The sequence below is a fragment of the Somniosus microcephalus genome, chromosome 8 (genome assembly GCF_052327205.1).
Source record: "Somniosus microcephalus isolate GS21.2 chromosome 8, FLI_Smic_1.0, whole genome shotgun sequence".
In the NCBI taxonomy this organism is placed as follows: Eukaryota; Metazoa; Chordata; class Chondrichthyes; order Squaliformes; family Somniosidae; genus Somniosus; species Somniosus microcephalus.
In genome coordinates, this window is record NC_140994.1 from 225,169,201 (window position 1) to 225,241,289 (window position 72,089).

Consider the following 72,089-nt stretch of genomic DNA (forward strand, 5'->3'; position numbering starts at 1 on the left):
CAAGGAACAATGGGACATGTTGTGTCACCACAATTGAACAGAAATATGAATATCAAGATATGGCTTGTACCATTCCCCAACCAAACCGTTGTTTTGGTCTAAAGATACCTACACAGATAGGAAAACCTGGTCATTTGATAATATGGGACTTACTAAAAAGGGTTGAAACTTATGTCATACCAGAGCCCAAGGCAATTCCTAAGTTAGAGGAAGCTTGGCGGAAGTTACGGCAGGAAACGAAGGAAATTTTAAAGTATTATCATAAAATAGAAGAAGGCTTAAAGAGACAACAAAAAGACATTAGTACAACATTAGAGGAAACTCACCCACTTCTTCCTATTTTGATAATTGGGGATCAGGATGGTCGGGGACATTGGGCGCCTCAGTGATACAAGGCATAATGATATTCCTCATGATTGTTATTATGATATATTGTGTATTTTTACTGCTCCAGTGCCTCTGTACCAGAATGAGTAAGGCTGAAATTGGAGCAGTGAAAGAAGTCGAGCCTGAGGAGAGGCAGGTAGCGAAGTTAAGAATGGAAAACTCCCCCGCCTCTTCAAGGCAAATGGTGTAAGAAGTGATATGAAGCCCTGAAATTATGAGGGATTAATTGGGCATGGTAATTAAGGACCGGGCCGGCCAACTGTAAGATGGAGGTGGCAGAAGGAGGGTGGCAGAAGGAGGGTGGTGAATGAGGATTGGTGAGTGATGACAGTCTCGAATTGGCACGTCACACACCCAACGCGGGAATGAGGGACAAGCTTGAGCAGAAAGCCTAAACCATTAATGCAGGGTCTAAGGGGCCCCGGGAATGGTTACACCGGAAGGAGTGCATAAAGGAAAGACCACCCTAAAGGAAAGCCCACCGTAAAGGAAAGACCACCATACCACGGGGGGGAAGTCGGCCTCCAAATCGATAGGATGTATACATGTATAACCTAGACTGGCAGAAGGTAGAAATTGCATAACACTAGCGGCACACTATGTTATAGCTTGCCATAAACAGAGGGACAACCAGTAAATATAAGAAAAGAGTATATATAAATTATATGAAAGTATATATTTATACACTCAGGGATATATCTGTTTATACACTGTATGGATAGATCTGTATTTTTGTGAACAAACATGAATGTTTTCTGATGCTTTGACAACATAAGATGTAACTTGTCATGCCAATAAAGCGGTTTGAATTGAATTGAATTGAGTGCACGCTTTGGCAGGCACCAGGAAGTGGAAATACATGTTGACCTGTTTTGGAACAGTTGTCCAAAAGGTCAAAAGGGGGGACTGAAGTAAGATATTAAAATCGAGCATAACAGGGCATGTTTAATAGAACTCAATTGCAGCCACAGAATGTTTAAAGATGAAGTGTACTAATTATCTGTATGTTTAATTGCAGAAATGACCCTACCAGTTTAGAGAGATGAAACTTACAAAAGGAGACACTGGCATAACCCCTTTCTGGAGAAACAAAACTTAGTAGGGACCAGAAGGGGGGATGACTCATTTCCAAGAAATCAGCAGACCTGCATGTCTCCTTCAGTGGGAAATGAAACTTATCTTGTAGGTTATTCTGTATGAATTAGACACTCCCAGATAGTGATTAATGTATAGGCCTAGAAATTGAGTGGGGTTAGCGCCCAATTAGAGGCGCTAGAGGGTCTTGCGCCGGAATTATAGCCGCTTCGGAAATTGATTTGGGCCCTACCATCGGCGTTAGCCGGTAGCGCTGCACCGGCACCGATGACGTCATTGGTGTGCGCAGCGTCCCGGTTGCCGTGGTAACGCGGCCGGACGCTGAAATTCAGTTGCGGCCGCCTCGCCCGTGGCAGCCGCAACCAACGATTTTTCAAAAGTTTCTTGCTGGACTTAGCGCCGGCGCGTTAAGGTGGCGCGGCGGCCGGCCGCTTTCCCGGTGGCCGCTTGCCCGCACCTCCCTCCCCGGACTCCTCCACCACCCCCCCGCGGCACAGATGTGTGTGGGCCTCGAGCCCGGCACTTCTCCGAGGTGCCGGGCTCATTTTTCGTGCGATTCCACCGGCCAGCGGTCGGCTGCAGGCAGCTCCTCCTTAACAGAAGGAGGAGGCCTGCAGTACCCCAGCCTGCCGCACCGCATCGGGTGCCGCAGCGGGGGATTAGCGCCGCAATCCTGCATTCAGCGCCCATTGCGAGGCGCTGACACCCTCCATTAGCGCCCGCAGCCGTCTGGGCGCGGCGCAGCTGAATTTTTGGCAGGCGCAGCGGCAATTAACGCTGGCGCTAAATTTCGGGCGCTACAGCCCTGGCGGAGGCAAACTCAATTTCTAGGCCATAGACTTTTAAATCGATTGGGTCTCTGAGGAGGGAGGGCTTGCAAAATGTGTATAACTGTGTGGACTTTGAGAAGCTTGTTAGAGTTGAATTCAGACATGTCTGGAAAGCTCTCCTCAGGCCTGAGTAAACCATTTTGACTCCAATTAGTGGTCTATTTTTCTTTCACCGAGCCAGTGTCGTCGACCTTGTATATCACTTGGTCCGCACTTTGGGGGCTTACATCAGAAATCATGGAAAACATAGACGTCAGGTATGAAGTTAAAACAAGTTTAAAAATGTAGGTGAAGTCTGAAGTTACTGAAGTCAGTGTTCAGACTGAAGGGTTGCATGATGCCTAGGAGAAAGATGAGAAATTGTTCTTAAAGCTTGCATTGAGCGTGGCTGGAACAATGTATGAAGTCAATGACAGAGAGGTCAGAGTGGGAATGGGGGGGAGCGGGATGGGCAAGTTAAAGTGGCGAGCCACAGGTAGCTTAAGGTTGTACTGAAGATAAAATGGAAGTATTCGGCAAAACAGTCACCTAACCTGTCATAAAAACGGAAAATGCTGGAAATACTCTACAGGTCAGGCAGCATCTATGGAGAGAGAAGCAGAGTTAACGGCCCCGATATTTACTGGGACGGGTCTTGTGAGTGGGGGGGAGGAGTTTTGGTCACACACTGTGGAGTTTTAACGTTATAGCCTGCATCTTTTTCTTCAAGCAGGATCCCCACCCAGAAGCCAGCCTGATTGACAGGCTTGGCTTCCTGTCGGGTGGGGAATGCTCTGGAGGAGGCCGCAGGCCCAGGAGGAGGTACGGAGCCTGCAGCTGGGTTAGTGGGAGCATGGGGGGGAGGGACAGTGATCCCCAATCCCGGGGGATGGGTGGGTGGGGTCCGATCCTCGATCGGGGGGGTCTGATCACGGGGGGAGGGGTGAGCGGGTCTTTGGATCGGGGGTGTTCCGATGGTGGACAGGGAAGAAGGTTTGCTTGGTGGGGGGGGGGGCAGCGGGCGGAAGCACCTCTGCTCCTCTTGGCCCTCAAGTAGTGCTGGAAAGGCACTTACCTCTTCCGCAAAACAATCATTACCTCCCTTTATCTGCCAGGTTTCCCGAGGCCCAGGTTAAACCTGGAAGACAGGTTAAATATGAGGCATTATAATAATGCCCAACCCGCCTACTGGGAGCGGGTTGGTGGCCCGCACCCCGTTGCGCCCCTGTTAAAACTGGAAGTGAGCAGGTTGGAGTTGGTTTGGGGTCGGGTTTGAGATTTTTAACATTTTAACATCCCGCCTGACCCAAACACACCCAAAATTACCCCCAACGTTTCAGGTCGATAACCTTCCATCAGATGCTGCATGATTTGCTGAGTATTTCCAACATTTTCTGTTTTTATTTCAGATTTACAGCATCAACAGTATTTTGCTTTTGTATTAGTCACCTAACCTGTGTTTGGTTTCCCCACTGTGGAGGAGATTACATTGTGAGGAGTGTCCGTACCTGAAATGCTAACTTGCCTTTCTGACAGATTCTGACTGATCTGCTATGCATTTCCAGCATTATCTGTTTATATTTCAGACTCAAAGCATCAGCAGGATTTTGGTTTTTATTCATTAGGCTCCACTTTGGTTCAGAATATCATAAAAGATATTCTTGCTTTGTTACACTGCCAGTCTGATCTACAAAACAGCCCATTGCTATAACATCTTAATTGGATCAATTTTCACATGGCTGCATATGACTTAACCTTAAATTGTTCACTCTCAAAAGCTTTCCTCAGGGTGCACAGGGACAAGGCCTCGCTCGCACAATTTGGAGACACAAGCAAGAATATCTCTACCCTGGTATGATGAGCAACACATAACTAAAGACTCCTCTTCCTGCACATTTACATATCTGAGACAAAATTGACATTGCTGTAACAAATACAGAACTTAAATATCATATTTGCATTTACATATAGTTATGATTATAGTTGTTCGTTCTCAGGCCCAACAGCTGGACAATGAGCTATCCCACTGCACCGGCCACCCCTCTATTGTTAAATAATGTTCTAAAAATGAATTTCCTTGCTGATGGCTAGCCTCCCAATCAGAGCTATGTTTCTGAGTCTGAGTGCTGAGATATGACATTTCAGCTATTAGCTTTACCTTCCTACCGTCAACTCTACTGCTCCATTCAACTCATGTCTCTTCTAATGGAACAGATGGTCAATCCTTGTCTGTCCAGTTGCAAGTATTTGCCCAGTTTTCCTGGCAGAACTGGCAAGGTGATGTCTGTATCCAATTGCTGCCGGTGATATGACTATTTATAGTAAGGGGGAAGGGGGAGCGCACGTCACATTACCTGGCAATCTAGGGAGAGTCGCAGGAACACAAGCAGGGTTGGCTGATGTCAGACTTTTAAGACCTTTAAAACCATATTGAGAAAAAAGCTCAAATATGTATCTCGATCACTCCATCACCATGGAAACAGGTATCCAGAGTAGAGTGTAGATTTTTTAAAATTCTGAAACGCCTTTTATGCAATCAAAGCTCTGATGTTTCTCTGCACCCCCCTCATGCCTGATATATTTGTACATCTGTGACTCAAACTGCACATAACATGCTCACGTATCATGTGGTCAGTTCCACTGACTGTATCAACATTGTATTGTACCAATAGGCATGGCCACAGCTCCCTACTCTGTACGCTCTGCTGAGAAGCAAAAACAGAGCTGAACCAAAGCTCAAAGAACCCTTCACACTTTCAGCTGACCCTCAACAAAATGAGTACTGGAAGAGATAAAGACTGCTGAATTAGCTCGCTATGATAACACTGGCCTAATCATGTCACGGACATGCCAGAATTTATAAAACGATGCCTCAATGGGACACAGAGTGATTATATTTTAAATGCAGCTGCTGCCAACTACTAATGATTTCACTTGTGGGGTTTTTTTTGTGCTGAATAGACTCCCTGGAGAATACATGACAAAAGCAAATGGCCAAAAAAATGTGAATAATATTTTAAGGGGATTCTTCCTGCCAGGGAAAGAAATGGGAACTGAAGTCTCCGCAGTGTGACTGAGGAATATATTGATTGCATCCAAACCAACACATGCAACACGAAAAAAACAGAGACTTTTATTCTTCACAACTCAGCTCTATGTTGCCACTTGGCATGTGCACGGTGCAAAAAGTTCGCAGGAAAAATTCGGCATCGCCCATTTTGGGCCGCTAATATCGACCGGGCGCAAAATTTAGCACCCGGCGCAAATTATCACCGGCGACCAGGGAATTTGTCTCCAGCACCCTTGGTGGTGATTGGAGCGCTAAATCAAGCACTACACACTTCTCTTAGGGCGCTAACGTCGGGAAACGGGGAGATATCTCAGAGCGCTACTCAAGCTCAGGCGCTGTCAATTACTGAGTACTCAGACAGACTGGCACTGTCCAGTTCTTAAAGGGGAGGGTCCATCATGCTGCACAGCCACACCCTGCTCATTGCAGCATATGACCTGCAAGGAGGTGCAAATCTTCACCAAAGATTATCATGGCTACGCAGAGGCCCAGGGAGAGAGCTCGCTGGTTTAGCGACCAGGCATTGGTGGCTCTGATTGTCGCTGTGGAACGGCAACGAGCAGTGCTGTTCCCAGACACTGGAAGGAGGCCATTGCCCTGGGAGTTCACAAGGGTGTGAAGGGAGGTGACCCAGTATATTTCATCCAGGAGCCTGATCCAAAGGACTCACACACAGTGCTGCAAGAAGTTCAACAATCTCACTCAGGTGGTCAGGGTGAGTAGATGCATGAAATACCTCTACATCCCACCATCTCAACCTCACTCTGTGCACAGTCGGTGTAAAGTGCCAAATCCCCAACACTCACCCAACAACTGTGCCTATCTACTAAAAGTCACATCTACATCTCACACCTTGCAGACATTAATGGCTATTCAACTATGGTAGGCACATCTGACAAACACATGGCTGCACACTCACTCAGACACTGTCCTTCTTCTTGCAGGCCAAGCTTTCACATAACCAGAGGGAGCAACAATGCACAGGAGGAGGTCAGGCAGAGCTGCAACCCCTCACACAGCTGGAGGAGCGAGTTCACAGACTCATCGCGAGTCATGACATGGGCGCTGTTGCACTTGGAGAGGGCGACCACCTTGGGGACAGCAACGGTATGTTCCTCATCTCTCTCTCTCCTCTCTCATACCACTTCCCCCTCACAACACCAGTCTTTCCCACTTTCCATCTAACTACATTGTCTGCAGTCCTTACTCCCTGCCTGCCCCCCTGCCCTCACGTTAAAGCCACTTTTGTACCTTCCTGCTTTCCGATAGTGAGCCACTATCTGAACAGCCTGTCCCTCAGCCTCCCAGTGGCAGCGACACGGGAGAGGAGGAGGAACACGAAGCCGGAGCCTCACTGCCTGAGTCTCCCGAGGGCGAGACATCCGACACTGGGGCCACGCGTTCACTGGAGGGGAGCAGGGGGTTTGGCTCTGAAGTGGGTGAAGCTCCGGGACCCAGCAGGCTGCAGCAACACCATGGGGGAAGGGAAGCTCGGGGCTATCTTCGCGGAGCGTGAGTGCACGCACAAGTTCTGCTGCACAGGACTCAGATGAGGACCTCAATATCGCAGCAATGAACACACAGGTGATAAGCATGCATACTGAGCTCATGGGTGCAATGGCAAGGGTGCCCGACAGCATGGATGCATTGGCTAGGAGTGTGGAGGAGTCCGCCGCTAACACAGCTGTCATCTGTGCGCAAACCCTCGAGCCCATCCTTGCCTCGTTGCAGAGGATGTTTGAATTGCAGAGAGACCATGGGGACTCAGACCCCATGCTGTGTGTAATGGGTGAGGTGGCAGCATCAACTGAAGCACAGGCCGAGGCAACGCAACGAGTCATTGGTTGGTGCCATCCAATCTCAGACTGCTCTCATGCAGTCTCAGATTGATGCCACACAAGCGCTGACTGCTGCCATCGTCGCTGGGTCGACCAGTGCCCACCGGGCTCTCATGGTGCCACAGCAGGCCAGCAATCTGTGCTCGAGCAGATTGCTCCGGATGCTGAGATTCTGCCCCGGGAGAGTGGCAGTGTGTCGGTCGAGCAGGAAGGTGCTGTCCTCTCTCAGGATGACAGCATTCCTACTGCCACCACTGCCACTCCGCCATTGCACTTGCCACAGCCTGTAACCCAGCCTGCCCAGACTGCTGCCGCCCATGCAGAATTGGTGCAGTCTGCAGCCGGGCCCTCCAGGCCCAGAGCTGGTCGACGGCGTCCTGCAAGGCCATCTGCAGTCTCTGGATTCGAGATTCAGCAGCCTTCCACCAGCCTTGCTGCAGCCACTGGGGCCCCACTACGGAGGAGTGGTAGGGTTGGGAGGGGGGAAGTGCGATGGGGAGGGAGATCTTTCTCGAAGGCCGAATGACTAAAGTTTTTCTAACATATACGAGGAATGTTTGTACCAAAGTTGGATGTGTATGTAAATATATTGTTCACTCTGTCGAGACTTATTTCGATGTGCCAAGAACCAGTTTTGTTTGTTAATGAATTGTTGTGTTTGTTTGTTATTGGTTGTGCTTAATAAGACGCAGTTGGTCAGAAAAATATATTTTTTTATTGAAACGTTACAAATTTCCTCATGTTACTCATTGGAGCTTTGCTCAGTAATAGGGGCTGTGGGATGGCTTTAATAATGTGCTTGTTGATCCCAAAAGCCATCTTCTCTGTCATTCATCAGAAGCGTTGTCTTATGAGGCTTATGAGGCCCTTGCAGAAGCAACATTGAGCGCCTCCCTCCCACGTTGTTGCTCTTCATCCTCCTCCTCTGCCTCCTTCTCTCCCTCTTCCTCCTTCTGAGGTGGTCCACCAATCCCTGGTGGCAATGGCTGGGTCCTCAGAATTGCGAGGTAGTGAACCATGCAGCACACAACTATGAAAACCGATACTCGATCGGGGGAATACTGCAGGGCTCCTCCAGAGTGGTCAAGACACCAGAACCACTCCTTCAGCATGCCGATCATCTGGTCAATGAGGTTCCTAGTGGCGCTATGGCTCTCAATGTATGCGAGCTCAGCAGAGATGTTGGGATTTCGGAGCGGTGTCATCAGCCAGGTGCAGAGTGGATAACCCTTGTCCTCGAGGAGCCAACCACGAGGTTGATGCAGTGGTTGGAACAGGTCTGGGACAACAGTCTGGCGCAGGATGAATGCATCGTGGCTGCTGCCAGGATAGCGGGAATTGACGGCAAGGATGCGCTGTCTGTGGTCGCAAACCAACTGGACGTTCAGAGAGTGGAAGTCTTCACGGCTGCGGAAACCTCTGCATTTTCATGAGGTGCCCGCAATGCCATGTGCGTGCAGTCAATGGCGCCCTGAACCATGGGGAAGCCCGTTATCCTAGCGAAGCCACATGCGCGTTCACGCTGTTTGTCTCAGGTCATGGAGAATGAGATGTACTCCCTCCTCCTTTTGTAGAGTGCATTTGTGACCTCCAGAATGCAACAATGGACAGTGAACTGGGAGATGTTTGCAATATCCCCCATTGAAGCCTGGAAGGAGCCACTGGCGTAGAAATTGAGAGCTACCATCACCTTCACAGCCACCACCAGACACGTCCTGGTCCTGAGCTGAGACTGGAGCTCTGGCTGCAGGAGGTGGCAGAGCTCTGTGGCCACCCCCTTGCTGAAGCGAAGCCTGCGGAAACACTGCTCCTCGGACAGATGGATATATGAGAACTGCTCCCGGAATACCCTGGGAGTGTAGGGTCTCCTGTGCAGAGCCCTGTTGGCCCTACTCCCTCTGGCCACGTTTTCCACTCTCTCTCTCCACCTCCGCTGCCTCTGACGGTGAAGCTGGAGGACGAGGCCCCCATTTAATCTTCTAAATGTGGTAGTAATAAAGCCGACAGAAATGGGAACCTGAAAAGTCTTGCTGAGGAACAAAACTCCTTGTAGGATAGCGTTAACTGTCTCCAGACGCCTCTCTCCCTCCCTCTCTGCGTATGCAGAATCTTTTGCCGACAGGAAAAAGCCTGAAGCGCACGCCTTTGACTAGCACTCCCCCAGCTCCCAGCCAACTGCAAACCATCCCTCTCTACCTGTCGTTCCTAGCACCAGGCGCTGAGGCAGGGGGCGAGAATCAACTTCTGGTCCGGGGCGCTATCCGGGCGATGCCCGCTTGGATGACATCACGATCTCCGGGTGCAGGAGATTGTAGCAGTAGTGTTTAGCGCCACCGCAAACCGCCAGGTCAATTTCGCGTGCGGCGCTAAAATCACTGCACTCGGGCGGTAAGTTGTTAGCACCCCGTTAGTGCCCCCCGGAGGTGCTAACGGGAGGCGCTAACCAACTGAATTTTTCCCCCCTAGAGTTTAAACATGTTTGGGTACAAGACTGGGTGGGATAGGGAGTATGAACACTATCCTTTTCATCTCTATACTCTAAGGGAAATGAGTTGAGACAGACTCAAACCAGCTCCTAGTGAGTGTGAATGCACGGCACAAGAGTGCTCATAATTAATTAATTGACACAATTAACAATCTCATTCAGAAAGGTCATAGGATGACTGGTATGATAAATTAAAACAGCCCACTGGTGCAGCATAGGGTGTCTTTATGAAGTTGGACGTTAAGCTACCTTGTTGGGACAGAGTTAAGGAAGCTTTATTTCGGCTCTGTTCTGGCCATACCTGACTTGGGATTTTGCAATATTAACAAAGGTTGCTTCAAGTGGAAATAACAACAACAACAACAACTTGTATTTATATAGCGCCTTTAAAATAGTAAAATGTCCCAAGGCGCTTCACAGGAGCATTATATAACAAAATTTGACACCAAGCCACATAAGGAGATATTAGGGCAGATGACCAAAAGCTTGGTCAAAGAGGTAGGTTTTAAGTAGTGTCTTAAAGGAGGAAAGAGAAGCGGAGAGGTTGAGTGAGGGAATTCCAGAACTCAGGGCCTTGGCAGCTGAAGGCACAGCCGCCATTGATGGGGCGACTGAAATTGGGGAGGCTCAAGAGGCCAGAATTAGAGGGGCACAGATCTTTCGGTTTATTGAGGAGCAGGGTTGTTGAGTCTGTGGTTTCAATTGCAGTTATACTGAATAACAGGACACAGACTACAGAAGTAAGTAAACAGGTCTTTAGTGATTGAGGGTCAGGGCTGAACTGGGATACACTTTGCTCCGCAGAGTTTATATACCGGTGTGGTCACCACCGGTACTACAATGTACAGGAGCCATCAAAAAGTAGTCCATCACCTTAAGGTATCCTCTTAAGGTGGTACAGGTTACATACACTACAATTCCTCCCCTTTTAGCTTAACAGTGTACACCCCAAATTAAACATTACATGGATAACATATATACAATTTACACACAAACTGTTCAAAGATTCAGTCTCTGAGGAGGCCTCCTGATCCGGGCCGGATAACGCCTTTCAGGGGTCTCTGGTTCTCGTTGCTGGGGTGACTCATCCACTTGATCTCCTATGGATTGAACATCATCAGGTACGTTCGAGTCTGAGGTAGATGCTACAGGCTCAATAAGTTCTTCAACTGGTGTCTCTGCCGTAGACATGGGGTCGACCCTTGTTCTCGATTCCACAAGTTGGTCAGCATGATGTCGTATTACGTTCTCTCCAATGTCTACCGTGTACATCAAGGGTCCTTGTCGTGCACGAATTGTTCCAGGTTGCCATTTATCATCCCTATAGTCCCTGGCCAACACTGGTTGTCCTATTTCGAAATTATGAGTGGCCTTGTTATTTACATGCTGGAATTGCTTGTTTTCGACTTCCCTTCGCACATTGGGTTTTAACAAATCCAACCGGGACCGCAACCTTCTGTTATAGAACATTATGGCAGGGCTTTGATTTGTCACTGCATGCGTGGCGTTTCGATACGCCATTAGGAAATTGTCCACCTTGTGTTGTAGTGGAATATGGTCTTCACTCATGGCCTTTATCGCCTTTTTGAACGTTTGTACAAATCTCTCGGCCAACCCATTTGTAGCCGGATGATATGGGGCAGATGTATAGTGTTTCACCCCATTCTTTTTCATGAATTTCTGGAATTCTTCTGACACGAACTGTGGTCCGTTGTCTGAACATATTTGCTCCGGCAACCCATTCCTTGCAAATATGGTATATGGTTCTTAGAACTGCGATCGTCTTCTCAGAGGTAGTGGTCGACATCTTAATCACTTCTGGCCATTTAGAATGTGCATCTACTGCTACCAAAAACATGGAATCCATGAATGGACGAGCAAAGTCGATATGCACACATTACCATGGGGCTGAAGGCCATTCCCACGGATGCAGCGGTGCAATTGGAGGTGCGTTTTGAACTTTTTGGCACCCTGAGCAGCTTTTAGTCAGATCCTCTATTTGTTTGTCGATACCTGGCCACCACACATAAGCCCTAGCAAGGCTTTTCATCTTGACTCCCCCCAGATGACCTTCGTGCAATTCTTTCAGAACTCTCTCTCTTAATTTTGGAGGAATAATCACCCTTGTTCCATACATCAATGTTCCTTGACATACGGACAGCTGTTCTCGTCTGGCTGAGAATGCTGGTAACAGTGGTTCGCCATGTGCTGGCCATCCCTTCACTGTCAAGTCGTAGACCCGAGACAGTGTTGGGTCATTTCGGGTCTCTCTCTCAATACCCGCATTGGTGACTGGTAAGCATTCGATGATGGTCGAGTGAAATATCTCGACAGGGTCAACTGCCGGTGCCTCTTCTGCTGTAGGTAGTGGCAAGCGCGACAGCCCATCAGCATTACCATGTTGCTTTGTACCTTTGAATTCAATATCATATTGATGTGCCCCTAGGAAAAGGGACCATCTCTGAAGCCTCTGCGCCGTCATTACCGGAACACCCTTCTTAGGGTTGAAAATGGAAACCAACGGCTGGTGATCTGTCAGCAGCGTAAACCTTTGGCCTTGCAGGTAATGGTTAAATTTCTTAACTCCCCACACGAGGCTGAGAGCCTCCCTATCTAACTGAGCATAGTTGCACTCAGCGGAGGTCAATGATCTGGATGCGAAAGCGACTGGCCTTTCCGAGCCATCTGGAAACTTATGTGAGAGCACTGCCCCGATACCATATGGAGAAGCATCACAAGCTAAGCGAATAGGCAGCGTTGGGTTAAAGTGAGCCAACACTTCCTTAGAGGTGATCAGTGCCTTGCTCTTTTGAAAAGCCCGCTTACAATCATCGCTCCACTTCCATGGTATTCCCATTTGCAAAAGAGTGTTTAGCGGGTGTAACACCGTGGATAAATTAGGAAGAAACTTGTGGTAATAGTTAACCAACCCGAGGAACGACTTCAACTGGGATACATTTTCCGGTGCAGGAGCTTTTACCACAGCTTCGATCTTGTCAGGTGACTTATGGAGCCCCTCCCGGTCAATGACGTGGCCGCAGTACGAGATTCACTTTTGAAAGAACTCGCATTTCTGGCGATTAACTCTGAGCCCATATTCTTTCAATCTGATGAGCACCTGCTCCAAATTCGCGAGGTGATCCTTATCGTTATCTCCTGTAATCAGGATGTCATCCAGGTAGCATTGTGTGCCTGGAATTCCCTGCAATACCTGCTCCATGGCCCTTTGCCAAATCGCTGGAGCCGATGCCACTCCAAAAACCAGTCTATTGAACCGATATAAGCCCTTATGCGTGTTGATCGTGAGATACTGACGTGACGCTTCACCAACTTCCATCTGTAGGTACGCCTGCGCCAGGTCTATCTTAGTGAAGTGTTTCCCGCCAGACAGCGAAGCGAAGATATCTTCAATCTGCGGAAGCGGATATTGCACCGTGTGAAGAACCGGATTAACAGTGTGTCACGGGGTGGGGGTCACGGGGCCGTGCTGTCCGGGCAAGGCTGGTTCTGGACCCAAGTGCAGATAAATGAGGCGAGGAGCAGGTATACAGTCTTAAGTAACAGTACTTTATTTGAACTTTACACATTACTAGATTCACACAAGGAAAACAATAACAAATATAAGAGCTTAAGACAAGCTACCAAACAGGTAGTCAAGATAGGAACTCAGGACAAGCCTCCATGAGGCAACCCACTTGTCCAGACTGAGCTTAAGACAAGCTACCACATAGGCAACCGACTTGCCGAGATAAGACTCAAGACAAGCTACCCAAGGGTAATCGGCTTATCAATACAAAGCTCAAGACAAGCTACCAAACAGCTAGTCAAGATAGGAACTCAGGACAAGCTTCCATGAGGCAACCCACTTGTCCAGACTGAGCTTAAGACAAGCTACCACATAGGCAACCGGCTTGCCGAGATAAGACTCAAGACAAGCTATCCAAGGGTAATCGGCTTATCAATACAAAGCTCAAGACAAGCTACCACAGGGAAACATACTTGTCCAAACTGAGCACCTTATCAGGACTAAGCAACTTGTCAGCACCTTGTCAAGACCGAGATCAAAAGGGAAGAGCCACAGACTTAAATACAAGCAGAGACCATGGCAACCAGCTTGTCAAGGCAAGCTGCCACAGAGCAAAAGGCTAGTCGAAACTGAGCACCTAGTCAAGACAGAGAACCTTGTCAAGACTAACTCCCTTGTCAGGGCTGAGCACAGAGAGAAGAAACCACGGAACTTAAATACCAACAAAACACAGGTGAAACTCATAAGCCCAATAACAGTCAATTAAGAATTAACACAGGAGACTAGAAACAATTAACAAGGAAACAAACAAGTGAAGGTGCCATCTAGAGATTTCTGAAGGAACTGACCGGCACCCTCACACAGTGATCTTGAAATCACCACAGATGCGAACCTTCCCAGGTTCCCCCAGCTTGTTGCTCAACGAACGCTTCATGACAGGAACAATGGGTGTAGCCCATTCGCTCCAGTCCACCTTGGACAGTACCCCTGAACGTTCTAGCCCTTCCAGCTCTGCTTCCACAGCAGGTCGTATCGCATAAGGCACCGGTCTGGCTTTGAAAAATTTTGGGTTTGCATATTCTTCAACCTTGATGGTTGCCGTAATTCCTTTCAGTGTTCCAAGTCCCTGTTGGAACACCTCCTTAGCATCGTCTAAGATTTTCGACAGTCGTTTCGGTTTGACGTCGTCCTCCTTACAGGCATCTACAGTCAGTGCTTGTATGGAATGCCAGTCCACATTTATTCTCCGGATCCATTCCCGTCCCAGTGGTGGCGGACCTCCATCAGGTAACACATACAAGTCCATTTTCTGACTTTCTTTACCATTGTAGACCACGTTTACTGTTATCTTTCCTTTGGGGTATACTATTTGCCCCGTGTATGTTTTCAATACAATCTCCGTATCCCTCAGGGGAATGTGCGAGAATAACCTTTTGTAATCATGCTTATTCATGACCGTTAATGCCGACCCAGTGTCCAATTCCATCTTCACTTGGACCCCTGCAATCCGAAGCATGACCCAGATAGTTTGGTGGTCTGCTGTGTTACCCACATTATGTATTTTCAGACAACCCAGTTGCTTACTGCTGGAGTCTGAATCCGTCTTCTGTTCATCCGAACTGTTCTCTGTCACCTTGTGTACTTTTTTGTACTTCTCCTGCGGTGACCTTTTGCTGCTGGTCTTCTTTCCGGACCGGCATACTCTCGCTATGTGACCAAGTTTGCCACATTGCCTGCATTCTTTATCTTTGAACCAGCACTGGTTCTGGTCATGCGTTGTCCTTCCACAACGATAGCACTTTACTGTGCCCAATGCCATTTCATTGGTGCTGAATTCCAATGGCCTTTGCTGTATCTCTGCAGCACCCCGTGCTGCTGCCTCGTGGGATGCTGCAATGCTGAAAGCTTTGTCCAGCGTAAGGTCCTTTTCCTCTAGCAGTCACTTCTGGGTTCCTTTCCTTAGGAGCCCACACACAAACTTATCTCTCAGTGCGTCTGCTAGTCCTGTTCTGAACTGGCAGTACTTTGATAACTTGCGCAGTTCTGTTAGGAATTCAGCGTTGCTTTCTTCTTTAAGTTGAATTCTTTTGTAGAATTTAAATCGTTCCGCTATCAGCAGCGGCGTGGGGTTTAAATGCTCCTGCAGGATAGTAACAATATCTGCGAAAGTCTTCCCTAGCAGTTTGTCTGGTGTTACAAGGTTCCTTAATAACCCGTACGTCTTCGCACCCATTGAGTTTAATAGGGTTAGTGCTTTCTTATCCTCCGGTACCTCATTCGTTGTACAGTAAACTTCGATGCGTTCCACATAAGTGGCCCAATCTTCCACATCGTTATCAAAAGCAGTGATGTTACCCGTTTTTGGCATCCTTGCTGAGTTTCTCCTTCCCCTTTGAATATTATTATTTATTTATTTATTTATTTCCAAGATGGTGGCTTTTCCCGCGCTTGGCGGCTTTTCCTGCGCTTGTCTTCTTCCCCCGCTGACTCAAAATGGCGATTCCCACGTTGTTGCCATCCACGCCTCCCAGCGGTTCTTTATTTTCCCCTGCATTGCTGCTCTTGTTCCCCCGCTGCTCCCGCGGTCCTTGTGCCCATAAACGCTTTTCTGGCTGCTGCGCGTCTCTGCCCGATTGCAGTCCGGCCCCTGACACCGGCTGCGGTCATGTTCTCCGCCCTTTTCATCATTTTCCCTCCTCTTCTCCCACTGACAACTCGGCCGACTTCCCCCCCCGTGCCGCTCGATCGGGCTTACCTGCCGCTGTCGTAGAAGGGATGCTCACTGATGCTTGACTTCGTGGTCAGCAAACCAACCTGGGTTTCAGATGGCCTCCCGTGCGATGCAGGATGTTGAGGGCGGATGCCCTTTTTCGACGCCCGTTCCTGAGGACGAAGCTTCCTTTGATGCAAAACTGCCGCAAGGTAAGATCAGACTCGTCGCCACTGTTGAGTCTGTGGTTTCAATTGCAGTTATACTGAATAACAGGACACAGACTACAGAAGTAAGTAAACAGGTCTTTAGTGATTGAGGGTCAGGGCTGAACTGGGATACACTTTGCTCCGCAGAGTTTATATACCGGTGTGGTCACCACCGGTACTACAATGTACAGGAGCCATCAAAAAGTAGTCCATCACCTTAAGGTATCCTCTTAAGGTGGTACAGGTTACGTGACGATGGCAGATTTGAAGGAGAGGGGGACAGTACCTGAGGAGAGAGAACCGTTAAACAATATCAGCTAACATGGGAGCCAGGAAGGGATGTATTCAATTCCCCAGCACTGATATCCCTCACCTTGATGTACACAAAACTTCAGCTCCCCCATCCAATTTTTTTGATAGAAATTCAAAAGTGATGCAATGCATTGGAGCACAAATGAATGCTACTGCAGGAAGGAGGGATTCCCCTGGACTTTGATTTCTCACTCCCATCTTGTTGCTTTGCAGACATGCTGAGAGTTGGCTAGCTGCATCGTCACATGAACAAGGAAGAATTCACTGGAGAATCATTAGTCAGGGATGTGTTTCCAAGTGACCAGCTGGAGAGTAGGACTGGGAATAGGCCACTCACTCACCTTCTCAGCTGCCTCCTAGGGAAACCTGCATAGTAAAAAATGAGGTGAAAAAGAAGGATTTCATACCCTCATTAATAACTACAGCACATGAGTAATAATAATCCATGCAGCATTACAGCTGAGTGTGTAGATATCTCAGAATCTATTTATTATTCTGCAAGGACTGCTATTGATTATATTCTACATTAGTTTTATTTGCATGGAAGTGCGATAGCACAGGCTACATTAGTAAGGGAAACTGGGGCGGTGCCATCAAGGATAGTTGTTGTGCTCTCTAAAAGATACGTCGGTACAGAGGACCTGACTCTGGCTTTTGGTCATCTGCCCTAATATCTCCTTATGTGGCTCGGTGTAAAATTTTGTTTTATAACGCTCTTGCGAAGTGCCTTGGGACATTTTACAAAGTTAAAGGTGCTGAAATGTGAGAAAGAGTTGCATTGTTTGCAGCCTGTTCCAATTAATTCACAATCTGTTTTTAAGCAGAAAAAATGCCCTAAGATTCATCGCCGGAAGTGCAATAGGGCGGGAATTCTTCTTGCCCAATGGCCCTGATGATGACCATACCAGAAATCGCCGGGTAATGTAAGAGAACATGTATGACAAAATTCAACCAATTTAATTTTAAGTTCCTTATTAGATATTATGTTTGGGTGAGATAATGACACAATGCATCATATAAAACATATAGCTATCTGCCACAACATCTTCTTCCTAAGTATTATGAGTGAATGATGTCACTGAGGTCACAGGTATATATGACTTGGCTCTGTCTAAAGGGATTTAAAAAATAGTGTTCTCAAACAATGAGGTTGTTCAGACAAATCTGGCATATTAAAAAATTCAAATAATTGAACATCTTATCATAGTAGTTGGTGGTTCCACAGAGTTCATTTAAATATTTGACTGGCGGTCCTGCTAAAAGTGATTAAGATTATGGTCTCGCTAGGCTTCACACACGCAAATACAGTTTATAAGGAGCAGCTTTGATGCATTCTGACACAGAATGGTAGAATATGGGTTTAGATCCCTGATCCCCATGCAGTGGGGTCCTGATTTCAGCAATTGGGAAGGTTACGGCAGAGGGAAGTGCTGAGCAGGGTTCTGCTATTTATTTTGAGGGAAGGAAAAATTGGAAGAACAGTCACTGCCATGTCACAGTCCTTGTAGAACTTTTTAAAGAATTATTTGGCAGAGAAAATATGAGAAAGCCATCTGGTCACCCTCTTAGTGAGAGGACAGGGGAGAAAACAGAACAAATTACAAAGATGTTTTTTGCATTCCTCTGAAAATTAGATATTCATATAGCAAAAAGCTTCAAAATTTCTCAAGCACTACAGATCTGAAGCCAATTGGTCCACCTGCCAGTCTCATGGATTTGCAGTAAACTGATCGGTGAGCAAACCACAGGAAAATATTCTTCCACACTTTGTTCAGAACACAAAAAGAACATTTTTTGTATTTACATATAAATTCAGACACATTCAAAGTTCATGTTTCAAAACTAAACTGGGAAATTCTCAAATGTTGACTGGAATCTAGGTTTGCTAAGTAGCATAGTGGTTATGCTGCTGGACTAATGATCAGGAGACATGTAGTTCAAATCCCACCATGGCAGCTGGACAATTTAAATTCAGTTACTAAATAAATCTGGAATAAAAAGCTAGTATCAGTAATTGTGACCATGTAACTGCTGGATTGTCATAAAAACCCAACTGGTTCACTAATGTCCTTCAGGGATGGAACTCTGCCATCCTTACCTGGTCTGGCCTATATGTGACTCCAGACCCACAGCAATGTGGTTGACTCTTAACAGCATTCTGAAATGGCCTAGCAAGCTACTCAGCTAAGGGCATATGGGATGGGCAATTGATGCCAGTGACACCCACATCTCGTCAATGAATAAAAGAAAGAAGGCTAATTCAGAATTCTGAGGAATATCCATGAGCAAAGGGTCAACATAGTTTGAGGGGAGGGTTGATTCTTTTAACTAGAAGTTAGTTTGACTCAGTTAGTATCACTCTTGCCTCTGAATCAGAAGCATGGATTCAAGCTGAGCACATAATTTAGGCTGTAGTATTGAGGGAGTGTTGCATTGTCATGGGTGCCATCTGTCAGATGAGATGAGATGTTAAACTGGGGTTCTGTCTGCTTATTCAGGTGGACATAACAGATCCCATATCACTATTTGAAGAAGAACAGGGAGTTCTCCTGGTGTCCTGGTCAACAGTCCTCCCTGTACTAACACTACTACCAAACAAACAGATTAATTCGTTCATTTGCTGTTTGTGGGATTTTGCTGTGCACAATTGGCTGCTGTATTTGAGCCCAAGGGGCTCACTGCACCATCATGACTGACAGCAGTCACCCAGACATCACAATAGTATTTCTACTACACACAGTCCCCTACTATACAAATATACTCACCAATGGAATATAACAGCTAAACAATGGTGAATGTTTTCTTGGGATTGCATTGATGAAAAAACATGAACATAGTAACAACATGTGTTGGCTACTATCATCTGGTACAAAAGCATCCTGCAATGATATGTGAATATGGAGCATAGAAATTATCCTATAGCAGCTTGACCAGGCCATAACCCAATTCGAACTTCATTGTATTTGTAGTTGGGTCATATTAGCATGACATATTTTCTAAATACTATGGCAACTAATCAAGGCAATATCAGAATAAAGGTTTGTGTTTGTAATTCATGACATGGAGAGTTCCTAATTTCAACCATGGTTGCCTAGTGAGAACTGTAAAAAAATTTGAATCCGACAAACCAAGTATGGTTGCAATGTAATCCTTTTATTGTGTTCGACCAAGTCCAGACACACACAATGGGCTCGATTTTCATTGTGCTGTGGAGTCGGGATTGGAGGTGTGCGGGAGGTTAAAATCCTGAAATCGGGGGTCCTGACCCCATCCCGCCCCCAACCCACCTCCATGCCAGTTTCAAAGGAGGCGGGTACCCGCCCCGCACTGGAACCCGCCTACCTAAGGCGGGAAGGGATTAGTGCCAATTAACTAACAACAGAAAATGCTGGAAAAACTCAGCAGGCCAGGCAACGTCCGTGGAGAGAAATTAGAATCGACGTTTCGGGTGAACCCTTTTTCAAAACTGGAAAGGAAATGAAATAGATCGAAGGCAGGGCTGCGATAGAACAAAAAGAAGTAAAGAGAAATTAAGAGGTATTCAAAACCAGACGAGATGGTAATAGGACAGTGGAGACAAAAGACGGCACAGATTAGGTGTGAAGTGTTCTGGCAGGATGAGAGACAGCTGCCGTGTGGGAGAGAGGAAAAAAAGGAAAGGGGGGGAAGGTAAAACCCAAAACAAAGGGGTGGAAAAAAAATATAAGTAAAAATGTAATAGGGGCCGAGGTTATGATCTGAAATTGTTGAACTCGATATTGAGTCTGGAAGGCTGCAGAGTGCCTAATCGGAAGATGAGGTGCTGTTCCTCGAGTTTACGTTGAGCTTCCATGGAACAATGCAAGAGGCCAAGGACGGTGAGGTCCAAGTGGGAATGGAGTGGTGAATTAAAATGATAGGCGACCGGAAGCTCGGGGTCACCCTTACGGACTGAATGGAGGTGTTCCGCAAAGCGGTTACCCAATCTGCGTTTGGTCTCCCCAATGTAGAGGAGACCGCATCGTGAGCAGCGAATACAGTATACTAGATTGCAAGAAGTACAAGTAAATCGCTGTTTCACCTGGAAGGGGTGTTTGGGGCCAAGTAGTTAACAGGCAGTTTTTAGCCTAATCCCTATTTTTAAGCTTGAACTGTGGGATTCCCAACAGCTGCAAACCACGCCAAGTTGGAGGAGTCGCGCCGTTGGGTTGAAGGGCTTGGAGGGGTCGAGATGTCGGTGTTCAGGTGAGTGATGTGTGCATGAGTGCAAAGGTAAGTGCGTTTGGTGTGTCTAAAGTGATTAAAGTGTAAATTACCTTTTGTTACCTTTTCAGCCTTCCTTCCTTTAGGTTTGGGGAGTCCCTCATCTTACCGGCATAGAAAGCAGAATGGCTGCAAACTGTCAAAAGTGACAGCTTTCAGCTTTCTGTGCAGGGGAGATTTCTAACTGAGTCTGTGGAGAAGGACTCATGTTAGAAGTAAGACTGTCAGTGTTTGACAGCTTCAAACAGCTGTGAAACGCTGATATTTCATCTGTCAAAACATCTTGACAGATGAAATTTCAGTCTGTGACATCACCTGTTGCCGGGTGGCCCTTAATTGGCCTGCTGAGCCCACCCAGTGGGCTCAACAAGGTCAATCAAGTTAACATCATGTGGATTGGCTGCATCTCGATGGAGGTGGGACTACAACCCCGAATATTGTAGTCCCATCTCCAACCCGACTCCTGAATGAAAATCCTGCTCAATGTCTCTAAGCAGTAGACATACAGAGAAATAAATGCAATTATCCTGGTTGTCCTTGGGTAGAAATGTAATATTCATTGATCCTTCTGAGCCAAACTCACTATACAAATTGTTATGGAAAGCTCAAGATCTTTATAGGACTCTAGTCATGCACACTAACCTTGCTGATTCATTATTGCATGACAAGTGCTATTGTAAACAAGACCCCCAGAAATAGGATAGCTCCTACAAAACACCAGATGCCAATTGTTTACCATCCTGGCCGATTGTCCCACTTCCTATCTCAAGACTGTCTTGGCTCTCGTCAAATCATGAGTTTAACTGGAAGAGGGTATCCAGCCACTGTCAGTCTAATGGTGATCATGCACCTGATCCCTGGCAGGTGTATGTGTGTGTGTTTTGAATTAATTCATCCTCCTTGACAGTTGAATTGGGAAAGCATGTTCAATCTTTTCCAGTTATATGCACAAACTTAATGTCCCTGTTGTTCATGTGCTGGGCCAAGCTGAGTTTATGCATGTTTATACCTTGAAACCTGCACATTCTGCAAGAAATAACAGCATAAGGTGTAAGATATTGTATTGTCACCTACACAGGATGTACTGAACCCTGACATATAAACAAATAACAGCAGGTGACTTATTACAGTGAGAAGCACTAATAAACCTAAACACAGAAGAAATTCTAGCTCATTTTATAATGTGCTAAGCATATTGCTAAGGTTATCTTCATTAACTTATCCACTGATAAATTGCATTTTTGGATCCTTATAATGGTCAGTGATAAATCGCACCATAAGTTACTGTAGCACGGTCTGGCCCTGTCGGCTGACACTTGTTCTAAAAATTGCTATGAATTATGAAGGGCTCATGTTGTTATTCACTGCCATTTACCAGATAAATAATCCCAGGAAATCTTCAATTATTTCAAACTGAATACGTGGTTTAAATAAATTCAACAAAAAAAATAGAAACAGTTCACTATTACTCCAGTGAAGCTGGAAAAAATAGCTGGTAGAGGGAGAATACACTCTGAGGCACATGGAAAGTAAGCTATTCAGTGACGCAGGAGGCATAATTCAAAAGTGTCACATGTGTAGGAAGGTTATATCATCCATGTCATAACTGATTTATTTTCTATATAAACCATAATTTCCTGATTTGTGTTTCCGCTACACATCCACATTAAGTATTACAGGAATAGTAGCTTCCCAACGGCTCACTTAATAAGTACACTGCCTAGCCATACAGACAAGAAGGCCTCATGATCTCACACATTTGACCTCAGTGATTGTCAACATCACCAAAAGACTTATCAAAATTGCACAGGTGTACCAGCTGGCAAGCCACAGATCCCAGGGCTGATTCCATGATGAGACATAGCCAGAGAGAAGCAAATGCGGGTTGAGGAATTGCAGGATTACAGTCCGTGATTTTTGGTCCAATAAAACAGTAACTTACTGGGCATTGACTTGCAGAAACCTATGCCTGTAGTCACGCACAAGTTGCACATGAAATCCCTTTCAGTTGATATGATGTTGTGGCAATAACGGAAATGTGGCTTAAAAACGGCGAGGACTGGGCACTTAAATTTCAAGGGTACAAGGTGTTCAGAAAAGATAGGGAAGGAAAAAAGGGAGGTAGGGTGGCAGTGCTGATTAAGGAAGACATTGTAGTGTTGGAAAGGGTGGATGTTCTTGAGGGGACAAAGACAGAATCCATCTGGTTAGAGTTGAGGAGCAAAAAAGGTATGATCACACTATTGGGGGTGTTCTTTCAGCCTCCAAATAGTGAGAGGGAGGTAGAGGAGAAAATCTGCAGGGTAATTGTAGAGATATGCAAGAACTATAAGGTGGTGATATTGGGGAACTTTAATTACCCAAATATCGATTGGGATAATGCTAGGGTAAAGGGAAAGGAGGGGGAGGAACTTCTGAAATTGTGTTCAGGTGAATTTCCTTGATCAATATGTTCTTAGCTCAACTAGGAAGGAGGCATTGCTGGATCTGGTGCTGAGGAATGAGGTGGGCTAGGTCGACCAAGTGTCTGTGGGAGAACACTTGGGTACGAGTGATCATCATATCATAAGATTTGGATTAGCAATGGAGAGGAGCAAGGAACAATCTACAGTGGAACTTCTAAACTGGAATAGGGCTAACTGCAATGGGATGCGAAAGGATCTAGCCAGGTTAAAATGGAACCAAAGACTGACAGGAAAAACTGTAACGGAACAATGGGTGATCTTTAAGAAAGAGATGTTCCAAGTACAGGATAGGTACATTCCAACAAGAGGGAAGGGCAAGGGAACCAAAGCAAGGGCTCCTTGAATGATGAGGGAGATAGAGAAGCTGATGAAACAAAAAAAGAGGGTGTATGATGCATGTCAGGTGAATTCTTCAAGGCAGAACCAGACCAAATGTAATAAGTTGAGAGGGGATGTGGAGATGAAAATAAGATTGACAAAGAGAGAATATGAGCATAGAATGGCAGTAAACATAAAAGGGAACCCAAAAATCTTCTACCGGCATGTAAACAGTAAGCAGGTAGTAAGAGGCGGGGTGGGGCCTATTAGAGCCAAAGAAGGTGATATATGCTTAGAGGTACAGGGCAATGCTAGAATACTCAATGAGTACTTTGTTCAGTGTTTACTAAGGAGGTGGATGCTGACAAAATATAGGTAGAAGTTGAATAGGTAGAAGCAATGGAAGGGGTGAAAATTGATAGACAGGATGTACTAGAAAGGCTGGGTATGCTTAAAGTGGACAAGTCGCCTGGTCCAGATGGCTTGCATCCAAGGTTGCTAAGGGAATTGGGGGAGGAGATAGCGGAAGGGCTTGCCATAATTTTCCAATCTTCCCTAGATGCTGGGGAAGTGCCTGAGGATTGGAAAGTGGCAAATGTGACACCATTGTTCAAGAAAGGGTGTAAGGACAATCCTAGTAACTACAGGCTGGTCAGTTTAACATCAGTGTTGGGTAAAGTTTTAGAAACAATAATCAAGAAAAAAATTAACGGACATTTGGAGAGGTTTAAGCTAATTAAGGAGAGCCAACACAGGTTTGTAAAAAGAAGATCGTGTTTGACTAATCTAATTGAATTTTTTGATGAAGTAACAGAGAGGATTGATGAAGGAAATGCAATGGATGTTGTCTACATGGATTTTCAGAAGGCGTTTGACAAAGTACCATATAGACGGCTGGTTGACAAAATTGAGGCTCATGGAATAGGTGGGTCAGTGGCAGCTTGGATAAGGAATTGGCTTAAAGACAGAAAACAGTGAGTTGTGGTAAATGGCTGCTTTACAGACTGGACGATGGTAGATAGTGGTGTTCCCCAAGGGCCAGTGCTGGGGCCACTGCTTTTTTTGATATATATAAATGACCTGGATATTGGAGTACAGATTAGAATTTCTAGATTTGCCGATGACATCAAACTTGGGGGTGTGGCAAACAGTGATGATGATATCAATCGACTGCAACAGGACATAGGCCTAGAAATTCGGTTGGTAGCGCCAGCGATTAGCGCCTAAAGAGCCCGAGAATTGGGGCGTTACCCAATTTTCGGGCGGGCGCAGTGAATATAGCGCCACCTCCCATATTGAGTATCCTTTTAGCGCCGGCGCTAACTCTTTTCGCTCGCCCGCGGGCGCAGGCAGATCATGACGTCATTTAAGTGTGCAACGCCTTTTTGGCGCCCCGGACCGGATATTCGGTGGCGCCCGCAACCTTTTCGCCTGGCGCTATTAGTGACAGTTGGATGGAGCGTTCCCAGGCCCTTCTCGGACTCGGGGGGCGCTTTTTAAAGGGGACAGCACTAGTATAAAAGCTGCAGCCATTTGGGCTGGCCATCCTGATTGCTGCTGGAGAGAGTTGCTGACCTTCTGTTGGACAGTAATTTTCTCATTGAGCCTTCGGAGGCACTGGCACTGGCAGCTTGAGGGTCCGGCTCCCAAGCTGGTGATGCAGCATCTGAAAGCAGGGAGGTGGAAGAGTGGCTTTAGCAAAAGGACAGCTTGGCAGCAAGGGATGCCAGATTGCGGCAAGGCTATGACATGGGTCCACAATGAGAAAGCATGCTGGCGGGGGGATCAAGTGGAAGGAGACAGTTGTAAAAGGTGAGAAACTTACCATCTCTGTTGACAATGGGGTCGACAGCTGCAGTGGTTACAGGACCACTCAGATGTCCTCCAAGAATCTGGTGGACTCTCTCCTCGAGATCCGTGAGAGTGACCACTTGTGGAGGTCCTCCACCAGTGCAAAGCTGGTCTTTGCCAATCCTCGCCAGCTTGGACTGCAGGGAAAAGGAGGAGAAGTTATGTTACATGATGCCCTGAGTGATCATCTCATGCCCCCCATGGTGGAAGAGCCCTTACATGATGCCCTGAGTGATCATCTCATGCCCCCCATGGTGCAAGAGCCCTTACATGACGCCTTGAGTCAAATGTGCATGTGTGTGCCCAGAAAGGGCCATGGGTGCTTGCTGGCAGATGGCCAATGGGGCACAGCCCACCCTGTAGCCATAAATTCAGGTGCAAATGAAGGGATGCAGAGGTTTGCAGAAACAACACTCACCCTCACGACCCGAGTGAGGTCGTTGAATTTCTTTCTGCGTTGGACAGGGCTCCTGGCCACCATGCTGCTGGAGTTGACCCTCTGGCATACATCCCTCCAAGCTCGTCGGTAGTCCTTATGATTCGGCCTCGTGCCATTGTTTGGGTAGAGAACATCTCGCCGGCGCTCCACTGTGGCCACCAATTGCTCCAGAGCCTCATTGGTGAAGCGCTCTGCTCTCTGTCTCACCTTGTCCATCTGATCCAAGTTTTTAGCGCCAGAGAAGGGCCTGTGCCGATTCTGAGGCCTGCAAGGCGAAGAGTGTGGATGCTGAAGCTGACTGACCCACCCCTTTAAGAGCTGGCCGGCACCTGGAAGTCTCGTGGTCATCAGTAATTGAGAGCACCTGCGCTGCGCCCGTCCGCTCTGATATTGGGTTGCGCCGGAAATTTAGTGCCTTAGGAGTCTCGTGTAATGCCTGAATTCACGCCTCAATCACCTTTAGGGGCGATGCAACCCAATATCGCGCCAGGCGGCGATAAGTTTCGGCTGGCTATAAACTTTGCGCAGCGCCAGTTCTAACGCCTCAAGCGGGGCTATACCCAATTTCTAGAGGTTAGCAGAATGGGCAGACAAATGGCAGATGGAGTTTAATACAGAGAAGTGTGAGGTGATGCATTTTGGCAGAAGGAACAGGGAGAGGCAATATACACTTAATGGCACAGTTTTAAAGAGTGTGCAGGGACAGAGGGACCTGGGAGTTAATGTGCATAGGTCCCTGAAGGTGGCAGGACATATTGAGAGAGTGGTTAACAAAGCATATGGGATCTTGGGCTTCATAAATAGAGGTATTGAGTACAAAAGTAGAGAAGTTATGCTGAAGCTTTATAAAGCGTTGGTTAGACCACAACTGGAGTATTGCGTCCAGTTCTGGTCACCACACTTTAGGAAGGATGTGAAGGACCTTGAGAGGGTGCAGAGATTTACCAGAATGGTTCCGGGGATGGGGGATCTTAGCTACAAGGACAGTTTGGAGAAGCTGGATTTGTTTCTATTAGAGCAAAGGAGGTTGAGGGGTGATTTGATAAGAGGTGTACAAGATTATGACATGTTTGGATAGACTAGACAGGGAAAGGCTGTTCCCATTAGTTGATGGTACAAGGACTAGGGGACACAGATTTAAGGTTTTGGGCAAGAGATACAGGGGGGATGTGAGGAAAATCTTTTTTACGCAGCGAGTGATGATGACCTGGAATTCGCTGCCAATGGAAGCAGTGGAAGGGAAGACACTCAATGTTTTCAAGGGGAGACTGGATAGGCACTTGAGGGAAATAAACTTGCAGGTCTACAGGGATAGAGCGGGGGAATGGGACTGACTGGATGGCTCTACAGAGAGCAGGCACAGACATGATGGGCCGAATGGCCTCCTTCTGTGTTGTTATGACTCTATTGGCTCGATTTTCCAAGCCCCGAGGAGGCAGGTTTGGAGGCGGGAGTGGTGGGAAAATTGAAGAATCGGTGGGCAGGAACCCATCCCGCCCCCAACCCGCCTCCGTGCCAATGTCCCAGGAGGCGGGCACCCGACGTGCTGGGAGCCGCCTCCCCGAGGCGGGAAGGGGATTAGTGCCAATTAACTGCCTGTTAACAGCTAGTTAACAGGCAGTTTTTTGCCTAATCCCTATTTTTAGCCCTGAAGTGTGGGCTGTCCGACGGCTCCGAACCACGCCAAGTTAGCAAGGCAGACCGTCGGTCTGCAGGGGTTGGAGGGGTCGAGATGTCCGTTGTGCAGGTGAGTGATGGGTGCATGTGTGCAGAGGTAAGTGTGTGAGGTAAGAGTAAAGTGTTTTAATAAGTTTTACTTACCTTTACTTTCTCCTGCAGGCTTCCTTCCTTCAGTTCTTGGGAGTCCCTCAGCTCACCAGCACAGAAAGCAGAATGGCCGCTGAACTGTCCAAAGCTGCAGCCTCTGCTTTCTGGTCTGGAGAGCTCTCTAACTGAGTCTGAGTAGAAGGACTCAAGTTAGAAGACAGATTGTCAGTGTTTGACAGCTTCACAGAGCTGTCAAATGCTGATTTTTCATCTGTCAAAAGCTCTTGACAGATGAAGTGTCAATCGCTGATGTCACCAGTAACCAGGTCTCCCTTAATTGGCCTGCTGAGCCCACTGGGCGGGCTTAACAAGGTCAATCAAGGGAAAATAGCGTGGGTTGGCCACAAGTCGATGGAGGCGGGACTACAACCCAAAAAGTGGGAGTCCCGCCTCCAAAAGCTCCTCATTGACAAAATCAAGCCCTATGACTCTATGATATATTGGTGTGGGTTGACAGTAATGCTTGTACGGCCACATGAGTGCATTCTATACCTCCAAGCACTCATGGAAGCCATGTGATATGATGAAAATTAATGGTCTGCTCACTCAACTGTCTTGCTCCTGTATGCAATGTGCCTGGCTGCCCTGGCAAGCAGAGCATTAATGACTTGGAAAAACAGACAACAAACTGACTGTCCTGGCTGAAATCACCTGCTGCCCCTTGAAATGAGCCCAGCGGCAATACATGAAGCACACAGTAGTAACTTTCTGAGCCATAGGACGTGCCATTCTGTTTCTTGAGGAGGTTTGCAGATCTCCCTGTAGGATGGTGCGAAGCTCTTCCAGGTCTTCTGGAATGAAATGGAACTTACATATAATCCCAGGGTTACATATAACATATATCATTACGTATAACTCCAGGGAAATTCTCAAGTATCATTTTCCAGGTATGTACACCCTGGTGGCTGGTTATTCACAATAGACGTGGATGTTCTGCAATGTTGCCTATAAACTAGTATCCTGGGCTCCCTGCTGCTCCTCCCCTCCACCTTTTCTTTCTTCAACATATATATCATAAGGAGGAGAATCCCTACAAGGAAACCCATACTTCAGACACACAGGATATTTAATAAAATTTTCCACACAAAAAGAGTCTCCAGCGAGATTTCCAAATGTAGCTATGAGTCTTCAAAACAAAGAGCAAAAAGAAATTCACAGAAGTGGAATCCAAACTTATAAATGTCTAAGTAACAGCACAATAAAACACAACACTATTCCTTGAAGATCACAGCTCAACATTCCTCAGCTGCTAATTTAGCCTTGTTTTATGGTGTCATAAGGTAGATCAGCAGATCCTAGGCCAGAAATGATGGATGAAAAATGGCCATGGCCCATCAATCACAGATTTTCCAATAAAACATTTCCAACTTCCATTCTTATAGACTCTGAACAATTTATTTAATTGCCTGAGGGAAGTGAATCCTCATAAGTAAAACGTCCACGAAGAACCTTTGTAGCATTTGATTTCTTATCCCCAAAAATCCGCTGGATATCAATTTAACATCATCTTATGGTGATTAATCTTCATTAGTCACATTCCTCAAAGAAATTGAGCATGTGCCCTACAGATTATTTGATCATCTATGTCTGTACTTATCCTTACAATCTGCATTCCTTTCAAAAACACATATTCATCCTGCTGCTTTAAATCTGCTCATCAACAGACTATTAGATACTTTTGCCTGAAGTTTATTTCACAACATAAGGATATTTTCCGCTGACGGGTTAAATGGAGTGTTCCCAAGGTAGAAAGTAATGAGAGGTGTCCCTCAGTCTTTATATGAATTATTAGATTAGCAGTACTACAGAACATAATGGAATTTAAGTCTAACTCTTTTGTACTTGGTGTACTAAATACAGTATTATCTAATTCTGACACACAGTTCAAAGCAAGAAATGTTTCTATTTTAAAGCTGTGGTGCTCCACAACGAGACAATTACACATATAAGCAGGAGCTAAAGAAGTTTGCTATCAACAAAATGTTTTCCTGTCATATTTTCATCTGGTAGCATCTTCTCCCAGTATTTTTTATTGCCATTTTCTACTCCACGGTATCAACAACAGTAATGATCACTAACTCTTGTCAACATATAATAATTATCAACACAGGACTAGTCTGAATACTGTCACCTACTAAACTAACTTTCATAATAGGCTGTCTCCAGAAATGTAAGTTATTTATATGCTCATCTATTACATAATTACAGCCTTCTCAACTAAGCCTTAAAACTAAAAAGCTAACTCACAACATTGCACAATACCTACATTCCTCCATATCCAATTACTGTTCATATAATTACAATATTGTTCATAATTGCAACTTCAACATCAATTAGATTTTAAGCATACATGTGAGACAGATTACAATCCACCACAATATGTGGAGTTGTGTTGGGGGAGACTTTAAATTATATTTTTATATGTAGCCCCTGTAATCTTTGTGTACCAAGTACGTCCCCAGCCAAAAAAATGGCAGAGGCCTGGGAGCAGGTTTCCAGGCAATAATTGTTCTATAACCCTCACCACTCCTTTTAATTTTCACAAGCTCCCACTGAGAGAAATGCCTAGCTTATGCTTGATGCCATGACTCAGATCAAAAGCTCACTTTGTGAACCTTCCAGAGTACAGATATCAGCCGCATTCTTTACACAGTCAGGTCCAGAGAACTGACTTTCACTACACTGTGTATACATTCAATACAGAAAGAAAGCAAACATTTCCACTGTACATTATATATACTCAGATATAAACAGACCACCATGTATATAATTAGAAATAGTTACAATCCCAGGCTAAGAGAGTTAGAGACCATTGTCGCCACAGAACCTGTGATGTATATTTCATTGTGTGCAATCCGAACAACACTGTCATCAAGATGCACAAGTTCATGTGGAACACTCTTTGTTCCAGTCCTACCCAGGTCCCCTCCCTCACCTCTTTTTCCGGTACATTGATGACTGTATCGGTGCCATTTCCTGCTCTCGCCCCGAACTAGAAAATTTCATTCACTTTGCTTTCAATTTCCACCCTTCCCTCACCTTCACATTGTCCATCTCCGACTCTTCCCTTCCTCGACTTCTCCATCTCCATCTCTGGGGATAGATTATTGACAAACATTCACTACAAGCCCACTGACTCCCACAGCTACCTAGACTACACTTCCTCCCACCCCGCCTCCTGTAAGGACTCTATTCCATTCTCCCAGTTTCTCCATCTCCGCCGCATCTGCTCTGACGATGCCACCTTCCATACCAGTGTTTCCGACATGTCTTCCTTTTTCCTCAACCGAGGATTCCCCTCTACTGTGGTTGACACGGCCCTTGACTATGTCTGTTCTATCTCCTGCACTTCTGCCCTCACCCCTGCCCCTCCCTCCCAGAACTACAATAGAGTTCCGTTTGTCCTCACCTTTCACCCCACCAGCCTCCACATTCAACGGATCATCCTCCACCATTTCCGCCACCCCTTTCATGCCCTCCCCCCTTTACCAGCTCTTACACTTGCTTAAAAATCTGTTCCATTTCCAGCTTTTATCCAGTTCTGAGGAAAGGTCATTGACCTAAAACATTAACTCTGTTTCTCTCTTCACAGATGCTGCCCAACCTGCTGAGTATCTCCAGCATTTTCTGTTTTTATTTCAGATTTCCAGTATCTGCAGTATTTTCTTTTTGCACAAGTTAAAGGTTCGTTAGAGCTGTTTAATTAAAGATAAATAATACTGGTTTCATTGGACAGCCATGCTATCAGATACAGAGAGAACAGACATCCAGTGTATTCTGTAAACACCTAGGCCGCGATTTCGCCAGCCGTGGCGAGGCCGGTGCGACCGGAGCAGACAGCAGCCGCAAACTCCGAACCTGTCTTCATCCCACCTCCTCTGAGTGATTTTCCCCTGATTGGGCTTGTTAAGCCCGCCCTGCGAGGTTCCCGGCCAATTAAAAGGAAGCGGGTCTGATGACATCATCTGATGATGCGTCATCAGCCAGTTTCCTTAAAGGGACCATGTCCAAATTTATTTTGACAGTTGTGCTGTCAGTGTTCTACAGAATTGAGGTGCTGCAAATACTGACAACCACTGCACAGAGGTGCATGGCTGCACCCAGGCTCTCCCATTACTCCCTCCATATGCTTATGGAGGGATTCACAGCACACAGGGAGGTCCTCTTCCCTTCCAAATGGGCAGAAGAGACCTCCCCAGGAGATCAACGCAGCCTGGATGTCGTCAGGAGGACCTGGCTGCAGTGGTGCAATAATCACAGTAGATCATGAAACGTTACTGCAAAGCCAGACTCAACCTAATCCTCCTGTGCCATTCATCACATCTCCATCACTCTGATTTCCCTACCCTACTCCTGCATATGCTTACTCACACCAACTTACCTTGCACCTCCACCCATCCCTCTCTATCTACATTATCTCAACCCCATCTCACTAGCCACTCCTCACACACCCTCAAACTAGTCCAACCATAACAACTAACAACACACAAGGGTAGGTACTTGGGTGTTTTAGCCAATGGCCGTGTAAACTTTCTGTTAATGTGTTGTCAAGCATTGAAATCCTTATTGTCACCACTTTGCGTTCTTGGAGGCAGGACCGTTTCCCGCCCTGCAAAACCTGCACCAGCGAAATCCTGCGGAGGCGGGTTGGAGACGGGTTCCGAACCCACCCTCATTGATTCAGATTTTCCCGCCTTTCCTGCCTCCAAACCCGCCTCCTCCGACGTCAGAAAATCGCCCCCCATAGAATCATAGAATGGTTACAGCACAGAAGGAGCCCACTCGGCCCGTTGAGCCCGTGCCGGATCCCTGCAAGAGCACTTCAGTTAGTCCCCCTCCCCCGCCCTTTCCCCGTAACCCTGCAATTTTTTTTCCTTCAGGTACTTATCCAATTCCCTTTTGAAAGCCACGATTGAGTATGCCTCATCCACCCTTTCAGGCAGTGCATTCCAGATCCTAACCACTTGCTGCGTAAAAAAGTTTTTCCTCATGTCGCCTTTGGTTCTTTTGCCAATCACCTTAAATCTGTGTCCTCTGGTTCTCGAACCTTCCACCAATGGGAACAGTTTCTCTCTATCTACTCTGTCTAGACCCCTCATGATTTTGAACACCTCTATCAGATCTCCTCTCAACCTTCTCTGCTCCAAGGTGAACAACCTCAGCCTCTCCAGTCTATCCACGTAACTGAAGTTCCTCATCCCTGGAACCATTCTTGTAAATCTTTTCTGCACCATCTCTAAGGCCTCAAACTTGAATTTTAAAAGGCTGTAGGTTGCAGATGAAGGAAAGACCCAGCAAGGTGAGGAGATTTTGGAAAGAATGAATTAGAGTGGGACACTATACCATGAGATTTCAACACAGTGAGTATCCAAGGAGGAAGACGAGTGAATAGGTTTTGGTGTGTAGAAAGAACAAGTAAGAAAGGTTCAGAGGGACAAAGGGGAAAGATGAGAAAGACTGCAACACAGAAAGAGGTTGGAGGCTGGAGGCGAGAGAAGTATTACTTATCAAATGATTATCTTTTACTTGTATCCTGTCCAGCAGTGTAAGTGAGGTGTTAGAGCTTCCCCAATATACAATGGGAGTAAAAAATAACTCATTATATATTCTGAACAAATAAACGGTGATTAAATGCCTCAGTGTTCTATTATTAACTTGAGTAATCCTCATGGCTGTCATAGTTAATCTTCCACTGGGATCTGCAAAATGTCAAGTGGCTTGAGAAGATCATGAGATCTGTGGAGCTTTTTTTTATTTACCCATTAAAATGGTGTCCTGTCTTATTTCCCACATCATTTGAATGTTATGTTTTTGGTGGATATTTTTATCCATGTCAAGGTGAGGGATATTAATCTTGAAGAATGGATCACTTCCAGTTTAGAGACCGAAGCATTGAAATTCCACGGTCTCATCTCCACCAACGGAAGAGCAGTGGAATGGGTTTCCTGCACAACCATAATCAAGCATGCAGAACCCATTCCAAATCCTGACAAGGGGGTCATTATAATAGTCAGGGTAAGTTGGCCTGTAAGGGCACATGAGAGGGCCCTTCCTGACAGCTATGCAGAAAATCCAAGCAGCACCATGCCAACTCGATGGAAGAGGAAGTGGCCATTGAAGGAGTGAAAATTAAAAGAAACATTCAGTCTTCCTATCCTTGCAAGAATTAAAAGGGCGGAATAGATTGATAATTCTAGTTCTGTAAGATTTTGTGTCTTTCCCAAGTGCAGCTCTCAGCTGGAAAGAGTTTCATTGAGGCCTTACAAGGGCATAATGGACACGTTACACAGGATGGAATCCAAGCAGAACTGGGTTTTGCCCCAAAATGTGACCCTCTCAGTGGCCCCTAGGAACTGGATTGAGATTGGCCAAACTCACTTTACTCAGGTCCCGCAGGTATAAGGAGATTGTGAAAAAAAGAAAGCAAAATTTGTTTTTAATCATCACATTTCTCAGAACATCTTAAAGCACTACACACAAGTAAGGTTATTTTTGAAGCACTGTGACTGATTTTGCACACAACAAGAACCCACACTGTAGGGGTTCGCAAAATCCCCTCAGACCCCGAAGATCGGGGAATATTAACCCACATCGTGGACGAAGACTTTGCGTGATTTAAATTGTCTCTGGGTTGGACAATGTTTTAAAACATACCCAGAACTGCAAGAAGGCTGCGTTAAGCTAGGCAGCACTTGGACAACACTGGAATCAAAGAACTTTGTAAAAAAGTCACACACCTTAAGACAGTACATTTTTATTTTAAAAATGTACTCTTGAGTTTGGTAAATTGCCCAGGGATAAAATGGCCGTCAGACTGCGTGGCCAAGGACAAAGGACCTGGAAGCAGTTTTCTGTGTCTGTGAAGCAACGGCAGTCAAATTCTGTCAATCAAAAGGGGAGTTTCCCCTCCCTGCAGAGACAATCGATGTTTGTTTACAGAAACTGCTACTTTGTGTACACAAGGGATTAAACCGCTTAGGCTGTGGTTTCAGTGACCACAGGACAATGGCTTCTGTTTACTATAGCCTTCCAGGCTGCTTACATAGTAATACAGCCCCATTCAAAACCCATCAGGAGGAACGGAAATGGTTCAATAGCCCATCACACACGATGAACTCAGCACAGAAGAGACATTTGGACTGAGGAAGGGAACAGTTTAAAATGAATGGGTTTGAATCACCCATTACTGGACAATGGGGACAGTTGGATCCCTTTTGTTTTAGCCCAGAAACTTCCGGATCTGGGCGGGAACATTTCGGCCCCAAAATTGGGGTAAAAGAGATAGCTTCTCAGGGGCATCTCTCTCTCTCTGGCTTGCCTCCGTGTGCCCTCTACAGCGTGGAGTCCGTCTGAAGAATAAAACACCAGCAGTTGACTTTTAAAACACTGGGGTGTTTCTTTACTTCAGGGCAGTGAAGATCTCATGGGACATGGAGCTGGCATTGCAGTGGTGAGCATCTATTTTTCTGGCCTTCCACAAGGCTTAGGGGTGGGAGTAAAGTGGGGATTTCGTTAGAATTGTATTTTAGTCGATTTCCCTCATTGTGTCCATTTTTTCCTCCCCTATTTAAGCAATTTTACTGTGATTATATTGATCGTGTGGTGTAGTTTCTTAGTTTTAATAAAGTTTGACTTTCTTGCATCCAGACCATTTGTCCATTTTAATATATCATTAATTATAAGTTCCTCTATCAGAACTGGAAGGAGGGGTTTAGCGATTCGAAACCGTTGATTGGAATTGGTCACAGTGCAGTGGCAAAAAGGCTGCCTGACCAGGTAAATTACCGTAAACCAGGAAAAGGAAGGTAAATTACCGTAAACCAGGTAAAGGATGCCCCCCCTACAAATTGGCGACCGCGGCAGGACTGGAGGCAGTTTTTGATATGATAAGTTGTCTGGATCTGGAGAAAGCATCAGCTCTTGCTTTTCTTGCTTTCAGTCTGTGGGTAGCCCTGCAGAAGTTAGCGGCAGCATGTAAGCTGACCTATTATGGTATAGGTGGCTGGGTTAAGAAGGGTGAGATGAGGGTGCCGGAGGAGGTTATAGAGGCCAAGAATCGGGAGTCAGGGTTTGGAAAATGCCAGGCGGAGGTAGAACACCTCATAAGAGAGGTGAATGAGGCCAGAGATAGTGGGATGAGGGTGCGGGAAGAAAATGCATGCCTCACACTAGAGGTCACAAAATGCCAGGCAGAGATAGAGCGCCTTGTGCAGGAAGTCACAGAGGCTAGGGACAGTGAGATGAGGCTACAGGAGGAAAACATACACCTCACCCAAGAAGCTAGCGAGGGCAAAAGCCACATGAGGCACAAGATAGAGTTCCTAAAGTGCCAAATTACAGAAGCTAAGAGTAACGAGATGAGACTGTGGGAAGAGAATGCCCGCCTCACCTCAGAAGTAACAGAGCAGGAGGAAAGGGTTAGGGAGGTAAAGGCAGCTTATAAGCTGGCCTGTGACCAAAGGTTTAGTGGAGCAGATCATACCCCATGTAACAGAAAGATAGAGAGTTTGGGTATGGAGTTAAGAAGGACTAAAGGGATGGTATGTCTCATAAGTCCGAAGGGAAGTCCGTCGGACAGCACCAGCAGCCCAAATCAAACCGCCCCACAGGCAGCACCCAGAACAGAGCTGCCTAGGGAATTAGAGATCCCAAGACTGCAGCCCACAACTCCGAGTTTTGAGGAGCTCTGGCAGCAAGAAGGGGTGGACAATGGGGTGGTAGGAGAACACCAGCAGGTCCCGCTAGGCAGGCGTGGACCAGGACCAGTGTACCCACTCCGACAACAGAGGTACGGTCCGCCCGTGAACGATAATGACCCAGGGACTTTTCAGCATAGCTATCTGGTACCCTATGATACCCAACAGCTCAGAGGCCTGGTGAAACATATTCCCCTGCTCTCTGAAAAGGGAGACCCCTCAGTGCACTTCCAAGGGATAGAACAGGCAGCCTGTGTTAACGGCTGTGATGACGAAGAGAAAGCCAAAATGTTGCTTTTCTCTGTAGATAGTAAGCTCTATCAGACCCTTTCAGATGAGGCTAAGAGAGGGCAGAAGGGTTTTGAGGACCTAAAAGGAGGAAATACTGGAAGCCATGGGTGCGAACGACGGCAGTCCGTTCGATCGCATAGGGAAAACACTGCAGAAGGAAGGGGAGACCCCACAGGCATTTGCAGACAGGCTGAGGCCAGTCTACAACAGCGCGTGTACAGGGGGACAAAATAGGGCATGCCTGAACCAGCAGCAGCAGACCCAATGGCTTCGTTGCCTGGTGTCCAATTGCCTGCCCCAGATAAAAGCAAAGGCTGATACTTGGTTTGACCACCGAGACCCCCTAGCAACCGAAGAGACTGTAATCCGGCAGCTAACGGTAGCATATAGGAATGGTAGGAATAGTGGGACCCCCCAGCAAAAGGGTAAGGTCCACGAGGTTAAACCTGGGGCTCAACACAAGAAAGAGTGGCGCCAGGAGGGGAGCAGTCCCTCCCAGAACAAGGTCACTTGTTACAGGTGCGGGAAGGATGGCCACTGATGCAGGGATTGTGAAAAGCCTGGGAGAGACGATAAAGCCAGGACCCCCGCAGCCCCAACTCAGAAGGCAGAGACAGAAACTCCTCCCGATACAGTCGAGTCCATCATGGAGTCGATAAAATTTTTCCTCAGGGCCAATCAGGGAAAGGTAGCAGCCATCAGTGGTGCTGCAGCCCCCTTGCCCACCTCTGCCTCCCCACAATGACTGGAGAGAAAGGGGTTTAATGTCAACCCCAAGCAGGCAGCAGACAGCATGGGGAAGCAGCATCGGAATAACCGGCTGCTGCTCGAGCCTAGCAAGAGCCACCAGTGGGAGATAGGAGACCTAGTGATGGTAAGAAACTATGCCTGGGTGGGAAGTTTAGAGCCACTCTACATGGGACCCTATGGTATAGTTGATAGGGCCAGCCCCATGGTCTATGCAGTAAAACTACCCCGGTGCACAAAGTGGTTCCACGCCAACCAATGTAAATTGTATAAATCTGACCATACAAGTTCAAGTTCACAGGCTGTAAAGACAGGCACTGTGGCTTATTTCAAGGGAACAGTTGTCCGGCCCACCAATGGGGACACTTCCCCGCCCCAGTGGGACCTAAGTTTTGGCCATAGTTTAAATTTGAACCAATTATCTAGTTCAGAAACAGAGAAACAGCAGCCTGAGAGTAGAAATCTGCAGGCTGCTGTGAATTCATTCACAGAAAATCGCTTGGGGGGCTCCAGGGAGGAGCCGCCATTTGAAGAGGCTGCCTGCGCAGGCACAGTCGCGCGCCTGAGGGGAGAGGTTTCCCAACACTGGGTTCACGTAGGTGCAATTCCCCAGCCTGTGACCCCAACGGCTCCTCTTCAGTTTTCCCGCGCAGGCGCAGTCGCCTGTTTGAATACAGAGGTTTCACAGCATCTGCCGTGGGACTCCGGGGAGGAGGTTTGCGCAGGCGCAGTTCCCCAGCCTGTGACCACAGCAGCTCCTCTTCAGTTTCCCCGTGCAGGCGCAGTCGCCTGTTTGAATACAGAGGTTTCACAGCCTCTGCCGGGGGACTACGGGGAGGAGGTTCGCGCAGGCGCAGTCGCCCGCTTAAAGGGACGAGCTTCCCAGCCCGCTTCTAGAGTGGTTCCCCCTATGGTGTGGGACTCTGGGGAGGAAGGGATAGCAATTCCTCTTGCAGGGGACATATGGAAGGGGCTGGTACCAGGTTTTGGACCTGGAGAGGAAGATTTTCAGCCACCAGCAGCGGGTGTTGAGGGGATACCTGCCCCCAGTACAGGAGTGGGTAGGGAAAAGGAGACAAACCCGGAGTACCGGCAGGCTGCCAGGTATATTAAACAGTGCGGGCTGTTTGCATCAGGGGGAGAAGGTTCCCAGCCAGCTAGGGCTGTGACCCAGGCTCAGGGTCCATCAGCCAAAGTTTCCCCCACAGAGAAGCCCCTCAGAAGGTCTCAGCGGGTCTGCAAGCCCAATATAAGATGGTCACCAGGGTATCTGCCACACAGAGCAATCTCCCGAGCCCGGGAGGAAACAGATCACAGAGGTCCCCAACTAGCAGCCATAAGCTGCCAGGAACATGAAGCAGGAGGCAGTCCAGCTTCGCTGCAGGCAGCAGTAATCTGCGACAGTGACACCAGAGATTAGCCTGGTCATCCAGAGACGGGCGGCATTTGTATTATAGCTTTGTGTTAAGTTACCAATGTTTATAGCTTGCTTTTAAGGTGTTTAAATTTTAAGTTTAGAATGTAACTAGTAGTTTTGAGTTTAAGTTTAAAGTTTAAGTTAATATGTGTGCCAAATGCTTGTATTTTGGTCCAAGGTCGAGGGACCCGACCATGTCTCCACCTAAGGCAGCAGGTCAGTAAGAGACCTGGCTGCATGTCCTTTTAAGTTCTTTTGCAGGAGAGTGGACAAAGGAACAGCCCTGTTCGCCCAGCCCGAGCTGGGCATCGAATGAAGATATGGATACAGAATGTTGGGGATCACCTCGCCACTGGACAAATCCAGGAGGAGACCCTGCAGTGACCTTCGGGAGAAACCGGACAGGATCCGGAGGAACCTGCCTACTCATCCTATGTGGAAGAGATGGCCCCAGCTGGGTGACCCAGCACTATCGTGACCAAATTTTCACTTGCGGGAGACCTCGCTATTGAGGAGTCATGGTGGGGAAGCATGGGCGCCTTGTCAGATAGGGACGCATTCCCCGGGAGTGGGTGGTGATGGCCCGGGAAAGATTGCAAAGGGGAGGGGGAGACCCAAGAATTGCGTGGGTGCGTTCGGGGAAGGGAGGAACTCACCCGGGGCCCACGGGCAAAGTTGGAGTGTAAGTGTGGCTGGGAAGGATCAGTGGGTGGCCGGATCTGGGATCCAAGTTTGAGTGTGGGGCCAGTGAGAGCCGCCACACAGGCACCCATCATTTTCTCCAGCCAGTCGAGGGCAGACGGGAGGGGGAGGGACTGGGAGTCGCGATCCCATACTCCCTGGTCTCGGTCTGTGAAACATGAGGGGTGCCCCACCTCCACAAAGGGACAAGGGAACAGCTCGGGGCTGGAGAATCAGACTATTCTGTAAAATCCATTCTGTATGTTTTAAAAGTTTAAGACCATTAAAGGGGGGGGGTGGAAGGAACATTTACTGCCCGGGTGGGAGGAGCAATACCCACTCGAATTTCACTACCCATCATTGGCACCTGGTGGTCGGGGTTTATTTCAGCATTTTGTTTCCAATGTTTAATGGAGATTTTTGTATTTTGTTTTACAGTTCCAAGTGGTGCAGAGGCGTAGGACCCTCTCTGTGCTTGGAATCATTTTGATTACATTGTATAACCAAGATTGCAACATTTTGTAATATGTTATAATGGCCCAGAAATTCCAGAACGGGGCTTGCAGCGCGTGCAAGCCCCGTATTTGCACTTACCCCGCGCTCGTGCCGATCAGCTTCTGGGACGCCTGAACTTGCAGAAATAGAAAGCACATTCCCGGGCAGCGTATGACGTCACGCCGCCCAGGAGTGCAGCCAGCGCGAAGCCAGGAGCGTGCAGTGTAAGTGAGACACGCCCCTTGAGGTCTCAGTTTCACTGGACACGCCCCCAATGTTTCTGTCAAGCTGCTTTGCTTTTTTACATGCAAAGCAGCAGTTTAAATAGGTTTTTGGAAGTTTTTTGAAGATTTTGGTAACTTTTATAAACTTTTTAAAATGTTTACATTATTTTGAGTAATCTGAAGTAGTTTTAAAGAGAATTAAAGCAATTTAAAGACTTTTAAAAGCCCTAAAAGAATTTTTTTAATTCCATTTATTTATTTAGCAATGTCGTCGTCATACGTGTCTTCACACTGTTCCCTTTGGGGAACTGTATGAAGTGGTGGAAGGATTTATGGCCATGATTAACGCTCATTCCGTGACCGTAACCATCTTTGAACCAGCCATTAGGGCGGTTAGTCCTATGGCGGGAGGGTTTTACGGGCTCCCACAAGCTATACAAGGAGGGGGGGCCACCCACACCCACGGATGCAAATATCCCACTGGATGTCAACCCAGAATTTAGAGCCGGAGCTCCGACTCCACTTGCCGGGACTGTCTGGAGCGGGGTTCGAAACCCTACCCTGATCTGGCCCAGCGGCGGGGATCCTACCGCTATGACAAAGGCCCAATCCAATTAGCAACGTGAAATGGCAGCATAGGGCTCCAGTCACGGGGAGGGAAAAGGCGCAGGAAACGTATGGGTGTCACCTTTTGTGCGGAGTGGGCCTTTTGCGTAGCAGTAAGCATCCCCGCCGCTGGGCCAGAAGGAGTAGGGTTTTGAACCCCACTCCAGACAGTCCCGGCAAGTGGAGTCGGAGCTCCAACTTTAAATTCTGGGTGGACATCCAGCGGGATGCTTGCGTCCGTGGGTGTTGGCGGCCCCCCCCCCTCAGATGGGTTGTGGGAGCCCGTAAAACCCGCCCACCATAGGACTAACCACCCTAATGGCTGGTTCAAAGATGGTTACGGTCACGGAATGAGCGTTAATCACGGCCATAAATCCTTCCACCACTTCATACAGTTCCCCGAAGGGAACAGTGTGAGGATACGTACGATGATGACCTCTTGCGCAATGCACCTCCTTGGACCCTCAGTCGCAGATGCGAGGGGGCAAGTTGTGCAATTGTTAAATTTTTTATTTTATTGACATGTAAAATGTTGGCCCAGTAATTCCCTTCCAAATGCGCTAGTACGGTCGGGGTACTTACGCATCTGGCCGGATGAAATGCCGGTTTTCAGCATGCACAGTGCATGTGGGGAAAACCGGCATTTCCTGTCCTCTGAACGAAGGGGTTCAGAGGCAGAACGCGTGCGACTGCACAGGCAGCGCGTGCGCAGTATAATGCGCCGCTTTCATTAATGCTTTCAGTGAGGTCCAGTCATTACAACTTACACATGAAAAAAGCATGGGTACAGTTGCTCCAGAGGCTGCGGAGGAAGATATTTCTTATCGTGGAGCTTCTGAAAGTATGTATGTCTGTATATATTCCTTTGCGTGTTATGTATATATTCCTTTACTTATGTGTATGAATGTATGACTTTCAGAGAAAGTAACTTATTGGAAAATCATAATTAAAAATATACATTCATACACATTAGTAAAGGAATATAAAACATACATACATATACGTAAAGGAATATATGTGGACATACATACATAACTCATTCTCACATTCCATTCACACAGCCACAATTGCTCCTTCTACCTACCGTTCTGAAAACCCGTTTAAAAAAAAATTAAAGTTTAAAACTTAGTTAAAATTTCTTAAAATAACTTCCCTCCCTTTCCCAAACCTAAATATTGCATTTCATAAGCTCCTCCATAAAATATATCTCCTTCCCCAGCCAATGAACAACTTTACACTTGCTTTTTTCAAGTGCAAGTTCTAGGGACTTACCCTCACTGAATCCATCAGTGAAATCTACAAAGTTCACTGCGCAAGCGCTGCCTGTGCAGTCGCACGCTCTGTGAATAGACCTCGGGTCTGGAAATGCCAGCGTTCCCCGCATGCGCTGTTCTTGCTGAACGCCGGCATTTCCAGCGGCCAGATGCGTGAGTAACCCGACCGTACTCACGCTTCTGGCCTGGAATTTCTGGCCCAATGTAACAAGTGGTGCAGGGGTATGAGTCCCCTTATTGTAACATTTTGTAATTGATGTATCTGTAAATGCCTACCATACCACGGTTTTTCTCCGATTTGAGGGGAATAGATGGGTTGGGGAATCAGTGATAGGTAGCTATAGGTAAATACAGGGGATGGTTGTTTGTCAGGGGTCATAAAATTTTGCTCACTTCTTCAAGAGGATACTACAAGCAAGTTGGAATTATCCAAGGGGGGAATGTAGGGGTTCACAAAATCCCCTCAGCCCCCGAAGATCGGGAAATATTAATCCACATCGTTGACGAAGACTTTGTGTGATTTAAATTGTCTCTGGGTTGGACAATGTTTTAAAACATACCCAGAACCGCAAGAAGGCTGTGTTAAGCTAGGCAGCACTTGGACAACACTGGAATTAAAGAACTTTGTAAAAAAGTCGCACACCTTAAGACAGTACATTTTTATTAAAAAATTTTGGTAAACTGCCCAGGGATAAAATGGCCGTCAGACTGCGTGGCCAAGGACAAAGTACCTGGAAGCAACTTTCTGTGTCTGTGAAGCAATGGCAATCAAATTCTGTCAATCAAAAGGGGAGTTTCCCTTCCCTGCGGAGACAATCGATGTTTGTTTACAGAAACTGCTACTTTGTGTACACAAGGGATTAAACCGCTTAGGCTGTGGTTTCAGTGACCACAGGACAATGGCTTCTGTTTACTATAGCCTTCCAGGCTGCTTACATAGTAATACAGCCCCATTCAAAACCCATCAGGATGAACGGAAATGGTTCAATAGCCCATCACACACAATGAACTCAGCACAGAAGAGACATTTGGACTGAGGAAGGGAACAGTTTAGAATGAATGGGTTTGAATCACCCATTACTGGACAATGGGGACAGTTGGATCCCTTTTATTTTAGCCCAGAAACTTCCGGATCTGGGTGGGAACATTTCGGCCCCAAAATTGGGGTATAAGAGATAGCTTCTCAGGGGCATCTCTCTCTCTCTCTGGCTTGCTGCCGTGTGCCCTCTACAGCGTGGAGTCTGTCTGAAAAAGTAAAACACCAGCAGTTGACTTTTAAAACACTGGGGTGTTTCTTTACTTCAGGGCAGTGAAGATCTCATGGGACATGGAGCTGGCATTGCAGTGGTGAGCATATATTTTTCTGGCCTTCCACAAGGCAACTTAGGATAGGCTTAGGGGTGGGAGTAAAGTGGGGATTTCGTTAGAATTGTATTTTAGGCAATTTCCCTCGTTGTGTCCGTTTTTTCCTCCCCTATTTAAGCAATTTTACCATGATTATTTTGATCATGTGGTGAAGTTTCTTAGTTTTAACAAAGTTTGACTTTCTTGCATCCAGACCATTTGTCCGTTTTAATATATCATTAATTATAAGTTCCTCCAGTCAGAACTGGAAGGAGGGGTTTAGCGATTCGAAACCACTGATTGGAATTGGTCACAGTGCAGTAGCAAAAAGGCTGCCTGACCAGGTAAATTACTGTAAACCAGGTAAAGGAAGGTAAATTACCGTAAACCAGGTAAAGGATGCCCCCCTCCAACACACCAATGAGATAAATGAACCTATTTTTGGTGGTGCTTGATTGAGGAAGCAATGTTGATCAGGACACCAGGAGAACTCTATCTTTCTTTTCTATCGTAGGATCTTTAAAGTCCATCTGAACCAGTGAAAAGGTTTAATGTCTCATCCATCTAGACACTGTGGGGGTGATTTTCTGACGTCCGAAGAGGCGGGTTTGGAGGTGGGAAAGGCGGGAAAATCAGAAACAATGAGTGTGGGTTTGGAACCCGCCTCCACGGGATCTTACCGGTGCCGGTTTTGCAGGGCGGGAAACGGTCCCACCTCCAGCTGGCCATAGCGCTAGTTAACATCATTAAATGCTCGTTAAGGGCCTCTCTAAGCCTATTTTGAGGGGACCTCGGGGTTTTTCGACCATTTTGGCGTGTTCCATGACTCTCCTAAACCACACCAGCTAAACCTGGTGGTCTCCACACAGCTGCAGGTCCAACATTAAAATGTTTATTTCATCAGGGATTACATGCAGGTGCCAGCACTTTGCTTTAAAAGGTCTTTGAGCACTTTTAGAAGGCCTTTCGAAGTTGGAGGTGCTGCAGCTTGAATCTATCAACTGTGGGACCTCCTTGGAAGACCCTCTCCCCGCTTGCAATGAGCGCTTCCCCAATGGATGCATCTGCAAGCAATATGGGAACCATTCATTTTCTTTCACCATGGACCTCAGATGAGGATGAGGAGCATCCACGGCAGCAGCAGAATCAGGCAGCTCAGCAGCTGGAGCTCCAACCTCCTGCTCATCCACCTGATGCTGCACAGGGCAGAAGGCACCAGCACATCGAGGCACCTCGCCGCAGGAGGTACCCCCGACAGAGGGTTTACAGACAGAGGATGAGCTACCTCAGCATGAGTGAGCAGCAGTGCCAAAGGATACTGAGACTTTCGCGAGAGGTTGTCCGAGAGATCTGCAGACTGCTGCAGCAAGACCTGGTGCCCAGAGGAACGGGTGGACACCCCTTACCAGTGGCTGTCAAAGTCACCACTGCACTCAACTTCTTTGTCTCAGGATCCTTCCAGGGATCATCAGCAGACATCAGTGGCATCTCCCAGTCGGCCTCCCACAGTTGCATCACGCAGGTTACCAATGCCCTTTTTGCTAAGGCCCACAATCACATCCAGTTCTCAAGGGATCAAGCAAGTATAACTGCCCATTCGGTTGGCTTTGCAAATATGGCAGGCACATGCCAATGGTGCAGGGCCTCATAGACTGCACATATGTGGCCCTTAGGGCACTCCTTCACAACCCAGCTATCTTTGTCAACCAAAAGGGCTTCCACTCCCTCAACATACAGCTGGTGTGTAACCACAAGAAGGAGTTCTTGCATGTTTGCGCCAAGTTCTGTGGTAGTTGCCATGATTCTTTCATCTTGTGGCACTCTAGTGTTCCTCCGCTTTTCAATCCGCCAAACCAACTTAACAGATGGCTCTTTGGTGACAAAGGCTATCCCCTGAAGAAGTGGCTAATGACGCCGATCAGGAAGCCAGCTAATGAGGCCGAAGAGCGCTACAGTGCCAGCCACACTTCAACCAGGTCCATCATAGCGCAAACCATTGGGCTGCTGAAGGTGCGCTTCCATTGCCTTGACCGATCAGGTGGAGCCCTGCAGTATACACCATACAGGGTCTCCAGAATGGTCGTGGTCTGCTGTGCACTGCACAACATCGCACAGCGTCTTGTCTTGCAACTTCCTGAAGAGCAAGTGGCTCAGGTCCAGCCCTCCTCAGATGAGGATGAGGAGGAGGAGGACCTGGAGGAGGAGGAGGAGGAGCAGGAGGAGGTCAGAGCGCCAGTGTATCGACAAGCAGCAGCAGCAGCACGTGAGCACATGGCTGCCCAGGATGCATGGGATGAACTTATCATGGCCAGATTTGCATAGGTTGCCCAAGTTGGCACATGTCCTTGGTTCCATCCTAAGACATCATAGACAATGGATATGACTCTCTGGCCTCCTTTCACTCAGGCCACCAACCTGACAACACAAGTGTGGCAGAGCCCGCAATGTGGAACTGCCTAAGGCGAAAGAACAGATACCATAACGCCAACATTTTGGTATCAAATCATTTTAATGCTTTCCAACACGGATGGCATTTCATCAATACATAGAAACATTCACCCAATCTGCACACAGATTTGGAGGTTATATCCCTTGCCAGCTGTACCCACACAACCTTGGTTTCTTTGGGAGGTCTCTTCCTCCCAGATGAGTGGAAGAGCACTTCCCTGCTAGCTGTCACCCCCTCAAACAACATTTGCTGCGCCTCATCCAAGAGCCTCGGGGAGGCCCTTGCCTTGGAATTGGACATAGTGGTTTCTCAGAATATATTGCAGCATAGGCAGAAATCCTGTGGAATGATCCAAGGAAGCAAGAAGCCATAAAATGAGACTGGAAATGTGATGTCAGCAGAGGCGAGTTTCAGCCCCAAACACTAATTGACCAAGGGCATCCCACACCTCAAAAATCAAATGGCCAATCAGGGGAAAATCGCAATTTTTTGAAAATTATCAGTGGAGGCGGGTTTCGAACCCACCCAAACCGAAACCCGCCTCCATCTCGCCTCCAGTGGGAAAATTGCCCCCTGTGACCCTGAGAATGCTCACAGCTGCTCAGCCATTAGCAGAGCACACTGAAGTTAAACTCCACCTGTCCAAGCTGAGGTGCCCAGTCACACTCCTGGTGCAGTCCAACCCCTTGCAGGGCCTTGCACTGGGAGTCGGATCGGGGTGTATTCAAGAGTACAGCTGTGGGCCTGAGAGCTCTGCAGCTTCAGACCTGGCTGTCAAGTTTGCTGTTGGAAAACAACAATTGGAAGGCTTTTCAGGCTCAAAATACAAAACTAGCAAGTTCATCAGCTTTCAGATGGACAACCATCAGCAACATATAGGGCACTGTAATTTCACTGAGTAGCAGAATGACCTAAGGTTCAAGGAATGGATGGTTGGTATCCACATGGCCATATATGGTCCCTTCATCTATGGCCAGATGTACATCAGTTGGGAACGATTTACCTCATGCAATATACAGCTTGTTTGCCATCAGCAGCACACCATCGTGCAAGTGAATGCTTGCTTCCCTCTAGCTGCCACAAAACCTTTATTTTAAGGAGCTCCACAGTGTCAGCATTCTTAACCCAGTAGGACGAGTCTCTAGGTAGGTTCTTGGATACAAAGGTTGACTGGTAACTGCTGAACTCTTTTCCAGGACCTCAGCTGAGCAGCACTATAACAAAGTCCATTCACCAGAATCATCACTTAACACAACATAGGCATGTTAAAGGTGCACTTCGGGTGCTTGGACCAATCTGGAGCATCCGGCAGTATAGTCCAGCAAGGTTCTCGAGGGTGGTGGTGGTGTGCTGCGTGACGACACTTCCAGCAAGGATTGCTCCTACATGAAAAAACAGGCTTAGAACTTTAGAAATGATATAGGGAATTTGACATCAACTTAATAAGCAGCAAGTATGAGACTTATCCGATCATATCCCTCCAAACAAACTCCCACTGCTCCTGAGATGCATTTGCACACCATGCCAGGAATACAACAGCAGCCAATGTGAAAAGGAAGCACAGGGATTACTGTCTAATTACAAGACTTTCACAGGCTCACTTTACGGTACAAGGACAGCACAATAATACAAAGAACTACCAAAGGGGATTTTAGTTACAAAGCACTGTTTGGCTGGATCTCAAGCAAATTAAAGTCTCCTCTCTCTCTGCTTGCTGTAAGAGACCTGTGTGAAATTCATTTGAACAGTTTCAACCCAATTTCTAATAGGCATGAGCCCACAGCTCAAAACTGCTTCTCATTTCACACTAATTGGCAGTAAATTAGCAATCTCACTCATATAGACTACAGGATGGTAATGTGAGAAATGGAAATGTTGCACTGGTGCTCTTCTGCAACTGGGGCAAAGGGCATTGTTGAAACAGAGTTGGGGCAGCTTTATTCTGCAGTTAGCTGTGCTTTGGACGAGAGCATTAAACAGAGCTACCACCCCTTAATGAACTTCAACCAAAAAATGTTCAAGATAAAGTCAGTCAATTAGAAAAAGATGTGCTCTTAACAATTGCAGGGTAAATGGAGGAATAATAGTGGAGGAATTGGCAAGCTTAATTATAATTTCTGAATGCTGCCTCAGATAGCACTCCAAATTGCTTAAAGCGCCTTGGTTTCAAATGAAGAGTGGGAGAAAAATATCTTATGATGAAGATGTCCTAGTCCTGGCTCCCAGGCTGAACCTAGCACGTCCCTGGTTTTCTTTGGGCTTCAGAGCTCAGTCTTAAAACTGATCCCTTTCCACAAAGAGTGCCACGTAAATGAGGTGAGCATTATTAATAACAAGTGCTCCGCTCCAAAAAGAACCATCGGCAGAAACAACTGATCTGCTGTGGTTGTCGTGGGAATTTTAATAATCTGCCAGGCGGTTCTGCGGCTTTCTCAGAAGAAGCACAGCAGGCTAACGCGCGCCTTCTGCTCTTCCTCTGCTGGCACCGGGCCAGCCCCTCTAGGAACAAATGACTTACAAAAGCTGAACCTAAGGATGCCAGCACCCCTGCCTCTAACGTGTTCCCTCACCTGAGTCACAATGTTGCTGCTTCTACCCGTCCACCTGAATCCCAATGCGGCTACCGCTAACTCATCCACTTGACCTAGTCCCGATGCTGCCCCCGGTTACAGAGACAAATTCAAGAGCGAGTAGGCTCTTCTGCGAAAAAAGGAAAGTGAAAGAAATAAGAGAGAAAGTAAGTAAAAGAGCAGGGATAGAGGTAGAAGTGAATGAAGAGAGTAGAAGATGACGGCCTAGAAATTGAGTGCCCTTAGCGCCGATTTTGCGGCGCTAGAGGGCCTAGCGCTGCATTTGGCGCCGGCGCCGAAATTGCCTGGGGCCCTTACGCCGCGGTAGACCGGTAGCGCTGCGCCGGCACCGATGACGTCATCGGTGTGCGCAGCGTCCCGGTTGCCATGCCGACGGGCCAGCGCCGAAATTCAGTTGCGGCCGCCTCGCCCGTGACAGCCGCAACTAAGACTCTGGCAACAGAGTCTTACGAGTCTTTGCGCCGGCGCATTAAAGGCCCCGCGGCGGCCGGCCGCTTTCCCGCCGGCCGCCTGGCCGCAGCTCCCTCCCCGGACTTCCCCCCCCCCGGAACAGAAGCAAGCCCGGCACTTGTCCGAGGTGCCGGGCTCATTTTTTAAAAGATTTTCGCGGGCCGCGATCGGGTGCAGGCAGCTCCTCCTTAAGGGAAGGAGGAGGCCTGCACTTCCCGAGCCTGCCGCACCGCATCGGGTGCCGCAGCGCCGGAATTGCGGCGCGAAACGGCAGTTAGCGCCGATTTACCGCCGCAAAGACCCTTCAGTAGCGCCGGCAGCCGTTTGGGCACGGCCCTGCTGAATTTTTGGCGCGCGCAGGGGGACTTAGCGCCAGCACTAACTTCCGGCGCTAAAGCCCTGGCTAAGCCAAAACTCAATTTCTAGGCCGAAGTGAAGGAGCAGAAAGAGAGAGACTGAAATGAAGGGAAAAAAAAGAAAAAGAAAGACTTGCATTTATATAGCGCCTTTCATGGCCACCGGACGTCCCAAAGCGCTTTGCAGCCAATGAAGTACTTGTGAAGTGGAGTCACTGTTGTAATGTGGGAAAGGAGAGGGATAGACAGACAAAAGTGAAGGAGTAGAGAGAGGGGCAGAAGTAAAGAAGGCATAAATGGTCTTGTTCACAGATTCTGAGAAATGCAAAATAGATTGGGTGTTGGTCATAACCTATATCACAGAATCACAGAAACCCCACAGTGCAGATAGAGGCCATTTCGGCCCATTGAGCCTGCACCGACACATATCCCACCCGATCCCCGTAACCCCTACACCAACACATATCCCACCCTATCCCCGTAACCCCACGTATTTAATCCCCCTAACACTAAGGGTCAATCTATCATAGCCAATCAACCTAACCCGCACATCTTTTGGACTGTGGGAGGAAACCGGAGCACCCAGAGGAAACCCACGCAAACACGGGGAGAATGTGCAAACTCCACACAGACAGTCACCCGAGGCTGGATTCGAACCCGGGTCCCTGGTGCTGTGAGGCAACAATGCTAACCACTATGCCACCTATGTCTGCCTCAAATAGATTTAATCAAACTTGGGCTACTCACGAGTTCTGACACAAGGATCCGACCCACTACTGCAAAAGATTGAGCACTCCAGTTATAAAATACTTTTAAAAAGTTCTCAAAAATATAATCAAATAGCAACATTGGTAAAGTACATCATTACTTGGTTGAAGGACTTTCAACAACTTTATCCTTCAATCAAATTTCCAGTCCTTAATTGGAAGCTATTGTATTCCTGTGGGTTCCTTACTGCTTATATAATTTCTGATTTAGCACAGTTATTGGATGCTACAATTCTTAGAAGAAAACATTTGTTAAAACATTCGTGTTCTGCATGTTGAGAAGCACCCATGGCAGAGCATTGTGTTATCAATGAGTAGCGAAGAGCTTGAGTTCAAATTCCAACGCTGATTCTTTATCTATCCTCGTTGAATAAAGTTTCACTCAATTTCATGTGGAGCAGTGGACAGGTGAGCATGGCACGCCATTGGTTTTATCTTTGTGAGTAAGAGCGAGAAAGGGGAGAAATATTTGGCAAAGCCAATCCTTTCATTTAATCACAGATTGAACAACATTAACCCTGGAGATGAAGATCGAAATCTGCAGCTTGGTATGTTCCAGTCCTTTCCAACTGGGCTACAGAATGCAAACAAAAAACAATTTATATGCATTAACAATTTCTGACTATAACCCAAGCCTGGCCTCTGCATGCCTGTAAGGGGCTGAATGACACAAAGCTGGGTGGGCATGTGTGCTGTGAGGAGGATGCCAAGAAACTCCAGTATGATTTGGGCAGGTTGGGTGATTGGGCAGATGCATGGCAGATGCAGTATAATGTGGATAAATGCAAGGTTATCCACTTTGGTGGCAAAAACAGGAAGGCAGATTATTATCTGAATGGCAATAGATTGGGAGAAGGGGAAGTGCAATGAGACCTGGGTGTCCTTGTGCACCAGTCGCTGAAGGTAAGCATGCAGGTGCAGCAGGCGGTTAAGAAGGCAAATGGTATGTTGGCCTTCGTAGCGAGAGGATTCGAGTACAGGAACAAGGATGTCTTGCTGCAGTTGTCCAGGGCCTTGGTGAGACCACACCTTGAGTGTTGTGTGCAATTTTGGTCACCTTATCTGAGGAAGGATGTTCTTGCCATGGAGGGAGTGCAGCGAAGATTCACCAGACTGAAACCTGGGATGGCAGGAATGACGTATGAGGAGAGATTGGGTTGATTGGGCTTATACTCGCTGGAGTTTAGAAGAATGAGAGGGGATCTCATTGACACTTATAAAATTCTAACAGGACTAGACAGACTAGATGCAGGAAGGGTGTTCCCGATGGTGGAGGAGTCCAGAACCAGGGATCACAGTCTAAAGATAAGGGGTAAGCCATTTAGGACAGAAATGAGGAGGAATTTCTTCACCCAGAGAGTGGTGAACCTGTGGAATTCTCTACCACAGAAGACAGTTGAGGACAATTCATTAAATATATTCAAGAAGGAGTTAGATATATTTATTAAGGCTAAAGGGATCAAGGGATATGGGGAGAAGGCAGGGACAGGGTACTGAGTTTGGATGATCAGCCATGATCTCATTGAATGGCGGAGCAGGCTCGAGGGGCCGAATTGCCTACTCCTTCTATGTTTCTATGTTTAACAATTAAACACGAGTACTATATCAGATTAATGCATAATTTGTAAATTAGAACATGGCTAAAAAACAAAAAATAATTGGGGACTGTGCAGGGAATCTATGGAATTTTAATAGGTCAATAAGGATACCCATTCATAGAGTTATCGTCCCAATGAATTATTTTGGTGATAACAGGAAAGTTAATTTGCTTCCCTATTACAATAATCTGATAGATCCTCAAAGAAAATCAATGGATAGTAAGACCAATGACTAATATTTTAGTCAGCAGTTTGATAGTGTAACCAAGATGAGTCCATAAAGCCACATTGAGGAAGGCTTCAAGTATACAGCCACATTTCATCTGTAAGTTAACAAAAGAGTTGCAATGATCTTTCCAGTTCAAACTCCAGACCTCCCCTGATTCTCATCATCCAAAGTTAAATCATGTCTTCCATCAACTTCCAGACACTACCCCTTCCCCACAATTGATTTCTTTGATCCTTTCCAAATATATTAAACTCAGTTATATAAAACTCATACCTATCCAGTACTCATACCCAGACTTAACCATGCCTCTTGTCAGCCAATTATACCCATCTTCTTATTCCACACATAACACTCAAGCTGCAATGACTTGTGATAAAGTGAAATGTATCATTGGCCAGTGTTGACCAACTACTAATAACATATTCAAGCATTCTGGCTTTCAAATTACTTGGCTATTATTAGAAAATGAGTAATAAGGGTCTTACAATGTGATGAGTAATGTCTCATTGCAACTTGCAATTGCCTCTGGGATTGTAGAATGTATATCCACAGCCATTGTTCCTGGTGATTCACATCTTCAAAGCAGCGACATGCCAAGTAGGTAGCGATGCTGTATTGTTGGGGGTGGCGCGTGTGGTGGTGTTTGGCGCATACGTACGCCCAGTCAGTTATGCCCCTGACTGTTTAGTGAGCGGTTTGAATCGCTCCCACGCCCCTGGGTTCTAGACACTGGACTTAGGTACAAGGCGGCGGTACAGAGAAGACTCGAGTAGACAGGTGGTTGGATGTAAACAAAAACCAAGATTTTATTGAAGAGGAAAAACTTGATACAATCTCATGGGAAAAATTACTAGCGTACACTTCTACAGGCAAAAATACAAATGCAAAAGAATAATAATAACTATACTTATACAGGGAATGGGGAACACACGGCACATTGAGGGAAAACAACTATCTTAACAATCCCCTTATCCTTATCCCACCCCCTATACCTAACTAGATTAAGCTATGAGGGGTCAGAACTTCATGCTCACCAATCAAAAGGTTTGTTAGACTCAAAAACAGCGTTGGGTTCGGGGTTCGCTCTTGGTGCTCCCTGGAGCTTGTCGTCGTCACGTGGCCTCCAGGCGCTGCAAGGGCGTTGTCCAGGTTCGAGTACCCCAAAGTTAAAGTCTCTGTTTGGGTACTGTTCTGGACATTATGTGACATTCTGGACATTTTTACATGCAGTAGCACCCTCTGGTGGTGGTTATTGTGTTAGCAGTGTGTTTGTATGAAGCAGAGGTCATTTGACCTTTGTTCCTTTCTTCCTGTGTGAGGTCATTTGACCTTTGTTCCTTTCTTCCTGTGTAACACAGGAAATAGAATTCCAGGAAGAACATGGCAGTAATGGAGGATTCCATAAGGGTTTCACAATCCAATGTAATCTGATTTCATATGTTAGGCCAAGCGCAATATCTGTGAGTATCTTTGTTTCTTAGCATAATAGCAACGTTGTCAGAGTAGTATTTTGATAACATTATGTTTATAAAAGGTTAATATTTGATAGTTATAGAAGTTAGCCCAAATGTTAGTTAGTTATACAGTTAGTCTATTCTACTGTTGTAAATATGTTTATATCTTATGTAATATCGAATGTATAGTACTCAGTTTATGTACAAAACATACTTTGTCTTTGTTTACAGTTTCACAAATTTGTTCAAGTAAAGGCTTCAAACAGCAAACGGCTTCACGAAGAATTATTTTGAATAGAGTGTTTAACTTGCTGGATAACTAGATAGGAGCACGTCTAGCACGGCCAGTACAGTGAAAAGATATCAGTGAAAAGATATGAATCTTAACCTCGTAGACCACACCTACCTCACATCAACATGTCAGAAGCTAATAACGAAAATGCTTTGCAGCAAGTAGAAGACCTTAAACAGGCAGACGAAACTGTAGAACGTGACAATCGGTCTATAAGCTCCGGCTACTACAGATCGCAAGTTGGTTCACGGTCATCGGGTGGTTCTAGAGTAAGCATAGCCATCGCCAAAGCACGGGCTAAGCTAGTAGCAGCTCAAGCCAGAGCTGCGCATGCGGACAGTGAAATAGAAATAAAAGTAAGACAGGCCCGTCTCCAAGCTGAACTCCAGGCTGAACAGGCCCGACACCAAGCTGACCTGGCCCGTCACCAGGTTGAACTCCAGGCTGAACAGGCCCGACATCAAGCTGACCTGGCCCGTCACCAGGTTGAACTCCAGGCTGAACAGGCCCGAAACCAAGCTGACCTGGCCCGTCACCAGGTTGAACGACAAGCTGAACAGGTCCGTCTCCAAGCCACATTAGACGCTCTGCAGCAACAAAAAGAGATAGATGCTGCATTAGCCGAGACACAAGTATTCGAGGCAATCTTGGAGGGAGCTGTTCCCGAGACAGCTTACAAACCTTTAATTCCCGTTCCGTGGCAGAGTCCGCGACAGCGCACCATAGATTACGTGAGCGACCATGCCGACATACAGTTTACAGGAGAAAGGGATGGAGGCCCGCACATCTCTACAGACGCAAGCACTTCGTATAACATGCCACAAGTTGCCAACCAAGGTCAAAGCAGACGGCGTGCCTCAAGCTGCAGAGTCTCCCCCAGCAGAAAGGAAGACACGGTGCAGAGGAATAGGCTGCTGAAGAGAGAAAGTCAGAGGCAAATCCCCTCTCGGTTCCTTGAGACCCCCAACAGAGCCCCTAGCCAAGGCAACCCTGGCACAGGTCCCAGCGCCTACGACCTCGCCAAATACCTTGCACGCACCCAGCTGGTGACTTCGGGGTTAATTAAGTTTGATGACAGGCCGGAGAATTATCGGGCTTGGAAGTCCTGCTTCCACGATGCCATATCGGGCTTAGACCTGTCGGCAGGAGAAGAGCTCGGCCTCCTTATCAAATGGCTCGGCCCAGAGTCTGCCGGACAGGCCTGCAGGATAAAAGCGGCCAATGTGGGACCTCTGCCAGAGGGGTTGAAGAAGGCTTGGGTGAGGCTGGAAGAAAGCTACGGCTCGCCCGAAGCCATTGAAAGGGCTCGCTTTGACAGGTTGGAAAACTTTCCGAGGTTGACGAGTAAGGAACCCCAGAAGCTCCGCGACCTTGGAGATCTGCTGTCGGAACTCGAAGCCGCAAAGCAGGACGGCTACCTACCCGGTCTATCGTACTTAGACACTTCCAGAGGGGTAAGTCCCATTATTGAGAAGCTTCCATTTAACCTGCAGGAGAAGTGGATAACGTTTGGATCAAAGTTCAAGCTAAAGCACAACGTGGCGTTCCCACCATTCTCTACGTTCGTTAAATTCATCCGTAAAGAAGCCAAAGCCAGGAACGATCCCAGCTTCAGCTTCTTCTCCTCCCACCCAGCACTTGTCAGAAGAGACAAGTTCGACAGACATGGAAAGACACCAATATCTGTCCACAAAATGCAAGTATCCTCAATTGAGCACACAAAGATTCAGAAGAAACCTGAGGATATGAGCAAACAATGCCCTATCCACAACAAGCCCCATCCTTTAAAGAAGTGCAGAGGCTTCAGGGAGATGTCCCTGGAATATCGGAAACAATATCTTAAAGAGAACTCTATATGTTTCAAGTGCTGCTCTTCCACGAGCCATCTCGCCAAGAACTGCAAGGTAGATGCAAAATGCACAGAAGGTGAAAGTGATCGGCACGTTTCAGCACGACACCCAGGCCCAGCTCCTTGGGAGGCAGAGTCGCCTCCTCCCGCTTCAGAGCACGGCGGGGAGAGAGAGGGAGCTGCTGGTCCGGAGATTACATCCAGGTGCACCAAGGTGTGTGGAGAAGGAGTGAGCGCAAGAGCATGCTCCAAGATATGCCTCGTTAATGTGTATCCTGTCGGACGTCGCCAGGAATCTGAAAAGATGAAAGCACACTTCCTAGAATTTGTCAAGAAAATGCTTGTCAACGATCATGCAGAGATAGCTCCTCCACTCCAGGAAGGCCAAGAGTGTTGGTACCTCCCTTCCTTCGGAGTCTATCACCCCAAAAAGCCGGAACAGATCCGCGTGGTGTTTGACTCCAGTGCACCATATCAGGGAGTCTCTCTCAACGACGTACTCCTCACAGGGCCCAATCTTAACAACAGCCTCTTGGGAGTGCTCATGAGATTCAGGAAAGAGCTCGTCGCCATCACTGCCGATATCCAGCACATGTTTCAATGCTTCGTGGTGAGAGAAGACCACAGAGACTTCCTCCGCTTCCTGTGGTATCGGGACAATGACCCTAATAGAGACATTGTGGACTACAGAATGCATGTCCAAGTCTTTGGGAATAGCCCATCCCCTGCTGTCGCCATATACGGACTAAGGAGGGCTGCCAAGGAAGAAGACGACGACTTTGGCAGTGATGTGAGAGGGTTCATCGAACGAGAGTTCTATGTCGACGACGCACTGAAGTCATTCCCGACCAAAGCAGAGGCCATCAGTACCCTCGGACGAGCCCAGGAACTACTTGCACTATCCAACCTCAGGCTGCATAAGATAGCCTCTAACAGACCAGCAGTGATGGAGGCATTCCCCCCTGAAGATCGTGCTAAGGACATCAAAGACCTAGACCTCTTCACTGATGACCTCCCCCTACAGCGTAGCCTAGGGGTGTCATGGAACATAGCAACAGACACGTTCACGTTCCAAGTCTTAGACGTCAAGAAACCCTTCACACGAAGAGGAGTGCTCTCTACAGTCAACAGCCTATACGACCCTCTCGGCTTCTTAGCCCCTGCCACCATACAAGGCAGGCTGCTCCTCAGGGAACTCTCCACATGCGCTGAAGAGTGGGATTCACCTCTACCCAAAGAGATGGAAGCAGAGTGGGACAGATGGAGAGACTCACTCCAAGACTTACAGGAGATCCGAATACCTCGCTGCTATTCGTCTTTCTCTCCTTTAAATGCCCAATTCAAAGAGCTTTGTGTCTTTGCAGACGCATCCGCTAAGGCCATTGCAAGTGTGGCTTATCTGAAGGTCACCACTCAGGAAGGACAAAGCAAAATCAGCTTCGTCTTTGATAGAGGCAAGTTGGCGCCCCAGCCAGACCTCACCATACCCAGATTGGAACTGTGCGTAGCAGAACGCAACCTATCCCCTCACAGCAGTCTACTGAAGCTGCACCCTATCATCAACACCGACGGACCGTCTCTGAGGTGGTTCTTCTTTTGTTGCCAGAGGACTCCAGTGACAAGTAGTGTTCAGACTATGTGGAGTCGTTAATGACCCCAGACGGGGAGTGTTCTGGGCATTATGTGACATTCTGGACATTTTTACATGCAGTAACACCCTCTGGTGGTGGTTATTGGGTTATTGTGTTAGCAGTGTGTTTGTATGAAGCAGAGGTCATTTGACCTTTGTTCCTTTCTTCCTGTGTGAGGCCATTTGACCTTTGTTCCTTTCTTCCTGTGTAACACAGGAAGTAGAATTCCAGGAAGAACCTGGCAGTAATGGAGGATTCCATAAGGGTTTCACAATCCAATGTAATCTGATTTCATATGTTAGGCCAAGCACAATATCTGTGAGTATCTTTGTTTCTTAGCATAATAGCAACATTGTCAGAGTAGTATTTTGATAACATTATGTTTATAAAAGGTTAATATTTGATAGTTATAGAAGTTAGTCCAAATGTTAGTTAGTTATACAGTTAGTCTATTCTACTGTTGTAAATATGTTTATATCTTATGTAATATCGAATGTATAGTACTCAGTTTATGTACAAAACATACTTTGTCTTTGTTTACAGTTTCACAAATTTGTTCAAGTAAAGGCTTCAAACAGCAAACGGCTTCACGAAGAATTATTTTGAATAGAGTGTTTAACTTGCTGGATAACTAGATAGGAGCACGTCTAGCGCGGCCAGTACAGGTACTTTACCTTGCAGGGATGATTCTTCATCGACAGCCGCCAGATTGAGTTGGTGTGCAGTTATTTGAAGGTCAGCCGAGGCTGAAGGCCTGATAATTCGAAGCCTCCCCTCAGTTCGTCTCCTCAGTTGGTCTTCCTCCAGCGGTCTCCCCTCCGGTGGTCTTCCCTTCTCCCCTCGTCGCGTCCCGCCTCGCCTGGCCTGAATTGTCCGTGTCCACCCGACCCGGTGCTGGGGCTAGTTCCAGATGGTGTGGGAAAAGGGCACGGGCAAAGGCCAGGGGATAAGCGCGGGACGGGGGAAGAGCGGCAGCCACGAAGGTGAGGGGCCGAAGAGCAGCACCAACACACCAACCAACATGAACACCCGACTGAAAACTTGAACTACGAACTGAACTGAACTCCTTGCTACCCAAGGGGGCCTTCAATTATACCTTTGTCGAAAACCCTTATCTGCACACCAAATTGGGTTAGTTCTTTGTTTTAATCTTGGCGGGCTATTTTAAATAATGGTAGCAATCCATACTAACTGGTTTTGGATGGCCGGTAATCGCATCTACCGGTCCGATAATTGACTTGTCTTGTCCTGAAAGTTCCTTGATGGGCCTTGTCCAGCCTCGATGGTTCGGTTAATCTGTTTCCGATAATATATGCAGACTGTTAGATGGCCTTAACTATAGGCCTAAACTGAATTTAGATTTGTCTCCAATTCGGTCTAATGCATAATTCAGAGTCCTGTCTGGTTCCAAAATACAAAGTCTCTCTTCACAGAAGCCTGCAGCTTGGTTTCGATTTCTCCAAGCTGTCTGCGTTGCAGAGTCCATTTTAAAATCTCAGAGGCTTGCTGCCACGAGGCACGGACGCCATTTTGGGTACCCTCTTTGATTTTAATCAGTCCACGCAGGGTCACGTTTATTAATAACAGCCTTCGGGGAAATGCAGAAATTTTGCAAATCTTACAGTATCAATATAAATGAAAATTTGAAGTACTACATTTATTTTAACACATTATGAATCTAATGCAGTTGAAATATGGGAATATGGCATAGTTAAATTGTTCTTTGCCAAATATAGGATAACAATAGATTTTTGTTATTCTCTAAAAGCAAACATTCATGGGGCTGCATAGCCTAAGGCTTCTGGATATATCACTTCACTTATCATAGTCATTAAATCTGACATTTACTACGTTTCTTCTTAAGCTCCTTGATGATCAGCCATTGGCCAAACTCCTTAACTTAGGCCATGCAGAAAAAAAAGAAAATGAATGATGGGTTTGTCTAGATCATTTTTATAAGTATACTTACTGGTTGTTTTAGTGCTTCTGGGTTTCTCGGGCTTCTGACACTTTGGAGGTTTTTTCTTAATGCAACAAGATGATTTTGCATTCAGTCAGAATTTTTTTGTGTACGTTGGCCAGGATTTTCCTTACCTCGGCAGGTCTGTGGCGGGCGATGTCGGTGGCAGGACCCAACCCCACTGCTGGCTCTATCCCACTCTGTGAAATGACTTTCCATTGATGGGGCTTGTTAAGCCCACCCAGCACGTTTCCCTGGCCAATTAGAGGAATCGGGTCTGATAATGTCATTTCATGATGCTCACCAGCCAGTTTCCTTAAAGGGACCATGTCCAAATTTATCTTGATATTTGTCAGTGTTCTACAGCATTGAAGCGCTGCAAACACTGGCAATGACTGCACAGATGTAGAGGGCTGCACCCAGGTTCTCCCATGACTCCCTCCATATGATTATGGAGGGGGTCACAGCAGGTAGGGAGGTCCTCTTCCCTTCCGATGGACGGAAGAGACCTCCCCAAGAGATCAAAACAGCCTGGTTGTGCATTGCACAGGAGGACACAAGCAGGGATGTGGTCAGCAGAACTTGGGTGCAGTGGCACAAACATTTCAATGATCTCAGTAGATCATGAAACATTAGTACAAAGCCACACTCAACCTCATCCTGCTGTGCCACTCATCACATCCCCATCACTCTGCCTTCCCTACCCTACTCCTGCACATCCTTACTCACACCAACTTACCTTGCACCTCCACCCATCACTCTCTATCTACATTATCATATCCCCATCTCACTAGCCACCCCTCACACGCACCCTCATCCTAGTGCTATCATACCAACTAACAATACACAAGGGTAGCCACTTGGGTGTTTTATCTAATGTTTATGTAAAGTTTCTGTTAATGTGCTGTCAAACATTGAAACCTTTATTTTCAACACTTTGCGTTCTTGGACAGATTTGTGTGCACCTTTGGAAGTGGCTTAGTGAGTTGCAGTGAATGGTGAGACATAACCGTACGCCCACAATGGTGGTGAGTGTGAAAGGAATAGCTTGGGCATTGTAGGGATGCTTTATGGTGTTGGTGTGGGGTGGTTCCAACCAGACACATCATGTAGCAGCCAGGGTGTACAGCGTCAAGTGAAGTAAATCTGGCCATGGTGAGGCCATCCCTGGCCTCCCGGGCAGCAATGTTCTCAGGTGCTGATGCCCTCTGCCCTGTGCAGCATCAGGTGATTGCGGAGAAGGTTGGTGTTGTTGTTGGTGCTGTGGGTGTGCCCTGTTCTGCTGGTGTTGGGGCTGATCGTGGTCATATTCTGAGGACCAAGGTGAAACAGTATAAACGGTACCCATGCTGATGGAATTGAAGGCAGGTGAAGTTGAGATGACAGAAGTAAACTGTCAATGGTGAGAGAGGTTTTTCCAATGAGGTGACACTGGATAGAGAGTTTGCTCCAAACACTTGCAGCCTGCATAAAGCTCAATCTGTGTTCCAAATGGAGTAAGCAACAGCTTCTGAGCTTGGAAAGTGAACAGCTGTGAGTTGGGAGCTTTTATAGCACATTTCAAGCTGTCAATTAATCAGCTCATTCAATGGCCATTCAATTCCCACCTCAGCTTAACAGACATGATCCCCGAGTAGCGTGGACCCCGTGAGCGAGCAGTTAAAGAGAAAAGGTAAGGATAAAAGTATTATTAATAATCTGTCAACAAGGCAATAATCAGCTTAACTGGGTCCCCTGCCGCTGCGTGTCAGATCTGCTCAGCGCTGACAGGCCCGACATTGGGAAAGGCGCGTGGCAGCGGGTTGACAGCGGGGTCCTGACCTGCTGTCAAAAAAGAACACTTTCCAACCCGACCTGCCACCGATCCCGCCCACTGAACCCCCCGTAAAATCCCGGCCGTTATCTGACAACTATAAGTGACGAGGAAAAGAACACACTTTGAACTTTTTGCACACATTATCAGTATCTATTAGGCCGCAGGCCAAATACAAAATTGCAAGTAGCAATGGAAGTGAAATTGGACATGGCCATGGATGCAAAACAGGCGGAATCGTTTTTGTCACCTGTTAAAGGGCATGCCTGATATTCAGTTCTATTAAAGTCAATGGAACTGAATATTGGGCAGAGCATGCAACAGGTGACCAATGCGATGCCACCTGTTTCGCGTCCCTGCCCATGATCAATTTCACCCCACCCCGTCCCCATCATTCTGTTCTGCTCAACCATGTGCGTTATTCTCAACTTCCAAAGAGTGCTCCTACTGCAGCACTCTGATATTTGCATTTCCTACACCAGTCATTATTGCGGTTATTGGCTGCCTGAGTTGAATTAGTTGCAGTTTTGTGCTGTCGACTTATGGGCACTAGGACTGGATTGACATTGCCCCAAACTCATTTCACTTAAGACAATGCAGCCATCAAAAAGAAAAGATTCTCATCCCATACTCAAACCCAGAACCTAGAGGTAAAAGTGTAGCATTTTAACCAATTATGTCACTCAGGCCTCTTCCTACAATCTGTGGCCGCAAAATTGTGATGGGTTACTAGGGTGGAAGTCAGGTGGATCGACCAATTTGGGGCAAAACCTAAATCCACCAGGATTCTGTCCCGTTTAACTGCCACTGTGAATTCTGGTAGGGGGAAATGGACAAGACTTCTACCCTCCCCCTTCACATCTTCAGGGTGTGTATGGGGGAGGTCCCAGATACCCTGGGAAAGCTGAGGGCTGGTGAGAGTTCTATTCAGGACCGAGTAGAGGCCCCAAAAATAGACAAGACAAAGGTAATTGATCACAGAGATAAAAATTCCTTTTTAAAATTTTGAATCTTCCTGGGCCTCAAGTCGCCCCATCGGAGCAGCAGTTGGTCACTTCAGAGTGGGTGCATCTGAAGCATCTTTACAAGCATGGCTCATCTGCCCCAACAATGTTAATCCCAGGATTTAAGACAAGGTCTGTGAAATAAAGAATAGATTTGCCTTCCAAAGCTAGGCTTTATTAACTTTAAAATCTGCAGCACATCTTTCCACATCCAGTCCCAACCAAAGCTGGAAAAGAACTGAATTTAAGGTGGCCACCACACATCATGTGACATCAACTACCAATGAGATTACAACATATATCCCAAGGCAGTTAACAAACAACCAATCACAATACTTTTACTAAACAAGGAATAATCACCACATTCACCCCTCCTTTTAAAATATACTCCAACCTAAATAACCTTTACAATTTATAATTAATTATTTACAACTAAAACTATGCACAACAAGAGTAAAACTGTTTACATGACACAATACTAAGTGAACAACAACAAATAATAACATTGCACATAAGTATCTCTCAACTAAAACAATATAATATAATATTTCAACAATTTTAAAACATTACTATCAATTTAAAAGTCCATTTTCAATCGGTCGACCAGATATCTTGTTCGTGTCGACCTTCTTAACCTCGGTGAAATTCCTTGCCCTCCCACACCAGAAGGCACAGAAGTATCTTCAGCAGGAAGGCTATCCATATCCCGATTTTCAACGGTTTCCGGATTAGAAATCCCATCAGAAGGTAAACTGGGACGGTCATAAACATCCATCAAGGGCTGACTAATAGAAGTATAATTATCTGCAATCGGATTGGAGACATTCGTAGTATCTGTAACAGCATCCACATTATCTAAATCATGACTATTGTTAATATCCTCAAAAGAGGGCTGGCCACCACAAGGAGCCAAGTCTTTAATTGAAACGGTACTTTCTTTCCCATCTTGGAATCGAATATGAGCATATTGGGAATTTGCCTCCAACAGCTCCACCTCCTCCACTAAAGGATCATATTTTGACAACCTAACATGGCGTCGAAGCAGCACAGGTCCCTGCATAGTAAGCCATGAAGGTACCGAATATCCCGTAGTAGATCTCCGCGGATAGTTAAAGAGCCTTTCATGGGGGGTCACATTAGTAGCCGTTGAAAGCAATGATCTAATGGAATGCAGGGCATCAGGCAGTACCATTTCCCACTGTGTATTCTTAAGGTTCCGGGATGTCAAAGCCAACATAACTGCCTTCCAGATCACCCCATTGTATCATTCGCACTGTCCATTACCCTGGGGATTATACGGGGTAGTTCTACTAGTAGAAATTCCCCGACTCTGAAGGTATTCCTTCAACTGGGAAGACATAAAAGAACTTCCCGGATCTGAATGGATATACGCAGGCATCCCAAAGATGACAAAAAGTTGAGTCAGACATTTGATAACTGTAGCAGCTGATACATCTGCACAAGGAAAAGCAAAAGGGAACCTTGAAAACTCATCCACAACAGTAAAAATATATCAGTTTTGAGTAGTTGAAGGAAGAGACCCCTTAAAATCGACGCTCAAACGTTCAAAAGGAGAAGTAGCCTTTATAAGATGAGCTCGTTGAGGCTTAAAGAAATTCGGTTTACACCGAGCGCAGATAGAACATGATGAAGTCATCCGCTTGACGTCTTCAACTGAAAAGGGCAAATTCTTACTGCGTACGAAGTGTATCATCCTCGTAACCCCAGGATGACATAAGGCATTGTGAAGATTAATAAGCGTATCTCCGTGAATCACAGAACAATAAGCCCTCGACAGTGCATCAGCAGCAACATTATCCTTCCCCGGACGATAAACTATGTCAAAATGGTAACATGCCAACTCAATCCTCCATCTCATTATTTTATAATTTTTGATCTTTCCAAAATGTTTAACATCAAACATAAAGGACACAGATTTTTGATCAGTTACCAACGTGAAATGTCGCCCCGATAAATAATGTCTCCATTTATGCAATGCTTCTACTATTGCGTATGCCTCTTTCTCTATTGAAGAATGTCTTTTTTCACTATTGTTCAAAGTACGTGAGAAAAAGGCCACAGGTCTTCCATTTTGGTTCAGAGTAGCCCCAATTGCAAAATCAGAAGCATCCGTCTCGATCACAAAAGGAACCTGCTCATCAATAGAATGCACAACTGCTCCTAAAATATACTTTTTAAAATTCTCAAAACATGTCCTGGCCTCCCATGATAGAGGATATGTCGTAACCCGAATAAGAGGCCGGATCTTCCGTGAAAAATTTGCAATCCAATTAGAATAATAAGAAAACAGTCCAACAACTCGTTGCAAAGCCTTAGAATTAGTAGGACAAAGTAAATCAATCAATGGTCGCAGACGTTCTGGATCTGGTTTAACCTTGTTTCCCGAGATAATATACCTCAATAGATTTACCTCAGTAGTCGAAAAGATACATTTCTCTTTATTAAAAGTTAAACCAACTTTTTCCGCAGCTTGAAGGAATCTTTTTAAATTAGAATCATGCTCCACCCTTGATTTGCCACACACTGTGATGTCATCTAAGTATGAAAAGGTGTCAGAGAGGGAGTTATCACTTATAAAAGCATCCATTGCCCGTTGAAAACAAGCAACACCATTAGTAACACCAAATGGTATTCGGCAAAACTGATACAGCTTTCCACCAGCCTCAAAGGCCGTATATGGTTGATCCTTCTTAACAATAGGAATCTGATGATAAGCACTCTTTAAGTCAATAGTGCTAAAAACCTTATACTGAGATACTTTATTGATAAGCTCATCAATCTTAGGCAAAGGGTACGCATCTAATTGAGTATACCTATTAATAGTTTGGGAATAATCTATCACCATTTGTTTCTTGTGTCTCTCGTTAGTCATGACAACTACCTGTGCTCGCCAAGGCGAACAACTAGGTTCAATGATTCCTTCCAATAAGAGACGTTGAACTTCAGAATTAATAAATTCTCTATCCTGACTACTATATCTTCTTGACTTGGTAGCAATTGGCTTACAATCCGGCATCAAATTGGAAAAAAGTGATAATGGAGAAATGGATAAAGAGGTTAATCCACAAATAGATAAAGGTGGCTTAGTCCCTCCAAATGAAAGACTAAGAGACTCGTGTAACTGAAGCACATCATGTCCAATCAAAATATCCGCACAGAGATTAGGCAAAACAGATAGGCGTATATCAGTATACGTATTACCTAGAAGAATCATTTTCACAAAGCAACAACCAGCTATTTGTGAAGTAAGGGTCGTCTGATCCATACACACCTGATACGTAACAGGCGAAATTTTCAAATGCTTCTCCTTCGCAAACTGAAGACTTATAAAACTCTCAGTACTGCCCGCATCTATAAGGGCCTTCACTTCCAACCCATTAACTTGAGCCGTAACTATAGCTTTGTTTAGGCCCTGAGCAAATGCAGCAGAAATTGATGCAATAAACGCTCTATCTAAAGGCTGAATAGTCACAGAGGAGGAGGTTGTAGAGGAGGGCCCTCCCACACCAGGAGAGGAGGAGGTAATTGAACCTGATGATTTGCACACGCATGCATAATGACCTCTCTTGCCGCATTTACTACACACAGCCTCCCGAGCAGGACACTTCAGACGAGGGTGCCGGATATTCCCACAAAAATAACACTTCTGAATCCTAGAGGCAACAGCCGCCGAAGTAGAAACTGTTTCAGAATCTAGTAAACCACTCCCATTAAGTCCACATAATTCCTTTTCATCCGAAACTGCCGAAACCATAGTCGCAGGCCGATTAAAAAGAGCATAAGAATCCGAACTTCTCTGAGCCACATCCAATGTAGAAGCTTGCTCAAAAGCACTTTTAAGATCCAAAGTCTTATTTTCTAACAACCGCTGACGAATTGATCTAGACAGTAATCCATTAATAAAAGCATCCCGTACCGATTCTTCCTTATATTCTTCAGCCGTCACGGCCTTATAATTACAGTTAACACTAAGGCACCGAAGTGCTTGTAAATAAGTATCCAAAGATTCTCCCGCCTGCTGCCTACGGGCAGATAGAAGGTGATGTGCAAATACCTCATTCTTTGGTTTAACAAAAATCTTTTCCAATGTAGAAATAGCCACTTCATAAGTTTTACAGTCCAAAATATATTTATATACATCCGGAGCAATGTAGTTGATCAGCATATTCAGCTTATTTAGAGACTCTTGATCCAACACGCCCAAAAAGTTTTTAAATGTACAATACCAATGTTTCCATTTATCATCCACTCCAGCAGAATTGGGGTCAGCCTTGAATCATTCTGGTTGAAGATATCGCTCCATTCTAACATAAAGTTAATAAATTGAAATAAAGAATAGATTTGCCTTCCAAAGCTAGGCTTTATTAACTTTAAAATCTGCAGCACATCTTTCCACATCCAGTCCCAACCAAAGCTGGAAAAGAACTGAATTAAAGGTGGCCACCACACATCATGTGACATCAACTACCAATGAGATTACAACATATATCCCAAGGCAGTTAACAAACAACCAATCACAATACTTTTACTAAACAAGGAATAATCACCAGTCTGTGACATGAATCCTGTCATTCATGTGGAAATGACTTATGAAATAATACTGGGCGGCCTGCTGGTGGCGCTGTCCAGGGAGAGTATAAATACTTGGGCATGGGCCCAGCTTGCTCAGGACATTCTTTAACAGGAACTAGTGAAGGACACAACTAGATCTCCATGTTGAAAAACAGTTGATTAAAGCCTTGTTTAACACACAGACCAAGTGCCTAGTAGTTTTCTTACATCAGTCTGCATGTTCACTGTTGGCGCATAGGAGTCCAACCACATTGGTGGAAAGAGGACCCCAGAATTTCAGAGCCTTTTAAATTTAAGTCAGAAAGTGTTAAAAGGTCCAAAACTCTTAAATTGTGAGGACAGGTTGCATAGACTAAGCTTGTATTCCCTTGAGTACAGAAGATCTAATTGATTAAAGGAGTTGATAGGATAGATAGAGAGAAATTATTTCCTCTGGTGGGGAGTCCAGAACAAGAGGACATATCCTTAAAATTAGACCTAGGCTGATCAAGGGTAATGTCAGGAAGCACTTCTTCACACAAAGGGTAGTGGAAATCTGGAACTCTCTTTGCCCAAAAAGCTGTTGAGGCTAGGTCAATTGAAAATTTCAAAACTGAGATTGCTAAATTTTTGTTAGGCAAGTGTATTAAGAGTTACGGAACCAAGGCGGGTAGATGGAATTAAGATACAGATCAGCCATGATCTAATTGAATGGTGGAACAGGCACAATGGGCTGAATGGCCAACTCCTGTTCCTATATTCCTATGTTAAAGGAGTAAAACGATTTCAAGAAGACTGAAATAATACAACTGGTGGATTTTGCTGTAGAAATAACAGTGATGCCATCAGCGTTCACCATTATTAAAGAAAATTGGACAGCAAATTCCACCGATCACCAATGCACAGTTAAACGTGGAAATCATAAAGCTGCTTTCTGAGTTGCCCTGCTCCCCCAGAAGCTGTGCTATACTGGTATCTCGCTGAGAGACTTGGCATTGAAATACATGCAACAGCGTGAAGTTGCTGTACTTACGTGATATATGCACACTAACCTCACCAGAAAAATTTAGGGCTTTTCCATTCCAGTGTAATTAATTTTTTAATGGAGTGATAAGTCTTAATTACTGCCAATCAACCTGTCTGGCACTGAAGATTTACTTTGATAAGTGTGGAGTCTCATTCCTTCAGATTTTAATTATTGTTGGAAATTTAAAAAAATAAAGATTTAAATAAAAAATGTTTTTACTTTTTTCTTTCTGAGATTAAATTAAATATTCTAACTGACATTTCCTGGTTCAGACTCTGCGCTGTGCAATAACAATTCTTCAATCTGATTGGTTAAGGAGATACCTAGTTGCTTGCCCTGTTCACACAGGTCCCAGATCTCCTGTAGAGGGCACTGTGCCAAAATGGTTCTCTGATTACAGGGAGTTCCAGTGCAAAATCCCATAGAAAGTCTGCAGGCAAGTGCAAGTGTAACGAATGGCTGGCATCGTTGAGAGCAAAATCCAGCCCAATATCTTTTTACCTTTATTACCTCTGCTTGAATCAAGCTCAGACTCTTGTTTCTAGTGGCTATAAGAGTTCTAAGTAAAGTGAAATGAGCTTGGAGAAGTTTCAACTAATTTCCTAATGTGCATAAGTTATGGTTATTTTATAAACTTTTAATGTGCCCAAACATTTCATATTTAACCCTATTGTTTGAAATGTGAACAAACTTCAATATTTGCTCCTGTTGTGTAAAATCCAAATATATGAATCCCTTTCCCATTCATTCATAATATAAATTTTCATTGACCAAAGCACTTTTACTTCACTCCTATTGTATAGAAATTTTGATCTAACTACAATAATTAAATAAAATGTCCTTGCCTAACCATAAAATATTCTCCATTACCCATTTGCCAGTATTGCTGAATGTCTGACCACTAACATAACTAACCATTTAATCTGTTCTCACTTTCTGGGAAGCACCTGGCTTCCATTTGGCACATTCCCTCTTTTAGCTGGTTACAATTGAGAACTCAACACATAGAAAACAGCATGCGTTCCATTGCACAGCACACTGGATCACAAAAATGGTGTGCCACAACCCACCCCATCCATATATCAGGTGGAAACATAGAAACATAGAAGATAGGAGCAGGAGTAGGCCATTCGGCCTCTCGAGCCTGCTCCGCCATTCAATGAGATCATGGCTGATCATCCAAATTCAGTACCCTGTTCCTGCCTTCTCTCCAGTGTAGGATTCGCAAAATTTCCACATTTCCCCAAAGGTTACGATTAATAAAAGGGACCCTGCGTGGACATTTTAAAAAGGGTACCCAAAATGGCATCCGCACCTCGTGGCCGAAAGCCTGCGAGATTTTAAAGCTTGGACTCTGTGGCACAAGCAGCTTTTGGGGAAATCGAAACCTAAAATGCAGTTTCTGTGAAGAGGGACTTTTTTATTTTGAAAAGTAGACAGCAGGACTTTGAATATGCATTAAGCCAAATCGTAGACAGACCAAAACCAGTTAGGCCTATACTTGAGGCCATCAAATTGTTTGCATAAATAATCGGAAACAGCTTAAGGAAGCCATCGAGTCTGGACAGGCCGATTAAGATGCATTAATAACAATACAGCTCAGACATCAGGCCATTAGGTGCGATCAACGGCCATATAAAAATAGTTAGTTTAGATTGCTACAGTTATTTAAACTAGCCCGCCAAGATTGGGACAATGAACTAACCTGATTTGGCGTGCAGATAAGGGCCATCCGAAGGAGTATAATTGTAGGTCCACCGGCGACCGACGCTCTCTTGCTCCTTGCCCTCGTGGCTATTGCTTTTTTTCCCCTCCCGCGCTTGCCGCCTGGCCACTGCCCGTGTCTTTCCCCACCCCATCAGGGATGCCCAGCATTGCACCAGGCAGTCACGGACAAACCAGGCCAGGCGAGGCGGGACGAGGCGAGGCGAGGTGAGGTGAGATGCGATGAGACGAGACGAATTGGGAGAGGATTGAAGAACGCTTCGAATAATCGGGCCTTCAATTCAGCTGACCTGCGACTATCTTCATGCAAACTCCAACTGCCGCCCGAGGAAGAGGAACCATCATCCCTGCGAGGTAAAGTACCCAAGCAAAGACTTTAATCTTGGGCTACTTTTGCCTGGATGATGCCCTTGCAGCGCCCCGAGACCATGTGACGAGGGCAGACCCCAGAGAGCACAAAGAGCGAACCCCAAGCCCCAACGTTGTTTGAGCTCAGCGGATTTTGACTCAGTGAGCATGAATTCTGGCCCCTCATAGCTTAATCTAGTTAGGTATAGCGGGTGGGATAAGGATAAGGGGATTGTTAATATAGTTTGTTTTCCCTCGATGTGCCATGTGTTCCCCATTCCCTGTATAAGTATAGTTATTTTGTATTTGCCTGTAATTTTTATACTAGTAACTTCTCGTAAGACTGTGTTAATTTCTGTTTAATAAAATCTTGGTTTTCTTACATCCAAACCACCTGTCTACTCGAGTCTTTTCTGTACCGCCGCCTGTACCTAAGTCCGGTGTCTAGAACCCAAGGGGCATGGGAGCGATTCGAACCGCTCACCAAACAGTCAGGGGCATAACTGATTGGGTGCACGCACCAACCACACCACCCCCCTTACACCATATCCCTTGATCCCTTTAGCCTTAAGAAATATATCCAACTCCTTCTTGAATATATTTAATGAAGAAACACGTACTAAATAAAGAAGGTCAACCAACTGCCAAAATATCACTGTGACATCATCCTTGTCATCTATTGCCCCTTTTATTTCTATCCAGTCTCTCATGCCCCAGTCCTACACTGAGCTGTGACTGTCAACTAATGGGCCGGATCCCTCTCTCCTTAGCACTCATCCTCCTACTAATGGCAATGATTCCTGATGCCTCTTCTTACGAGAATTCCCACCTGTATTATACAAGTTCCAGGATCCCTTCCAGTAACAGCATTGAGGTGAGGAGGGCTCCAGCCTAGTCCATTAGATGCTGCACACACTGCTTGGGCCCCCAAAATGCTGATCCCTGTGTGAAACATGGATGATTGGTATGTATGTCTCCACCACTGTGATAATGGCTGGAATTTTTACCTTTGAGACAGTTTGCGTGGGTGCAGACCGCGTAGTGGGTCAGGAGCCCAAAGATGTGAGCAGCGCGTTCTCCACTGCAACTTTTAGTTAATGGCCCTTATTAAACAAGTCATGCGCATTTGCCGGCCCTGTTAAATGATGCGGGTCTGATGACGTCATCGATGACTCATTTCCAGCAGGGATATTTAAAGCAGCCTTGGCCACATGGGATTTGAAGGTTGGTGTAGGAGTGTGGAGGGAATACTGTAGAGGATTGAGTTATTGTAGCAAGTTATAAAAATGAGTTCCCAAAGACAGAGGGCTGCACCCCGCTTTACGGATGCCTCAATCTAGTGGAGGAAGTCAGAGCACACAGGGAGGTCCTCTTCCCTGCTGATGGGCATGGTTCAAATTTGCTGAGGAGTTCAGCAGTAGGGATGTCAGCAGGAGGACGTGGTTACAGTGCAGGAAGAGATTCAATGATCTGATGAGATCAGGAAAGGTGAGTGCAAAACCACACTCACCTTCATCCTGCTGTGCCTTCCCAAGCCTACTCCTGCACACCAACATACCTTCCAGGTCCATTCATCCTTCTCACTCTATGTACATACTCATGCCCCATCTGACTAACCACCCCTCACACTCACTCTCATCCTAATGCAGTCATAGCAAGTAACACCACAGAAGGAGGCCATTTGGCATTGGCACACCACTCCCTCATAGTTACCCTCTACAGATGCAACGCATCCATTCCTTACACTCATTCCATCACTCTCGCTCAAACTTCTCTTCTTTCCCTCCTTGCAGGAGAAAAGAGCCCACAACAACAGGGAGTCAGAGAACTGGAGGTGGCCCTCCAATCTTCAGTACTTTTACTCCAGTAGAGGAGGTGGCCCTGGAGGTGTCGAGAGTGGCAGAGCAGCTGGCAGTGGGAGACGGTGAGATGGGGACCTCTGGTGACCTGGTGACAGAATTACATCTCATACAGCCACATGACATACAGCAGCCAATTCATATGATAGCTGATGTCACCAGCCAGTGAATGTTCATCATGTGCATAATGGTATCGTCACCCATTCTTAATATAACATTTCTAAATCATCTCGTTACTCTCCCACAGGTCCATCAAGAGCCCCCCACCATCCCCCCTCACTGTCCAGCCAGAGGAGGAAGACAACTCCTCAGAGGAAGTTCCAGCCTCTGAGGGTGCACCGTCAGCAGACCTAGGTGCACCCAGCACCAGCGCAGATACACACACCTTGGTGAGTCCTGTGCGAGAAAGAATAGTGTTGTCACTTGGTGTCTCTCACATCACAAGTGAGCAAGAGCAGATAATGTTGACAGGGACAGCAGAGGAAACTCCTCGCCAGAGGGCGCAGGATGCTCTAAGCTCTGCTGAGCTGCATACAGACGCTCAGCCCTGGGGGCCATCGAGAAAGAGGGTGATCCTGGAGGGGCAGCAAGAAGTGCAGGAGGCTCTGGTAGGTTTTGCAGCTGAGCTGCGATGTCTGCAAATGTGCAGGGAATGGAGGAGTCCATCTCCAACATGAGCACCACTATGTCGCAGGCGACGATGTGCTCCTCAATGGAAAGAATTCCCACCTGCATGGAGCAGCTAATTCGTCACTCA